Source organism: Ictalurus furcatus, chromosome 8 (genome assembly GCF_023375685.1).
Source record: "Ictalurus furcatus strain D&B chromosome 8, Billie_1.0, whole genome shotgun sequence".
Classification (NCBI taxonomy): domain Eukaryota; kingdom Metazoa; phylum Chordata; class Actinopteri; order Siluriformes; family Ictaluridae; genus Ictalurus; species Ictalurus furcatus.
In genome coordinates, this window is record NC_071262.1 from 22,025,752 (window position 1) to 22,097,840 (window position 72,089).

The window sequence follows — 72,089 nt, forward strand, 5'->3', positions numbered from 1 at the left end:
CCATAATCAAACGTCTTATATGGTGTGGTCTGTAAGTTTGGCGTGGGTTTGTTTGAGCGCTGCAAAATCCATTCAGGCAAATTCTGCTGTTTCACTTCGGCTTCTGCCACGGCGATGGATCTTATTGGGAAACCAAACGTTACATCGGTGATCTGGGAACATTTTTTGATTTGTGGTATTAAGTCATATGTCATCTTTGTGGGGGAAAAAATGTGTTAAATAGGCAAACACTAGCCTACAAATCTCAGGAGCCATCTCCAGGTATGTCACCCTGCCACATTTTAAATTTTTTATTTAATATGTAGATTTTTAACATATTATTTAGATTACCGTCCTACTGGTATTTCTTTCAAAGTTTTAAAGGCTTGTGGTATACTACACTTAGTATAAATGTAAAAGAAATAAAGTATTCATCAGAGAAAAATGCGACTGTGTTTCACTTCTTTTGCTCTCCCTTTGCAATCACAATACCATATCCCACAGCGCGCTCAGGCTGTTTCTCATTGCAACAACACGACACATCAAGGCTGTATTGAGTTGTATCACTGACGGAAGTGCTAAAATAAACGTGCACGTTTTGTTACGAAACAGATGTCTGAGCCTCATTTAATTTTTTTTTGTTATATTTAGGTTTATATAAAAAACACAGCTCACCACAGTGGTTTGGACATTAATTGGTCATTGCTCATGGTAAAAAGCTGCCACCATTACAGCCCTACTCAGTACCCAAAATCCAAACTCTAAGACTCCTAAACTTTGTATTAAAGTGGAGTAAAAGTTTCAAGTACAACAGTAAACACAGTCGACAGTGCCAGATTATTTTATCACGTGAGGCACGAGTAGCTCTGGAATTGTTCAAAATCGAATCCGTGTCCCAGCAATAGGATGCACACTTTTTAGCGAATTAGACCACTGGCTGTGTTTATTCAGAGCTCCTGTCCAGTGGCTGATCGAGTTATTCTGAATGATGGGGGCACAATCAATCAACAATGAGCCTGTTCAGGATTTCAGCACGTATCCTGATTTCTTCTGCGCTCTCCTCTACTAGACACACTGCATTATTATTTCTTGCACTTTCTCTCTAGGGGTGAGAAAAATCCGAGACAGAATCTCATCTTGAAACAATTCTGCATTGTGCATCAATCTCCATAATCAGATTTTTTTTTTTTCAAAGAAATAATATTTCAGATGTGTTCAAATAAAAAAAATAAAAAAAGTGATAAATAATAAAACTAAAATTATTTTGGGAAATATATTCAGTATATTTACATTTATTTTGGGCCAATATAAATGTACATGAAATATAAATTTTAAAATTATATAAATAGTATCAATAGGATTTATTTTTGGTCAATGTAAAATATATTTTTAATAAAAACCTATTTTCAAAATAGCTTTTCATGTGTCACATATTTTTGAAAATGTGTTTAGTTTTACACACGCTGGAGCCGAGGTTTGCGTTGTCCTTTGTGTTTCAAAAGTAAAAATTATTATTGCAGTTAAAAAAAAGTCATTATTAATTGAGTCGAGATGCATTCACAGATATGTAACATTGGATCATTTTCCTCAATAAGTAAATGAAAAGTATAATATTTTTGTCTCATTTGTTTAATTGGGTTCTCTTTATCTACTTTTAGGACTTGTGTAAAAATGTGATGATGTTTTAGGTCATATTGATGCAGAAATTTCTAAAGGGTTCACAAACTTTCAAGCACCACTATATAGTCACATTGTCACACACTGAATAGAAATCTCATTGTATTGTAGAGAGGCTGCAGATTCCAACATCTATTACGTTCTCACACTCTCTCACACAGCACACACACTTTTCGATGAAAACCTCAATGACCATGAAGGCATTTATATAATGTTCTATTAAATAAGTTCTTGAACACAGTGCTCTGGGTCACAGATTGTGTGTATATATATATATATATATATATATATATATATATATATATATATATATATATATATATGTGTGTGTGTGTGTGTGTGTGTGTGTGTGTTATGTAAGAGAGTTTGAAGGCAGTGTGGAACAGCAGTGTTTAGCTTGAGGTTATTGATGCCATCTGTGTGACTTTAGACTCTAGTGAATCTCTTTTCAGGAGACAGTGAGACATCTTTTATGGTCATGGCCTGAAGTGTTGTATTCCTCTAACACCACGGTAGTTTGCCGAGTATTCCAATGTTATCTATCGAAGAACAACAATTTTGCTGAACGCCCACGAAACAAGTTATTTTACAGCAGCTATAAACCTATAAGACTCTCTTTTTTCTCTCTGTCTTAAAGTTAATAACGCAGCTTGTCATGTTACCAAGAAATCACAAAGCCTAAACTTCTCTGTCTTGAAGATATCGGAAAAGCTTATAGTTACAGAATGTTTCAGCTTTATCTTGAACCCTGGAGACTCCTTCCATAAATGTTAAATAATGTTTGGAATGGGATGTCAAACAAGTTCATATAGGCATGATGGTCATGTGTCCACATATGTTTGGCCATGTAGTGTAACATACTATTATTATTATTATTATTATTATTATTATTATTCATAATTTCTGGAGTAATTGTTGTTGCTGCAACTAATTACATTCCATCCATCCAACTAATTCTAACCTGTTTTCATGAAAATGGATTGGCAATATTACAGCCTAATGAGACTCATAAATAAGCAAAAGGTTTTGTCTGATTTATTCAGCAACGCCCTGAAATAAAAATATGTACATGAAAACTTGGCCTGAAACCAAAAACCCATTGTTTGTCTGTTTTTAAATTAACTGATTGTAATAATTTGTTATTCATTTATCATTTAACTGTCTTTACAGACTATATGCTCCATTTTTTAAAAAAATGTTTTTATTTACAGGATGTCCCATAAGTCCAGCATCATAGGGTTAATGTATACAATGGTGTGCAAAAGTTTGGGCACCCCTGGTAAAAATGTCTGTTACTGTCTATAGTTAAGTGAGTAGAAGACGAACTGCTCTCTCAAAGGCATACAGTTAAATACCAAACCTTCTTTTCAACATTTTAAGCAAGATTAGTGTATTATTTTTGTTTTGTACAATTTTAGATTAAAAAAAAAATGAAAGGTGCACCATGCAAAAGTTTGGGCACCCCAAAAGATTTGAGCGCTCAGATAACTTTTACCAAGGTCTCACACCTTAATTAGTTAATTAGAGTTCTGACTTGTGATAGCCTTAATGGTTAAGACTTTGGACTACTGATTGGAAAGTTGTGAGTTCAAATTCTAGAATTCAAGAATTGAAAGACTACGAAGAAATACGAAAAAAGTTTACAAACTATGATATTGCCAAAGGGGGTGTTATTAAGTATTGACTATGCAGGGTGCCCAAACTTTTGCTTCAGGCCCTTTTCCTTTTTTGTTGTTCTGAAACTGTAAAAGATGGAAATAAAAAAGGAATGTTGCTTAAAATATTAAAGAAATGTGTCATCTTTAACTTTATGCCTTTTGAAAATCAGGTCATTTTTTTACTCGCTTATCTATTCACAGTAACAGAAACATTGACCAGGGGTGCCCAAACTTTTGGATGCCTGTACTTTTTAAAAATATTTTACAAACCATGATGTATTTGAGCAAGGAAGAACAAATTCAAATAATTCTACTTGTAGGAACTTGAAGTCAGTGGATATTACTTCAAAATTTGTGTATTGAGAAAAGTGGTGGACATAGTGAGCAAATTAAAACGTAAAATTTTAGCATCATCTAAGGAAGTGTCCATACACTGACTACAGAGCATGATGTTTTAGGAAATAAAAATTCCAGTAATTCAATATTGAGGGGGAGGAAACTAGAAAAATGACAAATACCACAAGAAGAAGGTTTGTAATTCTTTGTTATTTATTTGTAAATTTGTATCATTTGTAATTAAAAGAGTTGGAAGTATAAAAATAATGTTTTTATATCAGTAGAATAGATAATAGCGTATATAAGTGTCTATTCCTATGATCGGTGAAAATTATTATTTTGTATTCTGGGAAACATGTAAATATCTTATGTAGCTTCTGAAGGGCAGTACTAAATGAAAAAAAATCTTTAAACAAAAAAATTTGTGACTTTTGTAAGAAGGAGTTTATTTAACATTTATGGAAGGAGTCTCCAGTGTCAGTACTTTGTAACAGTCAGCGATAAAGCTGTGACTAAGTTTTCTGACATCTTCAGGACAAAGGAGTTTACGCTTTTTTGTGGTTTCTTGGTTCTCTTATTAGCTTCAAAAGAGAAAGAAGAGAAGCTACATGTGCTTTAACGTAAGCGATAACAGAACTTGTTTTGTGGACGTTCCACAACATTAGAAGAATTAGAATTGTTTAAAAATTGGCAAATTGCTGTGGTATAAAGGAATAAAATGCTTTAGGATGTGCAGTGAAAGGAAAATAGGATTGAACAGTAACTCCACTTCATCATATTCCTTACTTCTGGAATTACTCAATTTGTAAAAGTTGTGTGTTTAAGCTCTTTTTTGTTTTAAGGAAATATATGTTGCTTATTTCCTCACAAAAAAAAAGAGATACTGGTATTATTTCATGTGAGCTTCTTGCACCTGTGCATGTTTCAAGCAACATCCATCACAGTTTCATTCTGGAACCCAGAGCTATCATTTCTGCATCTCTCTCTCTCTCTCTCTCTCTCTCTCTCTCTCTCTCACACACACACACACACACACACTCTTCATCTGTAACTCACAAGCCAACAGCAAGTCTCTGATTTAATTTTTGTTGAAGATCATGATGTTAGTACTTTAAATGCACTTGGTAAACAGTATTTTTTTTCCTCTGGGCATTTTGAGAGTTTCGTGTAGGTCGTGAAAACGTACAGGGTATTAATCACCCACATAGTTTGACCTTTTTCACTCTTGGCTCACCGGCATCTGTGGAGGCGTATTTTGCTTCTGCTAGAGTGAGTTTTCTGCAAAGCAAAAGGCTCATGCTGAGTTTTTCACTGCTGTTTCCGGTGCTGTCTATTTCTGTTTCAGACAAACAAGTCCAGTTTGTTATTTCAGTTACAGGTGTAATAGTAGTAGTTGTTTTTTTTTTTTGTTTTTCTTGCTAGTACAAATTACCTGGAAGATGTGTAGAACATGATAAAAAATAATTATCCTTAATAAGCCATGGCCTCAGAGCACCTGATGCATAATGGATGCAGACTTACTTATGACAGGTACGCAAATGCAATCTGTGTAAAGAGATAAACTGTGAATGGTCGGTTCTACATAATGAATCAAGTAGATATATTCTAATCAGGTTAGGTAATGCCTCGGATGAGCCGCCTTCATAGACATCTATGTAATGCTAGCAAAAACAATGTAAAAAGTTATTTGAATTTACTGCGTCCATTGGTTCCACATGATTGAATTGAGATTACATTAACACAAATTGTTTTCGTACATCCAACGTGATTTGATCATATATTTTTTAAAGCCCTGAATAAACTCAAACTCGTTTCTCAGCTTGGGCCCAGGTCGCTAACATTCTGCAACAGCCATATTACCGCTGCTCAATTCTACTGCACATGTGTTCATCGTGTTGATTTAATACTACAGTTATAGTAATGTAATTGGTTTAAGTTAATACTATGTAAATAGATCACAGTCACTCTACATAATTCAATCTACTAATTATAAACTTGGTTAAATTAAGTTTAGTATAAACATTGAAGTCACATCTTGATGAGAAACTTAATTTTTTTATTTGTACTATGGTCTGTCTGAATACTACATTCTGATTGGCTGGAAGGTGTGCTCTCAAACGTTTGAATGAACAGGTAGTTCCTGTCAGTTTAATCACCGTTCTAAATGAATGCGCTGCCTATAACCAGCTGTAACCATAGTAACATACAGTTAAACATAACATACAACATAACATACATGTAACATACAGTTAAACTCAGTTTCATTATTAGTAGATGCGGCACAGATGCGGGCAATACACACACACACACACAATCTCTCTCTCTCTCTCTCTCTCTCTCTCTCTTTAATAACTTTATTATAATTCATTCAAACAATTGTAAACTTATCATACTACTTTTTCTCTGTGTATGATTTAGAGTGGGCAGAATTCTACATCTAACGAAAATGAATTGTTATTTTTATCATTTCAGTCAAATTTTGCACTGCAAACATCAGTGACAGCTTTAACCTGTCAATGCTGGCATGTGAGTGTGGTATAAGCGGGATAATCCACGGCTAGGTGTGCGTTACACGATTTTAACTCAGTCCACGTCGTGCACTTAAATAGTGTAATGTACAACTAGCTGTGGATTATCCCTTAAGTAAACTATACCTAATATTTTCTCTTAAATCTGACCTAATCTTACATATTCCCTTTTTTCAGTGTTAATGATCCTAACTAGCTAACACTGGTAGTGATAGTCAGCTGAAAAACCCATGAGAGCTCATTACAAAGAAGTACAGAACAGTGAAGGCACTCGTGACCATTCTCACAGAAGGGAATCATTATGAGTGTTTATATTTACACTGAAGACACGGGTTTGATGCCCACTTTGGCAAAAATGCTGCTGTACCAACAAGAATACTCCGGTATCTGGATTAGTCGCACTAGATAAATGAAATGTAATGGTATGAATAAAGAAATAAATAGACAGTGGTACTGTAGCCTTCTGTTGATCATTTTCAAGTTAGGTTTCTGAAATTAAGCCCAGCCAGTCTTATCTAAACTAGCCTCTAGCCACGTTATTAACTGTTGTTGTTAACAACTAATGAGAGGTAGGCTATTTTAAGTATTATTAATGTTATCATAATGCCAGTAAGGTGATGTGGTACATTTAATCATTTCTAAATAACGATGTGCCTTAATAAATAAACAGCCTACCTCATTGATTTAAAGTGATGTCATGATAGTTCCTGGTATTTCTGGTACCTTGGTAACTCTAAATTCTCATTGTGTGACTTTGTGTACATGGCAACAGGTTCAAGAGGTAAAAAGTGTATCAGTATTGTTGAAGTTCAGCCACTTATCTGCTAATCTCCAAACCACAGTGAAGTATAGGATCACTAAAACTCATTTTCAGTCCAGTGGAACATAGACGTATTAACAAATCAGTTTGCATGTGCGTTTTTACACACACACACACACACACACACACACACACACACAAACCTGTATTGTTAAATCAGTGCAGTAAAAATCCATCCAAAGTTAAAATCGTTTCTCTTTCCATTCTTTTCATACTAATGTGAGTTTAAACCACTGAATGACGTAAAGGCTTCAGCATGAAAACAAAAAGGAACAAAACGTCTTGTGAAAAATTATTTCTACTGTATACACACAAACGCACTAAGTAAAGCACTGTGCCAGTCAAAGACAAAGATCAGCGCTCAGAGCCACTAAATTCAGATAACCGCTGTTGTTTGTTAGCACCCTTTAACTGTCACCATTCGTACGGCTCTGCCAGGGAGTTACTCTATAAATGCTGTGAGATAATCACGGTGACTAGCGCTAGACCAGTGCTATCTCTTTCCCTTTAGAATTCAGCGCTGATTGCGGAGGCGGTGAAAATTACAGCCTCATTTACCCAATTATGATTCAGTGTAGTTGTGTTAAATGAAAGGGTTTTTTTTCCTTTCCTAAAGCAGAAGAGAAAAAAAAAAAAACAACAAATGCACAGCTGGCTTTGTGAATAGGAGGTTTAAAAGGGAAGGTGTTGATACAGTTGACGCTAGCTGCTAAAACATTGCTGACAAGAAGATCCTAGAGAGAAAAATCAGAATTTCAATGGATGAGACGGCAGATTTGTTTTTATTCGTGAGTCAAGCAACAGTAAAGAAAACAGTGAGGTAACAGTTTGGTGTTACGTTGCTTAATAATAAACAACCCCATCTTTAATGCACTCAGGTCCTAGATAAAGTCTTTTCAAACTGAAAGTCGACAATACCAAAAGCAAATGAGTGTCGGGTCTGGAGTCCTTACTCCCCCCACCCCCCCCTGAATATTTACATATTCAGTCAATGTAAATATGAATTAATAGCATTCAATAAGTTAAGAAATCTTACTTTAATGTTCAGAATATAGTTCATGTGTTAATATTAATTAGACTAATGTGTTTTCTGTTTATGAGACCAGTTACTGTGAAACAACTTGTTGAAATGGACAGAATAAAGTTTTTATTTGCATTTCCTTCAGAATTGTGGAATTAATTATTATTCATTTAAAAGAAGGCATAAAAGGCAGAACTATCGGTATCGGTTATCGGTATCGGTCGATATCACGCTGAGTAATCGGTTATCGGTATCGGCTGTAATTACTGTTAAAAAAATCAGCATTTCACCATTTGGTTTTCAGTGGCCATATTCAGTACTTATTGTTAATTATGTGGTAGTAAACATTAATGATGGGAAAATATACAGCACTTGAACTCCATTATCAGTCAAAGAGCCATGCAGTACTTATTTATCCAGATCAATGTTAAAGTTAATAAAGTGTTTGCAATGTTTTAATACAGTTTTACTGTTGAAATCCTTTGTGTGATTTTCTGTTAAATATAGTTTCCAGTCATTGTTGTTCATTATTGTTAACATTCCTCCACAATAATCCCACAAATAAGTACATAAAACACAAAAAACATCAGGTTTTTCCTGCAAGTGTGACAGTCAACGTTTCCAGAAGAACTGTGGCAGGTTCTCCAAGATGCTCAAGAAAACTTACCAGCCAATTTCCTTTTAAAAAACTGTACAAAGTGTACCTGACACTACTGAAGCATTTTTTTAAAGCAAAGGGATTTATGACCAAAAAGGTTTTTTTTAAATACATGTACAAGCAGCAATAAACCACGTATGCTTTTGTTTGTCCCGTGTGTAGAGAGGCCTCAGAAGGACAGGGAAGATGCAGCTGATCTTTCTCTCTCAGACTCTCCTTTGTTCCTGCGTTGGGGTCGTGACCTGGGGCCCGAGAGCCGCCATGTTGCTCTACACAAGTTCCAGTATTATGGATACAACGCCTACCTCAGTGACCGCCTCTCTCTGGACAGAGCTATCCCTGACCTCAGACCAGACGGGTGAGCGAGTCACAGCACAGCGACTGATCCTCTCTCTATCCCTCTATCTCACGCTCATTCACACTACTCCTCCATTACACTCTGTCTCTCTCAATCACTCTGACGTCATGTCATTTATCTGACTTATAAACGATGCGCTCACACACTGCGCCTCTGAGCAGCTTAAGCGTTCTGCTCAAGGGAACCCTGTGAAATGGCGCATGCTATCAGCTGGAAATAAACCCATGACCATTTGGTTCGCCGGGCTCCTACAGCTTCGCTTCTTCTCTTTTCTTTGCTTCATAACTAACTCTGTTTTTTTGTACGTGGACGTCTCTGCGATGTCGAGCAAGCTGAATTCATTTGATATCTTGCAACATGAATCTCGCAGGACCCGTCAGGTCTGAATAATTTATAGCTGTTACAGAATAGCATGCTTTTGGATGAATAACTGAATAGTAAGCCACAGATTTACAGGGTTAAGGAAAACAGGGAGGAAAAAAAAAAGAAAGACTCTGATCTCAAGAAAGGAAAAATATATTAATATTAGTGATGGGCATTTGAGTAATTTTGTACTCAAGTACTCAAGCGTGCAAAAAAAGCCCGAGCAATTGGTGTTCAGCAAGTCTGAATGTACATGAAATGATTTTGCTTTACTTAATAGCACTAGTTTCAGAACAGAAACACATTTCTGGTGAAATTGCAAAAATCGATTTTTACAAATTTACACCTTAAGGTAATATATTTCATATATTATTACATTCAGACATTTTGTATGATTACTACTCATCTATACTCTATAAACACCATCTCCAGCCATTTATATTTAACATAATGTATTTATAATAAATATATTATTTTTAAAGTGGATATACTGACTAGACAGTTTTCACTGATACCACCCAGTGGTCAATAATATTCCTTAAGCAGACCTCCAATGCTCATAAATATTTATTAGTGAGCTTACAGTATATTTCATTTTAAGCGTTGTGTTAAAACCACACAGGTTGATGTACTGTAGCTTTCATGGGCTCAACAAGGAAAGAAGCATTTTTTACATCTTCCTTTATTCATACTTTTATAACCTGTTGCTATTTCATTCATTTTCCTGTTGGTTAATTTTCTATAACAGCAGCTCTGACAGTAGTGCAGCTGTAATCTAATATAACTCACAGGGATGTATTAATGTGCTCATTCTAAGGAGTAACAACTTACATAAGGGAGTAACAACTTACATAGGGCTTGTATGACAGACCCTTAATATAATCTTAAGACTAATTAGAAACGTCACACATAACTAAAAATGGATAAAAACTGTGGTATGGATAAAATTTTTCAGTTTAATATTTTGACGGACTGTTAAAGGAAAACTTTAGGGCAGTAACAGTAACTCTGCTTTGTGTTGGATTAATAGTGTTTATAAGAAAAAGAAAAAGGTATAATCATGATTTGATGAAGCATTTCGTAAGAGAAATATTTATATAAAATTCTTGGAAGGAGTCTCCAGTGTCAGTGCTTTGTAACAGTCAGAGGTGAAGCTGTAACTTTAAGGGGTTTTTTTTTATATCTTGATGGAGGAGTTTATGATTTGCAGATTGTTGGTAATATTACAGCTGTGTTGTTTCATTTTTTCAACTTATTAAGAAAGTGAGATGACTAACTTGTTAAATGTAACTATAAACTGACACAAAACTCTAACCCTAACCCTAACCCTTTCTTTAATAAATGAAAACTTGTACTAGTTTCCAGTTTGCCTTGGAATAAAGATTTCGAGACATGCTGTTGTAGGAAATTTATAATTTTGGGGGAGGTAACAGTAATTACACTACATCACACGACCCTGTTATTGATTATTTTCCTATAACAGCACATCGTGAAGTGTTTTATTCCTTATTCCAGATGTTCCGGTCTTGTGAAACAGAATAGTTTCCAATCGTTTCATTGAAGATACTGAATAATTCTTAGTAATGATGAAAACGAAGTAATAAGCTACAGATTGATGGATTAAGGAAACATGCAGAAAGCAATTCAGAGTAAGTTCCAAAATTTTAATGGGTTAAATAATAAAATAAGTCTACTTTAAGCATCATAATTTTAAAAATGGCAACACATTGGCGAGTCTAGTGCCGCTGTCTGACGTAATTTTGGAAAAGAAAACCAGAGCCAGCATTTTCAAACAACAACCAACGATTTTGTTGAGAAAAACAAGCACTTCACCTTTCTGTTTAGAGAGATGACTTGTTGTTTTCTTGTTATCTCAAGGCTGCTGTGAAGAATATGCGCTCTGGTACAGATGTGACAGACTCCTGGCAAAGTTTGCACTCAATATTCTGTCTGTTTTCACGGAGAAAGTGAAAACAAAGAAAGCAAAGTATTGGCACCCCTGGCTTTTATTTTAGTCCCTTGCTGCCATTATAACAAACTTGTCTTGCCATGTCTTGTGTTCAGTATGTCACCCTGTGAATAACACCATGGCAAAAGCCAAACAGAAAACAAGTTTAAAAACAAGGTCTGTTTTTAATTCAAAGAAAATCAGTAGTTACATTCAACTTTTTAAGTTAGTATTGGCCGATAAAAGAAAAAAGTTTGTTAGTCGACTGGACCCTCTTTCTTATTAGACATTACAAAAAGAAGTGCTCACTGCTGTTATTCTTTCTAAAAAAAAAAAATTGCAGTACTTTTAATGTTTGAAGAAATATTATGTTCAACTATGCAGTATCCCAATGTGGTAAATATCCTGGTTTATACCACAGCACTGTTGTCATGATCTCCCCTGCAGATGGCGCTGTGGCACGCGACGTACACGGAAAGCCAAAGGGTGCGCGCGTGCACGAACCAGAGTGCGCGAGCGCACGCTCTTTGAGTGCGTATGGACGATGGTGACTTTGTTTACAATGGACACGTGCGTTCGTTTTGATTTCTGTTCTGTCTCCTCCCTGTTTAGTTATTGGTTGGTGTTCGAGGGCGTGCCATTATTGTTTCCAGCTGTCTGAGCACTTCACGCAGTATTATATGTAAATACGTGTATCTAGTAACAAGCTAACGAAGTCTAACGATATGTATGTGTTAACTACCTTGATGTTAAGCGGTCGTGTTCTCGTGTCCTGTTTTTGTTTCATGCCTTGAATCCAGCTTTCTGTTTTGGCCTCTAATCTCGCTTCATGTTTAAGACCGCGTTTCATGTTTATTGACTTTGTGTTTGGAATAAAGACTTTGATCTGCACTTGCTTCCGCTATAGTCTCGTTACGTAACAACTGTTGAGTTCTTGATTCTGATTGGTCAAAAGGTGTTGATTAATTTTGTGTAACAGCAGCTCTGACAATAGCTCAGCTTTATATTAATACACTCTTTCTAATACAATATTTATATAGTACAAACAAACAACAAACGCAGGGACAATGTATACTTGTATATGTATGGGGGCGCTGCACATTTTTTAAAATTGTGTAGTTGATATGGTGAAGTTTTCGGTAAGGAGATGTTTATTTAAAAATTATTTTTCTTATTAACTTCAAGACTTCAAGAACAGGAACTACCTTCACAGACATTCAACAACTGACAAAAAGTGCCATGTGTCGTTCTTTAATTAATAAAAATTGTAATCGTTTGTAAATTTCCATGGTATAAGAGGAGACTTTGGGACATGCTGTTATTGAAAATAGTAACTTGAATATATACGTTACATGTTCAATTTTATAAACGGTGGCAGTAATTTTGGAGCTTCAAATTTGACTCCTATCTTTACTCTTCTTTACTTTTGTTCCTCGTCAGGTGCAAAAACATCTCCTACCACGCCAGCTTGCCTCAGGTCAGCATCGTCTTCATCTTCGTGGACGAGGCTCTGTCTGTGATACTGCGCTCCGTCCACTCGGCAATGCGCCGGACGCCCTCGCACCTGCTGAGGGAGATCATCCTGGTGGATGACAGCAGCAACAACGGTGCATATATGTGCATATATTACACACACACACACACACACACACACACTCTCACTATCACTCGCTCTCTCTTTCTGTACACTCATTGCTATGCTGTAGGGATATGTGTTTGTCTGACAGGTGTTATAATAGCGCACATCACAGGACATGTGTGGATCCTTCTGCAGCGTCGTTGTATCAGGATGACGAGCGTGGCAGGATGAAGCGTGTTTGCTGGCGCTCACTCTGCATACAGATTCACCTTACACGTTCATATTCCTTCTGTTCAGATGCTATGGATTTGCATAGCAAGTTTGATTAATTGCAATCCTTTTCATTAATTGCAAACCTCTTGTAACATAAATTTACAGCAAGGACCTTAAAATAGATTTTTAACGATGCAGCACTCACAACAACAACAAAAAAAACTAATCAACTAGATTCAGCATTAGATTTTTGTGTTGTCAGTGCAGTTCAGTGACCTCAGCTGGTCAGGACATTAGGGAAGTTAGTGCCCACCACATTTGAAGGAAAATATAGTGGACAGATTTATCACACAATTGTGACTTTACATCTCACTGTTAATTATTAATTATTTAAACATTGCAACATAGTGCTTCTGTTTAAAATCAATTCAAACCACAACAAACAACAAGCAGTGTGTAAACAAGTTCTAAAAATCTGATTTATACTTGCTGTTAGCTGCACATATATTTGCGCTCATTTGGTGCGTCAATTGTGCACGTACCTTTTTACTATTCCAGCCTTTTGTTGCCCTGTCCCAACTTTTTTGAGACATGTTGCAGCCATCAAATTAATAATTACCTTATATTTTTCTTAAAATGATACATTTACTCAGTTTAAACATTTGATATGTTTTCTATGTTCTATTGTGAATAACATATGGGTTTATGAGATTTGCAAAACATTGCATTCTGTTTTTATTAATTACCGTAATTTTCGGACTATTGAGCGCACCTGAATATAAGCCGCACCCACTAACTTTAAAAAGATAAAAAAAAATTGTACATATATAGGCCGTACTTGTCTATAAGCCGCAGGTGTCCACGTTGTAACATGAGATATTTACACAGAAAGATGTTACAAAGAAAGATTTTTTTTAAACTTTTAATTAAGTACGTACCGTAAATGCTTTTTTTTCGAACAGTGCCTGTAACACGGCTGGTTAAAAAAATAAAAAATACAGTTGCCTACCAGGAAAAGTCATTGATCGCTATCTTCATCTTCCTCCTGCGCACTAAAACCACTAAAGTCGTCATCTTCAGTGTCGGAAATGAACAGCCTCAGAATTACTGGTATTTCGTCACACACTTCCTCAGTCTCTCTTTTGTTGTCGCTCTCAATGTGACTTATGTCTCGAGGCAAATTCGCCCTTGAGCTTGTGCTGTCCTCTTCATCACGCAGCAGTCCAGCCTTTCGAAACCCGTTGGTGATAGTAGATTTTTTGACACTGCTTCAACTCTGTTAGGATCCACTGGCAGACTTGAGCAAAAGTTGCTCTTCGCATGCTGTTTCCTTCTTCGACAGCCAGATCGATCGCCTTTAACTTGAAAGTTGCATCATATGCATTTCTTCGTGTGTTTTCCATGATGAGGGTGTGTGCATGAAGCGCAAAATGACTGATCTGAAGAATTTAGTGTGAGTGCGTTTGATTTAATTCGAACAGTTTCATTGGTCCACTGTGACCTGTTTGGTAATTTCATTGGTCCGATGTGACGAGGCTAAATGTTTTGGTGGCATGAAACTCGTTAGCCCGTAAAAATCCATAAATTAGCCGCATCATTGTTTAAGCCGCAGTGTTCAAAGCGCGTGAAAAAAGTAGCGGCTTATAGTCCGGAAATTACGGTATATTTATTTACATTTTACACCGTGTCCCAACTTTTTTGGAATTGAGGTTGTACATGTAGGTTCTACTCCAAAGTCATTTAGAAAAACCAGTGCTTGAGACCAGGTATTCCATCCCATTCAAGCTCACGTATTTCACGTGCGCCTTCTAAGCCATTGCCGATGTTACGGCTGTATCTGAAAACTATCAGACCAAAGGGAGACCAAACCTTGTGGGCATGCCACTCTGTTTAATCATCTGACATGACAGTCACTGATACACTGCATGAATATTCAGTCTGCAATAATCTGCATCTGGTTTTTTTGTTTGTTTGTTTATTTTAAAGCCAATGTGAAGAGGTGGAAGTGGTCAACCACAGTTCCATGAAAAGGCTTGAGGACTCCAAAGTAATGAACAGATAAATGTTTGGCCTTCAAAGTCCAACTGCTTATTTACCCATGATTTTATACAACTTTTAGACCGCTTTTCAGACCAAAACAGTGCTCCAGTGGTAGACTAGATAGATGGATGGATGGAGATAGATAGATAGACAGACAGAACGACAGACAGACAAACTGTAAAACCGGATAAGTTAATTTAGCTCAAAAAATTTGAGGAGACTAATTACCTCAAAATTTTTAAGTTGATAAATCAATTTCTGTAAGCCGAATACACTTAAATATAACAAGTTTGAGTTAAATTTTTGTCATATAATAAGCCACAGATTTACAGGGTTAAGGAAAACAGGGAGGAAAAAAAAGAAAGACTCTGATCTCAAGAAAGGAAAAATATATTAATATTAGTGATGGGCATTTGAGTAATTTTGTACTCAAGTACTCAAGCGTGCAAAAAAAGCCCGAGCAATTGGTGTTCAGCAAGTCTGAATGTACATGAAATGATTTTGCTTTACTTAATAGCACTAGTTTCAGAACAGAAACACATTTCTGGTGAAATTGCAAAAATCGATTTTTACAAATTTACACCTTAAGGTAATATATTTCATATATTATTACATTCAGACATTTTGTATGATTACTACTCATCTATACTCTATAAACACCATCTCCAGCCATTTATATTTAACATAATGTATTTATAATAAATATATTATTTTTAAAGTGGATATACTGACTAGACAGTTTTCACTGATACCACCCAGTGGTCAATAATATTCCTTAAGCAGACCTCCAATGCTCATAAATATTTATTAGTAAAAGAAATTAAAGAAATTGATTTATCAACTTAAAAATTTTGAGGTGATTAGTTTCCTCACATTTTTTGAGTTAAATTAACTATCCGGGTTTACAGTGTAGACAGACAGACAGACAGATAGACGGACGACAGACAGACCGACAGACAGACAGACAGACATACATACATACATACATACATATATACATACATACATGGATTATATCATGACAATGCCACCTGTCCTGGGGTGGGATATATTAGGTAGCATGTGAACAGTCAGTTCTCGAAGTTGATTTCTTGGAAGCAGGAAAAATGGGCAAGTGTAAGGATCTGAGAGACTTTGACACGGGCCAAATTGTGACAACCAGAATTATTAGGACACGCCATTAAATGAGCAAAAATGAGTGAATTAAGTAAATATTACACACTGTCCTTTTTAAGATCAAACAATACGAGAAATTACATATATGTGATTAAAAAAAAATTCCATAATTAGTGTCTTCCTAAATAATAATATTTTTTATTTGATCATAATACACATGTAGCAAAATTACGTCCATATGGAATATTTACACTAAATGCAAACAAATTGTCATCCACTCTTTAATGAAAAAATAATAATACAGCAGCTGGAAATATATACTTTTAGATTTTGCAGGAATTAAATGATGAACTATAATTAAATGATGAACTATAGACGTGATGTATGTATTTATAGCATTACATTTGTATCAGTGTACTGAATTTAACCCTATATAGTATATACACTGAATTCTTTCAAACTTGTCGAATTCAGGGATGTGGTCTGAATTTTAAGTCCCAATACGTGAGTATCAAGCGATGAGAAATCAGGATCTGATCCACCCTGCGTTCTCTGCAGTCTCTTGAGTTTTCTAAATGAACTCAGCACGAGTCTACAGAGTTTAATTTTCTCCCCAATCTGTCAGCGAGATGAAAAATGAGGAAAGACAGCGTGTGTGTGTGTGTGTGTGTGTGTGTGTGTGAGTGTGTGTGTGTGTGTATGTGTGCTACTGATGGAATAATTAGAAATCTGATTAAGTTCTAATTATTGTACAAAGCGTTACAATCAGACACTCACGACCCCAGGAGGCCATTTTAAGAGTTTAGGTCTTCAGCGTGGGTGTGGGTGTGGTTTTAAAGTTTTAAGGATCTAGAGTGAGGGTTAGAGGTGTTAAAAAAAAATATCACAGTTTCACTGTATCACAATACTGAGTGACCTTTTAACGACATACAAGCACAATTTTTTCAAATATATTTACCTGGGTTTTAATTTTTCTTTTCTTTTTTTTTTCTTTCCCAATTTGTTTAGCTCCTTTCGAACACCCAAGGTTGCTCCACAAAGTGTGTAACACAAAATAACATCACCTTTTTTATAACCTTTTTTAAAAAAAAACAAAACAACAGCTAGAAAACAATGCAAAAAGTAGCTTGCTAGCAACCTTGACTACTGGTTTACATAATGTAATAATTTGTGTGATAATAGCTAGCTTGCTAGCAACCTTGACTACTAGTTTACCCAGTATAATACTTAGTGTGGTGTTAGCTAAATGGCTAGCAACCATGACTATTGCTTTACACAGTATAATACTTAGTGTAGTGTTAGCTAAATGGCTAGCAACCATGACTATTGCTTTACACAGTATAATACTTAGTGTAGTGTTAGCTAAATGGCTAGCAACCATGACTATTGCTTTACACAGTATAATACTTAGTGTAGTGTTAGCTAAATGCTAGCAACCATGACTATTGCTTTACACAGTATAATACTTAGTGTAGTGTTAGCTAAATGGCTAGCAACCATGACTATTGCTTTACACAGTATAATACTTAGTGTAATGTTAGCTTTGAAAAGTAAAATTAGCTAAGCTAAATACTTGGTAAGCTAGTACTGTGCTGTGTTTAGTTAGCTGGCTAATATAGCAAATGCTGGAAATAAGATCTCAAACCATGGAACCGTGTGTGTGTGTGTGTGCGCGCGCGCGTGCGTGCATGACCGCATGTGTGTGCACGTTTGTATGTGTGTGTATGTGTGTTTGTGTGTGTTTAAAGATTATGATGGATGTTTGAGGCATCTAGGAAGTATAAAATCATGACTGAGGTTTAGAATCAAGTGTTGGAAGACTGAGCCGCTGCAGCATCCTGTAGCTTTCCAGCTGACTGGGTGCTACTGTTTGTTACCATGGCAACGGAAAACTGCCCAGCAGGTTGGACAGCAACCTGGACAGCAGGTGTTCATATACCGTATTGAGACACCACTTAAGGTAGATCTGATCAAAAGTCTCATCACAGTTGTAAATCAATGCTCCTGATCCAATGTGAGCATGCTGGAGTATAACCATGGCAACAGGTATACAGTAAATAATGTTTAGGTTAATGGTTTAGGTTATGTACTCCTGTAAGTACTCTTCGGTGCATTTAACAAGAGTAATAAAAAATAAATTACATTAATGTTAACATTAATGTTCATTTTGATCTGTTTTAATATGGAATTTAAGTTGCATTTCCACATTAGCAGGATTACTGAATTTATTTTTCATTAGCTGTCAGTGGCTTTTTTATCATAACATTTTATGATAGACAGTCAACTTTGAATTGAGCTATTTTAGCTTATTTATAGGCTACAGTGTGTGAAAAAAGACCACAGCAACTGTAATATAATGGTAGCCATTACACAACATGGCGTGAATTAAACAAGTAAATACATTTGGTGTTGTGCTGTTATAAGAAACTAATCAACGTCTGTGCAGCAAAGAGTTACTGTTACCATCCTGAAGTTGATTACTTTCCTATAACAGCATGTCCCAAAGTATTTTATTCCTTTTACACCACCGTAATTACAAATATAATTCCAATTATAAAAATGTATTGACAAATGTCATCATAATTTTTTTTATCTGTTTGTAGTTGCATTTAATGTTGTGGAACATCCACAAAAGAAGTTCCATTATAGCAGATATAAGCAGACGTTCCTTCACCAGCTTCCATCCATCCATCCATCTTCTATACCGCTTATCCTTCCTTCAAGGTCACGGGGAAACCTGGAGCCTATCCCAGTGAGCATCGGGCACAAGGCGGGGTACACCCTGGGTGCCAGGGTGCCAATCCATCACAGGGCATACTCATACACATTCACACACCCATTCATACACTACGGACACTTTGGACACGCCAATCAGCCTACCATGCATGTCTTTGGACTGAGGGAGGAAACCGGAGTACCCGGAGGAAACCCCTGCAGCACGGGGAGAACATGCAAACTCCGCACACACAGGGCCAATCGAACCCCCGACCCTAGAGGTGTGAGGCGAACGTGCTAACCACTGTGCGCCCCCTTCACCAGCCTCTCTTTTATTATCTCTCTTGAAGTTAATAAGTCCAGAAAATGCAACTTGTCATGTTAAAGAAAAAAAAAAACAACCTCAAACTCCTGTGTCCTGAAGATAAAGTTACAGCTTTACCTATGACTCTTACAAAGTACTGAGACTGGAGACTCCATCAATCAATCTGAACAATCAATCCATCCATTTTCCATACTGCTTATCCTACACAGGGTCACGGGGAGCCTGGAGCCTATCCCAGGGGACTTGGGGCACAAGGCGGGGGACACCCTGAACGGGTGCCAATTTATCACAGGGCACAATCTCACACACACACACACACACACACACACACACACACACACACAGCCATTCACGCACTATGAACAATTTGGAAATGACAGTTAGCCTACAGTGCATGTCTTTGGACTGGGGGAGGAAACCTGCGTACCCAGAGGCAAGCTCTGTGTGCACAAGGATGAGACAGGATTCAAACCCCCAGCCCCGGGGCTAAGAGGCAAACATGCTAACCACCGTGCCCCCAATCTTTTTTTCTGCCTCATCTCATCTGGTTGGTTGTTATATCTTGTTGCTTGTTGCTAACCGAATGCTGCCGAATCTTCATGCCATTGTGCTTCAGGATAATATGCAGCTGTCTAATAAAGAAAGATGAGTAATGCAGTGAGCAGACAGGTGTGGAACCATGACCAGCCTTCACCCAGAGACCAATACAGAGTCACATACAGGGCTGTGAGTGATATGGCCTTTATTGCAGTAAACACTGCTCTGCTGCATGGAGGAAAGTGACTTGGAATTAAATGAAAATGTAATAAAAGTGTTCAGACAGTCTCCTGTCACTGTGGTAGAAAAAAATGGGCAGAATTTGCACTCTAGCAGCTGCAAGATGAAGAACATAAACTTTGGAATGATTTGTGTTCTCCTTGACTCCACCTCTGAGAACGTACACTGGCCAACAGAGTTCATTAACATCAGCTAGTCTCATTCTACTTGGTCAGTTATATCAGGGGTTCCCCAACTTTTTCAGGGCAAGGCCCTCCAAATGGCATTAACATTTGACTGAGGCCCCCCTTTTGCAAGATGTCTTTAAAACACATTAAAAATACAGACTTCTGGATACATCCCCCTTTTTAAATAATAATTACCTCTTTCATCTTTACATTACATTACATTAGGAATTGATTGTGTGTGTGTGTGTGTGTGTGTATGGTTGTTTGAGAGTGAGAATCATGTATTTATTTATTTTTCACACCAAATTGTTGAGCCCCCCTGGCGCCCCACTTTGAAAACCACTGAGTTATATGACAATCATACACAGCAGGCTGGTGTGACACATTACATTTTTAATTAGCCTCAGATTATGTGGAGCGTCCGCTGCATAAATATCATACAAATGATTTTTGTTTTCATTAACCCTTTCTAGCAGTATACTGGCGTTCGACATTTTCAATCAGTATAAACAAACTGATTATTTCATAGCTGCAAGTCTGTTATAAGTCAGGACACTGTTGGGTTTCTGTGTGTAGAGTATCATGACTCTGTGTTTAGGTGATGGTAAGCAGGGTGATGTGAAACAGGCAGGGTGTGAGCCCCCTGGTGGGCAAACAATTCACACCTCTCTAAAATAAAATTGGTACAGAGATAAAATGGACAGCACAACTAAAGCTTTTTTGATAGTTAAATACCATATACAATTGCCACAATAAAATTATCAAATTTAAACCTAGTAGAGTAGGTAAAATAAAGAAATACTTATGAAAAACTCTTATAATCACTATTGTGGAGTATGACATAACAAATAAATTCAATCTTGAACACGGGCAGAAATTCTATTTTTTGTCCTCTGGTAAAAACAGTTAAATAATAACCTAACATTGATTTTATTTGCTACAGTTTTTTGTCATCTAAAACAAAAACAAGTACACAGGCGAGGACAAATGATAAATTTGTTAGTCCGCTCACCAGGAAATGAAGTCTCCTGTTAATATAATAATGTATGTTATGCTATTTAGTGCATTAATACATAATTAATACACGCTAAGGGAAACAAACAAGTACTACATGATCAATATCCTCCTCTAACAAAGTTTAGCCCATTGCTTTTATGCCTCAACAAAATGTCAGCAAGATGTTGGACGTCATTTCGGCTCCCAGCTGTATTATAAAACACTGTATAGTGTACTCAACAAAAAAGAAACGTCCTCTCACATTCAACTGCTTTTATTTCCAACAAATTTCTTAACATGTGTAAATATTTGTATTAACATGAAAACGATTCAACAACTGAGACATACTCTGAACAAGTTTCACATTTGATGAACAGAAATGGAATAATGAATCCCTGAACAAAGTGGGGTCAATATTAAAAGTAACAATCACTATCTGGTGGATTCCAGCTGCTTTAAGTATTACAGTGCATCTCATCCTCATGGACTGCACCAGATTTGCGTTCCACCAAGGCATTTGTAAGTTCTCGATCACGTCTGGGGGACACACGGTTACATGTAATGTTCCACTGCAAGGACGAGCTGTCCTTCCTGTCTCCCTGTAGCACTGTCTCAGGCGTCTTACATTACAGACATTGCAGTTTATTGCTCTGGCCACATCTGCAGTCCTCATGCCTCCCTGCAACAGGTCTATGGCATGTTCACACAGGTGAGCAGGAACCCTAGACATCTTTCTTCTGGTGTTTTTCAGAGTCAGTAGAAAGGTCTCTTTAGTGTCCTAAGTTATTGTAACTGTGACCTTAATTGCCTACCGCCTGTAAACTGTTCGTGTCTTAAGGACTGATCCACAGGTGCATGTGCAATAATTGTTTATGGTTCATTGAACAAGCATGAAAAACATTGTTTAAACCCTTTCCAATAAAGATCTGTAAAGCTTATTTTGATTTTTACAAAATTATATTTAAAATACTGTCTCCTGAAAAAGGGACATTTCTTTTTTTTGCTGAGTTTATATATTGTAAAATTTATCAATCTGGCTAGCGTGTTTATTTTCTCTCAAAATGTTTAAAACCACAAGATGACCGTATGTTGTGTCAAATGAGATTTTTGCTGGAGTGTATTTTGCTCATCTGTCATGCGTGCACGCTCATTAAGCCGCCTGATTTGCCCAGTATTTTTTATGTTGAGAGAAGACACTCTTGTGTTCTGTTGCAACTACGTTCAAGCTCTTTATTTTCTTGTAGCTCTGCTTCTCTACAGTATATCTCATTTCTTTCTTTCGCTTTATGTCTCTCTCTCTCCTTCTATAGCTGACCTGAGGAAAAACCTGCAGACGTTTGTGGAGGAGATTAACCAGCGTCGTCCTGACTTCATTAAGATGGTGCGTCACACCAAGCAGGAGGGTCTGATCCGTTCCCGTGTGAGCGGCTGGAGGGCGGCCAGCGCGCCGGTCGTGGCTCTGTTTGATGCCCATGTGGAGTTTAATGTAGGATGGTGAGTAGCTATTAGATATGTACTGTTTCAGAACCCAGCAATATGAACACACAGTTTGCACAGTGTTTATAATTCACAAGCACAGTGACAGATTATCATCCTTGACTGTGGGTGTTCCCGGGAACAGTCTGCGACTCAGCAGGACGTCTTAATTCTTCCAATTTGTAATTATATTATGCAATCTGAGGAATGACTTTATGTTTAGACACACACAGTGTAATTTGATTTGCTGTCAACACGTGTTAAGACAACAGTCTTCTGTCTGATATTGAAGAGAAGCATAAAGACACACAACAACTATCCATCCTGTCCATCCCGTGAGCCTCTATTATGTCTCATTAGGACTAAAACTTGTCACTGTTCAGGATTTCTTCTCGTCTCCGAGTGGGTTCGCTTGTTGCTCTCCACTGTCACAAAAACATGCAGAAGGTGGATTTGACACCTACGTGTGAAGGAGTATGTGAAAGTGAAAGTGTGTGTGCATGCTGCCCTGTGATGAACCGATGTTCCAATGATAGAATGGTCCTCAGTCTTCTTGGGATTGGCTCTGGATTCAGCTTGACCCTGTCCAAGATAAAACACTTACTGAAGAGGAATGAGTGAATGAATGACGAGGGTGAAAACCACCTCAGGGGTAACAAAAACTAAAGAGGGTTCTGTCATGGCTTCCCCCTAAGTGTTGCTGCTCCCATGGCAACGAGCGCCATGTGCTCATGACTGTTTTCGTTTATCCTAAGTTTGCCTATATATACCCTCTTGTGTCTTTGTTACTTTGCAACGTTTCGTCACTGTTCAATGCGTTACTGAGCCTTGGTTTCTATGATTCCCTGTTTCTGTGTTTTAGTTACTTCTGTGTTTTTACCTTGCCTGAATTCTTGTTTTACATTTATGGACTATCCTTGTTTGATGTTGACTACTTATGGTTTGTCCTACACCGATCAGCCATAACATTGAAACCATCTGCCTAATATTGTGTAGGTCACTTTTGTGCCACCAAAACAGCTCTGACCTATCGAGGCATGGACTCCACACTATCTCTTAAGGTGTGCTGTGGTATCTGGCACCAAGACGTTAGCAGCAGATCCTTTAAGTCCTGTAAGTTGCAAAATCGGGACTCCATGGATCGGACTTTCGCAGTTCGAATTGAGATCTGGGGTGTTTGGACCTTTGAACTCTTTGCCATGTTCATCAAACCATTCCTGAACAATTTTTGTGGTGTGGCAGGGCGCATTATCCTGCTGTAAGAGGCCACCTTCATTAGAGAATACCGTTGCCATGTAGCGACCATTGTCACAAAATAATCAATGTTATTCACTTCATCTGTCAGTGGTTTTAATACTATGGCTGATTGGTGTATGATCCTGATTATGACTATGATTTGTGGATTGCGCTTAATAAAGAAGCCGTACATTTTAATTGTCATTGTTAACGCATTTTGATGCATAGTTTTTTTAGATACAGTATGTGTTCATAATTTGTGTTGGTGATTTTACAGGGCTGAACCCATCCTGCACAGGATCCAGGAGGACCGGCGGCGTGTCATCTCGCCTTCTTTCGACAACATCAAATATGACACGTTTGAAGTGGAGGAGTATCCTCTCTCAGCGCACGGCTTCGACTGGGAGCTCTGGTGTCGCTACCTGAACCCTCCCAGAAGCTGGTGGAGTCAGAAGAACCACACAGCACCCATCAGGTACCACTGACTCACCTAGAGAACTAAGCAGTATGCCTTATGTACAGTTTTAGGCATCTCTGTTAGTTAGACTGCTTGGAGATTCTCGATTCTGATTGGTGAGAAGGTGTTGATTAGTATAATTGCACTTAGTATAATATGTTATCGTTTCTATAGTAAGAACTTACACAGGGACTTGCTTGGCGGATGCCTCATAAACAGATTTTAAAAATGTTGTTGTTGGGGGTGTTTTGTTTTTATGCCTCCGCCACTAGGTGTCTCTTTTCAGCCTGTCTATCCATGCATTCTTCCGAGATTCTTATTATTAACGCAATATCTCGAGAACGAGTGGTTTACTGTTTGTTAGGATTTATATGTAGTTATCATTGTAACCAGCAGATGAACGGACTAGATTTTGGAATTGATCCAAACAGGCTCAAGGTCACAGTAAGGGCAAATGTCAGAATTTTTTTTTTAAAAATAGCTCCCATCTTGTTTGAAGCATATTATAAGGGTATTTCTGGCATACAAATTAGTACTGAGAAGAACTAGACATGTTGGCGGCAGAGGCAACCATGTTGACACCGCTTGTGTCGAGTTTGACTTTTAGATACAAAGCCCACCATAGCCCTGGCTTCTAACTAAGTAACTACAGTAAGTAACTAATTATCTTACCAAGAAAAATTACTAATCAGCCAACTAGAGACTGGTATGTTTGTCAAGAAACTACTTCTTTCACAGATTTACCTGTTTACTCGCCACCAAGTGCTTCACATAAAACTCTGTAATACCTTTTTAGAGTCTGGTGACTATATCTTGCTCCGAAACAGTAATATTCTTTTTTTGATCATAGAATTTTTATTGAAAATTTACATTTTACATAACACCCCACCCAACAACCCCAACAAACAACCACAGCCAAAACCAAAAGAAAGGGGGAAACAAAAAAACAATAAACAAACAACCAGAGAAAAAAAACAAACACAAAAAAACAAACAAACAAACAAACAAACAAAAACTAACAAACACAAAAAAACAAACAACAACAACAACAACAACAAAGGGGTAACATGATCTGGAATTACAGTCCACCTCTCCTCAATCCACCACCAGGGCGAAACACTAATATTCTTGCAGTGTTTGTTTACCTGGACGTACCGAGAGCCAGTCCAATTGCAGCCTGAAGCAATTCTGAAGGTTGTGGTCGGAAAAGTGTACAAAAGTGTGGAGCGTCTGAGACTTTATCACGAAGATCAATCAGTATGTTTTAGAAAATGGATTTTAATTGTTATTGTTGCTATGCAGAGTTGATGTAGCGTCAGTGCCAGTATAATGGATTTAATCTCCTTAGTGCTAATTAAAGTGTCTTTCTCAGGCAGACATTCAGAAGTGCTCCTGACAGGGTTGACATGATGGTGTTCATTAATAATGATGTTTTTCCTAAGCTCGTAATGTGGAGACAGCTTATCTTTAACAGGAGTCCAGCTCTGATTGGCTGCTTCGTGGTGGACCGGCGGTACTTTGAGGAGATCGGACTGCTGGATGAAGGCATGGAGGTGTACGGAGGCGAGAATGTAGAGCTGGGAATCAGGGTAAGGCTTTTGTTCAGTGTATCTGTAGCAGTATAACATCACACACTCATTAATAACTGCATAATACTAATTAACTCATTATAAACAGTTATATCATGGCACTGTTGATTTCTTGAGTCTGATACTATGGTTTCTATAGTAACAGCTCATATACAGGGACGTCCATGGCAGACGCTCCACAAAATCTAAGCCTAATAATAATTTTTTAAAAACATGCTTTTGTTTAACAAGGTAAAAATGTGTATAATTGTTGATATGGTGAAGTTTTCTTTAAGGAGACGTTTATATAAGGGATAATCCACGGCTAGGTCTGCGTTACACGATTTTAATGGCTTCCACGTCGTGCATTAAAATCGTCTAACACACACCTAGCCGGGGATTATCCCGCTTATACCATGGTCACGAACCAGCATTGACAAGTTAAAGCTGTCACTGATGTTCGCTGTGCAAAATTTGACTGAAAGGATAAAAATAACGGTTAATTTGAGTTAGTTATTTTATATCGTTAGATGTCGTTAGATGTAGAAACCTACCCGCTCTGTATCATAAACAGATAAAGTAGTGCGATAAGATTACATTTGTTTGAATGAATTATAATAAATAGTTATTACAGAGAGAGTGAGAGAGAGATTGTTCGTGTGTGAATTACCTCCGTCAGTGCTGCGTCTCTACTAATAATGAAGCTGTGAGTTTAACTATTGTATAGAGCTGTAACTGTATGTTACTATGGTTACAGATGTTTATAGGCAGCACATTCATTTAGAATGGCGATTAAATTGACCGGAAGTACCCGTGCATTCAGTGGTTTGAACACACACCTTCCAGCCAATCAGAATCGAGTATTCAGACAGACCATGGTATAATTAAGATTTATGGAAGGAGTCTCCGGTGTCAGCGTATTGTAAAATCTGTAACTGCACCTTTTTTGACACAGTGATACTTTCAAGGACGTTCCACAGCATAAAAAAGTATTATGTGTCATTTTTTAATAAATAAAATGCTTTTGGACACACTGTTATAGAAAAATGATCAACCTTAGGGTTGTATCAGTAACTCAGCTTCGTTACACCAGGGTTAAGGTTAGGGTCAGGGTTAGGGTTAGGGTTAGGGTCATTACACCATGCTGTCATTGATTATCTTCTTTTATGAGGCTGCAGTATGTAAGTGTGATTATAATGTTTCGGAGAATCATTCATGAAAGAATCAATATGCTTCAATGAATCAATTTCCCTTCCTCACATTAACGTAGTGCATTACATTTCTTTAAAAAGTATATATACAAACTTATACAATCTTAATATATATACAACTTGTAAAAGTGAAATTCTACAAAATCAGGGCCTATAGTGCTTTATAGAGCTAGTTGTGATTGCATCTAACTCATTTCGACCTTTTGCCCTCACGTTGAGCATCACCGATCTGTCCTGCTGACCCTATAATTACCGAACACAGGCTGAATAGAATGTGCCAGACACACACACACACACATGGTTTTGCACAAAGAGCAGCCATCTGGTCGCTGCAGGCTGTTGCTATCAGTTTTGCAGAACCATGAAGCGCTGTGTGTTAATGAGGCATGATAAAATCGCATTTCTCCAAGCCACTAGTCTAAGGGTTAACCGAATGCACATTTGTGTTGTTCAAATTCAGCACAAATGTTCATAATAGTTTTGTATTCAAGGCGATATCTTGTGCTAACATTCGGCAACTTATATTCGTACATCAGTATTTACTGTACGCAGGGAAAGGTGTGCGTATTCAGTGTTGAGTTACGCAGGTAGTATTATTATTATTTGTTGGCTAATTAATGTTTCATTTCATTTATGTAACGAATTCAAGTGTCATCTACTGTACTTGTATACTACGTCGTGTAACCAATAAAATTAGAATGCAGTTTGAAAGGAAATAGTCAGCAGCCTAACTCTAACTAGCTATTAAAAGTAACCTACGCTATTAATATCCAAATTAGGTTTTTTTGTCTCTTGTAATTTTCATTCAGATGAAAAATGAAATCAGACTGAAATCAGGTTTTGCCCTGCTGTGTGAAAAAAAATACTAAGAACAGTTTAATTAATGAAGCTGATTTAGTAAATTAAAAATGTTTTACTTTAACTTTTGAAACTTTTGAGTGGTTCAGTATGTGGCAATTTCTGTGAGAGACAGCTAAGTCTCGGATACATATATGCGTGCACACACACACACACACACACACACAAATGTGTCTACATTGCTTATTATTGATGTAGCATCATTGAAGCCTTTGCGTGCATTTTGGTGCATGGAAGAAAGCAGTGTCTTTAATTCGGTATGCGTGTGTGTGTGTGTGTGTGTGTGTATGTGTGTGGAGGGATTTCGCACAGTCAGAAGATAACGACCCTTGGCAGCGGAGCTTCCAGCTGCATCTGCTGTCTTCATCCTAAAGCTCTTCAGTTAAAAGCTGTTTCTTGCTGTGGCGGAACTGAACATGTCACTAAACCCCTGTTTCTCTTTCGTCTGATTAATACTAATGCAAAGAGACTTTCATGCTTTCTTTTTCATTCCTCCCTCTGCAGTGAAATGCTTGAAATGCCACCAGAGTAATAAAACTCTTATTGATACTGAGGTTAGATGCACATCTGAGACTAAACTCATTAATATGAACATTACAGTAACTGTTGTGTAACAATAATTGTCATGAACCAACAATTACTCAGTTCATAAACAAAGTTCAAGGCTTATCACAAGCTACCGATAGAGTAAAACAATGCATAGAGTTATAACAGAAGATAAACATAGATTCCGAGTATAAATATAGTTGTAACAGCACAAATATGTTGACATAAAGGAGCACAAAGTTATAACAGAACGTAGATTACTTAAAGCCGTTTCTTGCTGTAAGCTGTGTTAGCAGTCACTTAGGGCCCCTGACCACCAGGGGGCAGCAGAATTTTTAAAACAGATATGCAAAAAAGCAAACTTTACTATCATTTGGTGAAAAAAGCTTTACGTAACAAGCAGTCACAGTGGGCTGTGTTGTAGTGTGAAAAGAATAGAAATTTATGTAATGAAATTTATGTAACTAACATAAGATCATAAAGAAGCATTAATATCTTTCTGGAGCAGAAAAACACAAAAAGAAAAAAAAAGTAAAAAAAAATAAATAAATTATGGAGAAACGGACGCAAACCCGCCAGGAAGAATTTCACGTTAATTCATTGGATTTATTCAGCTCGTCCACTTTCTTGCATCCACTTGTTAATGTCGTTGAAATGGGAAAAGTTAGTTAAGTTTAGTTAAGCCACAACACAACAAACTCAAGCCACAACACAATGGAATCAAGCCACAACACAAACTCAAGCTGCTACACAATGGAATCAAGCCACAACACAACAGAAATGCTCCCAACCACTAGGGGGCAGTGTCTGCATGGAAAAAACAGATATTTCTGGTGTTATTGCTCGACTTTTTATTAGACCTCGGAACATGACGAGAGATTCTCTGTGTAGGTTAATGTATGTGTAATTGGTTTTAAGTCAGCTTAATACTTTTACTGAATGTTGTGATATCACAACTGATAATTTTGATGGGTCACTTAATGAAATGAGCAGAACGAACGCATGCGGATAATTGTCCAATTCCGTGTCGCAAACGCCCCCTAGTGTTCGGGAAAATTTCCGTTGTGTTGCGGCTTGATTCCGTTGTGTTGTTAACTTATGTTTGCTTTTTACATTTCGTCGTGTTGTGCACTACAGGGCCACCATAGTTTTTTCCTCAACCAAGTATTAATTCTGTTTATTCTTGTATAAAAAGTAATATGATTGATGTGGGGGTCTGGGGCACCCCCTAAGTAATTTGTTGCTTAGGGCCCCCAAATGTTCAGAATTGACCCTGTTGTAATGGACCTAAAACAGAGCTTCGATGGAGTGGTAATGGAGCATGTTCAGGGTTGTACCAGAACATATTTAGAGCTTTAATCAGAGTATGGAGTTAGCACAGAATTATAATAGTGCATAGATAGGTTATAATACAAATATAGCAGAGCCTAAAGTTGTAACCGAGTGTAAATAGAGATATAAAAGAGCAAATAGTTAAAATGAGGAGTTAATAGATCACAAAGAACACATTTGGACGCAAACTAATTTGCAGCACCTTCTATACAGTGAATATCAATGTTTTGTCACAAGCATACAATGCATATGAACAAAGTAAATGTGCAACGATTCAATACAATACATTTTAATACAGCAATAAATCAGGATTTAAAAAAAAAAAATCCCTGTAGTGTTTCCTGATTTGAGATAAAAGAGGGAGCTACTTTTACAGAGGATGTTTCAGCATGAGCTTAATTAAATTTAAATGTTTATTACATCTCACATAATATAAGCAGCATTTTATGACAAATAGCCGATTTTATTGAATGCTTTGTTCAATATCGAATCAAGAGTCTCATGTGGAATGAAATGATATGATTGGTGCAGAACATTGGTGGCATACAGAGCATACAAGTGAAAGTATGATATGCATCGTGACATGCTTGTGACAGAACGTAGATATTCATCGTATAGAAGATTCTGCAAATAAGTTGCACATGTGAGGATTTTTTTTCTGGGTTGAGGGATCACAGATAGACTTATTACAGACTACTAATACCATTACTGTTTTGGAAACTAGGTAACGCAGTCAGGAAGAAAACGAAGCCGCCCTTTAGCTAAACGTCCTAGCCTATGAATCGGTTTCGCAGACTATTTCAGTGTTAAAGAACTCTGGCAGCGGATCTGCAGAAAAACAGGGACGCTTCTGACTGCTGAAGGAAAAACAGATATCGTTCATTCACGGATCATCAGCACTGTTGTCAATAATTATGCAAATGAACCATTCTGCTGGCAAATCAGAGCGCTGAACATCTGTCCCCTCCCTGTTTGCTTTCTGCATAATGAACTATTTTTTGGAGCTAATGTAGATTCTTGCTGTCAGTGTTGGTTCTCCTGAGGAAACACAAAGCCATGTGCTGACTGCAGATACGACAGAGAGACACGCAGAACGACAGCTCACTCACATGGCACGTTTATTTGTTTGGTTTTTATCCTTTTGGTCTTATTGATGCTTGTGGTTAATCTGTCATAAAATACTACTACTATTACCAATAATAATAACAATAATAATAATAATAATAACAATATAATAATCCATTAATGTAGGATGGATGATGGATGAATGGATGGATGGATAAATGGATACCATGAGCAAGGTTGACCTGTAGTTTGCAATACACACTAGGTATCAGAAGTTTTGAATGGATGGATGGGCAGTTGATTGGATGGATGGATGGATGGATGGATGGATGGATTATTGATGAGTGGATGGAAAGATGGATGGATAAGGTAATAAATTGATGGATGGATGGATGGAAAGATGGATATCATGAGCAAGGTTGACCTGTAGTTTACAATACACACTAGCTATCAGAAGTTCTGGGTGGATGGATGGATGGTTAGTTGGTTGGATGGATGGATGGATGAATGGAAAGATGGATAAATGGATGCCATGAGTAAGGTTGACCCTAAGTTTGCAATACACACTAGCTATTAGAGGTTTTGGATAGATGGTTGGATGGATGGATTATTGATTGACAGATGGAAAGATGGATGGATAAGGATGGATTGATTGTTGGAATGCACACAATAATTATCAGAAGGATAGTATAGATGGGTGGATGGATGGATGATGGATAGATGAACTCCACTGAACCCCCAGGGGAAGATTTGCATACTACAGTAGCTGAAGAACACCATCAGTGTGTGTGTGTGTGTGTGTATGTTTGTGTGTGTGTGTGTCTGTGTGTGTGTGCCAGGTGAGGTATTCATTTATTTATTTATTTATTTATTTATTCAGTGCTTTATCCTGGTCAGGGTCTTTTTTTCCGAATTTCTGAACAATTTTCCTTTAGGTCTGCATTTTTGTAGCCGTTAGTCTGTTCAGTCTTTTCTAAAGCTCTTTGTGGTGCGACACAACGGCTATCAACTACACACGAGTACATCACTGTGAATAAAAGCCTCTAACTGAGGAAATGCAAATCTCTGCTGGCTCCTTTCTCTTCCATTTATACAACACATAATATAGAGAGGAAGAGAAAGAGTGAAAGAATGAGAGAGACAGAGATAAAGGGGAGGAGAGAAAGAGAGAGGGAGCAGGAGTGAGAGAGAGTGAGAGGGAAGAAGAGTGAGAGTAAAAGAAAGAGAATACATAGTGAGAAGAGAGAGTGAATGAGAGACAGAATGTGTAAAATTAGGAAAGAAAGAGAAATGGGAGAGGCGGGGAGAAAGTGAAAGATTGTGCACAAGAGAGAGGATAGAAGAGAAAGAAAATGGGAGAGAATTAATATTTAACACTGTAAAAAAAAAAATTAAACTTATTTTTGTAATTATTATATTATTTATTCTTTTTTTCTTTTTTTTTTTTAAATTCTCCTTTATTATCTATATTGATGCTTTGGCAATATTGTGTGTAAACAATCATGCCAATAAAGTACTTTGAATTGAATTGAGGGAATAGGGAGGGAGAGTGAAAGAGACAGAGAGAGAGGGATGTAGTGTGTTTAAGCGAGAGGTGAGAAGAAGAGTGTGAGAGAATGAACGAGAGAGTGAAAAAGGGGAGGATGTGTGTGAGAGAGAGCGAGAGAGATTGAAGGGAAAATGAATGTTGGTGGTGACACTCAGCAGGAGTGCAGTGGGTGGATGAAAGGGAATCGGTGCGGAACACATATACACACACACACACACACACAGCAGATCTATCTGACCTATAGCACTTTTGTGCTATAGAATAGTCAGCTATATCCTAATTCAGCAAATTTCTGTGTACATATGCTATAAGCCCCGAGCCCACACTGCACTCAGCTACACACACACCAGCACACACACCAACACACTCCAGCACACACATTGCCACTCATCAGCTCTCAGCATTAACTCCATATCAGAGCGAGCTCTTCGGTTGGCCATGAGAAATTAAATGGTGTGTACAGAATTAAATCCTAATAAAAAAAAAGAGGAAAAATGAAGAAAAAATAATCCTTAAAATGTTCCCCTTTAAACTGTATAAAGAGGACACGAGAATCATGTTCTATTCTTCATTCATTCATCAGCAGTAAAAACTGTGGACCATATTTAGAATTAGTAACTTTAGGTCTAAACTTTAAGTCATTATGTACACAGGGCTTCTGCTCTCATTATTCAGCAGCTTATCAAATAGCACTTGATCCAGCACAGAATTACAACACAGTATCTTGAGGCACAACTTATTGATGCCATGAGATATTAAATCGAGGTCATGAAATTGTAAAGTATGCATGACATTTAATCTATTTTATCATGCTTTTAATTGGCTATTTTGTTGAATTAGTTTCATAATGCTTTGGTTAATCTCCTGTAAAGAAAACATGTCCACGGATTGAAGGATAAGCTGACCGAGCACTTACCTGCTACACTTACAGCTCATGTTAAGTTCATTCTTATCTTTATCTGTATAATATTTGCAAAATCTCAGATTAAGATGCATCTCCTCTGATGGACATTAAATGGTTTTATGTATGTTTTTTTTTTTTTAGTAAATTTCAGCACGACATGTTGTGGTTACATCAAACTGTCAGGCAGTGGAGCTGGACTCAGTACTGCTTGTCGTTAGTCGAACTTCTGTTTTCACCTAATTTCACCTCGCATCCAGTTCTTGTGTAACTTTGTGAATAGAAATGAAGTCTGTAGCTTTGTCTGTGGTCTGAATAGCGATGAAATTCTCACCATGCACACTTACCTCGACTCTGAATACAGTGATTTTTTCCTGGTCACTGGATACAACGGGGGAATCGTGTCTGCAGGTCTGGAATGTGTCCTGGACGGAACCTTAGTCTATCGCAGACTTGATTTTGCGTTATACTGATTATTACTTGTTTTAACTTCATTTTCATAAGCAGATAGTTTAGCTTTCCTTTCATTCCTGATAGTATATCTCACTCACAGCCTGAGCTCAGAGGCTTTTTTAAAGGGTTTCATCTGCTCTGTGCAGCTTAATAAACTCTGATAAATGACCACCATGGGGCGTTTTTTTTTTGGACTCGTGACATTTAGAGCAATTGGCACCTTCAGTTCTTTAGTGAGATGGATATCCCAGCTAGGTTAATGCCAGAAACGTTGACCTTACAATGCTCTGTGTTACCATTAAGCCTGATTAATGTTTCTTCACTGGTTGACTTAAATGTGTTTTGCAGGAACACTGGATTTTCTGCATTCAGAAAGGTGAGGGTTTTAATACAATAGATGATATCGTGACATGGAGGGTTTAATTTGTCTAATTTTGTCTAATTAGCCTAATTTGTATTAGCATAAAAAACATTCAGCAACTGAGACATAAATTGAACAAGTTTCACAGACGTTTGATGAACAGAAATGGAATGATGAGTCCCTGAACGGGGGGGGGGGGGGGATGGGTCGATATTAAAAGTAACAGTCAGTATCCGATGCCCTCCAGCTGCTTTAAGTACTACAGTGCATCTCATCCTCATGGACTGCACCAGATTTGTCAGTTCTTGCTGTGAGATGTTACTCCACTCTTCCACCAAGGCATTTGTAAGTTCTCCATCATGTCTGTGGGACACATGGTTACATGTAATTTTCCACTGCAGGGACGATCAGCTGTCCTTCCTGTCTCCTTGTAGCGCTGTCTTAGGTGTCTTACATTACAGACATTGTAGTTTATTGCTCTGGCCACATCTGCAGTCCTCATGCCTCCCTGCAGCAGGTCTATGGCCTGTTCACGCAGGTGAGCAGGAACCCTAGACATCTTTCTTCTAGTGTTTTTCAGAGTCAGTAGAAAGGTCTTTTTAGTGTCCTAAGTTATTGTAACTGTGACCGTAATCACCTACCGCCTGTAAGCTGTCCGTGTCTTAAGGACTGTCCCACAGGTGCATGTGCAATAATTGTTTATGGTTCATTGAACAAGCATGAAAAACATTGTTCAAACCCTTTCCAATAAAGATCTGTAAAGCTTATCTGGATTTTACAAAATTATCCTGAAAAAGGGACATTTCTTTTTTTGCTGCGTATACAATCACCAGCACGTGATGCATAAAATCGTGCAGGGCAAGAGATTCAGTTTATGTTCACATCAAACATCAGAATGGGGGAAATATGTGATCACAGTGACTGTAGCATGGTTGTTGGTCCGAAATGGGCAGGTCTGAGAATTTAAGAAGTCTTTAGAGTTTACACATCCAGTTCTGTGGGCAGAAAAGCCTTGTTGATGAAAGAGGTCAGAGGAGAATAGCCAGACTGGTTCAAGCTCACAGGAAGACTATAATAACCCAAATAACCACTCTTTACAACCATGGTGAGCAGAAAAGCATCTCAAACACATCAAACTTTGAGATGATTGTGCTACAATAGCCGAAGACCACATCAGGTTCCACTGCTGTCAGCCAAGTACAGGTGTCTGAGGCAACAGTGAGCATGGGCTCATTCAAATCGGACAGGTGAAGATTGGAAAAACATCGCCTGCTGTTTATCTAATCTTCAACTGTCCACTTTCAGACCGAATTCAGACACATTCTGCAATAAGTGTAACCTCATGATTCTCATGTATTGCCTTCCATGGATGTGACCACAGCGAAACCTGCACCATTCTCATTTCAGAAAAAACGTTGTGTGTGTGCGTATATTCCCAGGTATGGCTGTGTGGGGGAAGTGTGGAGGTTCTCCCCTGTTCCAGAATAGCTCACATCGAGCGTGCCCACAAGCCGTACACCGACGACCTGGCAGCTCACGTGCGCAGGAACGCATTCCGAGTGGCTGAAGTGTGGATGGACGAGTTCAAGAACCACGTGTACATGGCCTGGAACGTTCCACTGCAGGTAAAACAACCCAGCAAATAGAACTGATGGCATTAGTAGTTTCAGTACCTGTATTGAAAACTGTGGTCATGTTATTAAAGTTAACAGAAACTGCAGTTTCATAGCGGTACAGCTTCACGTTTCGGGGTTGGATCCTGTGCTCGGTTTTCTTCTGGGTTCTCCGGTTTCTTCCCACCTCCCAAAAACCAGTTGGCTGATTGGTAACTGTAAATTGTGTGTGATGCCTTGCTTCATGCCAGCGGGATATAACAGCTTCCCTATCTGGAACCAGTGCATTGTGTCTTAGGAGTATGAGGAATCAGCTGCACACAATGATGACATCAGCTTTCAGTGATAGGTTAAAGGAATGAGATCGCAAATGTGAAGGCGAAGAAGTAACTGCTTGAGTAAATCTGCTTGTTTCTGATCGAGAAGAAGAATTGCAGAAGTTCTTGTTGGTCTCTGAGCTGTGCTTCTCTCGTGGGCGTTCTCTCATCTCAGTTCTGGTGGCAAATGATTTTCCAAGCATCATCACTGTGTGTGTGTGTGTGTGTGTGTAGAACTCAGGGATCGATATTGGAGACATCAGCAAGAGGAAGCTCCTGAGGGAGAGGCTGCAGTGTCGACCCTTCCGCTGGTTCATGAAGAACATTTACACTGAAATGCGAACATACACTGACACCATTGCATACGGAGAGGTAAGCACACACTTTCATGTGTCTGAACACCAAATCGATCGGAAGATCTGTCCCATTTTTAGTGGGAATGTTATTGGAATGTTGGAGTTTAATACGAGAAAAAGTTGTCAACGATCTCAAACATAAAGGAAGGTGATAACGGTCAAGTTTAGTTATTAGCTCCTAAAAACAGAGCAAGAGCTTCTTTTCTCCATCACCATTTTCCAGTGAAAATCCAGCATAGAAGCGGGCATGGACGTAAAAGCAAACGCTGGATTCAAAATCCCAGAATGCAACGCAGCTGAGTTGTGGTAGAAAAAGTTTCTTTCTCTCTCTCTCTACTGATACTGATGAGATCTATGAGAAAGTTGACACTTTAGAAGCTGATCAGTTTGAGCAGAGTGTACAGATGAGGAAGTGAGAGAGCTGGACAGACCAAAGGAATAAAGCGCCGCTGCACTGCTCTCTTCAGCTAGAGATGAAGCAAGGGCTAAATCCCACTGCACCATTATCATCTGGTAGTCGAACGGCATCGTGGGTAATGTAGGAAAGTGAAAACAGACCAACGTGTTGATGAAAGAAAAGAAGTGCAAGCAATAAAAATAATAAACACAGAATTTCATGGCAAAATAAAGCTTGGACACATTTGAAGATCATGTGTTAATTATAAAGATTAATATACAAGTGGTTCAGGGTGGATTTATCCTTTAATACCTGTTTTAGCTGTAAGCAAAAGTCTCTTGTGCATCTCTCAACGATGCTGCAATATTATATTACGTTCCCCACTCCAGGAAGCCTATATTAACATTAGCATTAACATTTCTCATTTTATTATTTTTTTATTTGTTACAACCACAGGCTGGTAGCGAAATGTGCTAATTGCTGTTCCTTTATGGATTAGTGTGATTAAGAGCTCTGCTTTATGGACAAAGATGAGCTGAGCTCCAGGGTGTTGAGGAAAGCATAGTGACCATTAGCAAGCAGTGCGAATGAAACAGATTCTGAATTCATAATATGATTCATTCTCGTCTTATCTTTCTTTCTTTTTTTTTTAAAACTGTTCTGCATGCTCTGATTGTGCAGCTGAAGAATAGCTTGAGGCCGGATCTGTGCGTGGATCAGGGGCCAGACTCGGACAACATCCCCATCCTGTACCTCTGTCACGGCATGACGCCTCAGGTTAGCGCCCCCTCTCCTCCTCCTCATGATTTGCCTCTGATTGGTGTAGAGCTGTACACATTTTTATTTTTTTTTTTAAAGTTTCACTTTATGCTCGTTCGCAGTATTGTGTAATGACCTCAGCCGATCTGCAAAATATTTACAAATGCACAAGTCTTTCTTTTGAACAGTTTTCAAGGTTTTTTGTTATTGTTTGAAGAACACAAAGCTGATTTCAGTCCAATTCATTATTCAAGATGTGTTTTTTTCCCCCATGAAAATGTTTCGTAAGCTGTCCAAGTGTAAAATCACGGTTCCATCCATCCTGCATTTTGTGGCGGGGGGGGGGGGGGGGGTTGGGGGGGTTTACACGATGTGTTCAAGCCAGGAGCAGTCAGGCTGAGTGCAAGTAATAATCGCCTGGTGAAAAATCCAAGTCAAATCAATGAGAACAGGAAACAGAACATTTCTTCTACAAGCTCATATTTAAGGAACAAACACTCCATGTTGTGCTTTTATACAAAAATAATCAATCATCTTCAGATATCAACAAGCGTTTTATTCCTTTTATACTACAGCAGTTTTCCATGATTAGGATTTTTAAAAATAATTGTAGTCAATTTATAAATATTATTTATATACACCGATCAAACATTAAAACCACCTGCCTAATATTGTGTAGGTCCCCCTTGTACCGCTAAAACAGCTGTGACCCGTCAAGGCATGGACTCCACAAGACCTCTGAAGGTGTGCTGTGGTATCTACCAGTAGACAGGGGTCAGCATGGGCACTCTGACCTGTCTGTGACTACGCAGCCCTCATACACAGCAAGCTGCAATGCCCTGTGTGTTCTGACACCTTTCTGTCATAGCCAGCATTAACTTTTTCAGCTATTTGTACTACAGGAGCTCTTCTGTGCGATCGGACCAGACAGGCTAGCCTTCACTCCCCACGAGCATCAATGAGCCTTGGGCGTCCATGACCCTGTCACTCATAAACCGGTTGTCCTTCCTTGGACCACTTTTGGTAGGTACTAACCACTGCATTCCAGTAACACCCCACAAGACCTGAAGCTTTGGAGAAGCTCTGACCCAGTCATCTAGTCTTCACAATTTGGCCCTTGTCAAAGTCACTCAGATCCTTACACTTGCCCATTTTTCCTGCTTCCAACACATCAACTTCAAGAACTGATTGTTCATTTGCTGCCTAATATATCCCACCCCTTGACTGCTGCCATTGTAACGAGGTAGTCGATGTTATTCACTTCACCTGTTAGTGGTTTTACTGTTATGGCTGATCGGTGTATACATTTTTGTTATATTTAAATCAGATATTTACTTTATCTATTTAGTTATACTGTATGTATTGTTGTGGAATGCCCATGCAACAAGTTAGTTCCTGTTTGCACTTATGTTATAGCAGCTATAAACAGTCGTTCCCTCACCAACGTTGTCTTTTATTCTCCTCTCGAAGTCAAAAAGTCGAAGAAAAACACAACTTGTCACGTTACCAATAAAAACATAAATGGTAATCTCTGTACTGAAGATTTTTGGTTAAAGTTACATCTTCATCTCTGACAAAGCTCTGACCCTGGAGACTCCTACCATAAATTCTAAATAAACATCTTCCAGAAAAATTCACCATATGAACCATTTAACATGGTTATGTGAAGGATCAGCCATACAAGTCAATATGTTACTGAGCTGTTACTATAGAAATGATAACATATTAATTCAATTATACTATATAAATTATGGTATAAATTATATTAATTAATGTAATTACTATATTTTGAGCTACATTGCTCTGTAAATAAATTATTATTGTTATTATTATTATTACTCTTGGCCTTTAAGCAAAGCCTTTAACATTTGATATATTGTGACTCTGTGACTTTACTTCTCTCTCACTCATAAGTCATTTTAAAGAAAAGCGCCTTCCAAAATGGCTAAACGTAAACCTCTTTCTTGGCCTTTAAATAATCTACAGGCTGTCATCAAGAACGTACTCGGGCCAACAATAAAAGAAATGAGTCAGCATAATCCTCTTGTTACTTTTATGGAAAAATCTTTAATTGCATGTCATCTGGAACTTTTCCCCTCCATTGTGTTGGGTGTGAAGACTGAGCGGTTTTATCGTTCTGCATTATGCTGTGCTTGCTTTTCTGCACGTCGCTGCCGTATCACAAATGATTGCCGTGCTTTACAGAGACGTGCAGGAAAAAGTGAAACCCTCCCTAATATTAAATCCATAAACCCTGACCCATTATTTTCCTGTAGAACCGCTCTGTCTGAATGTGTAATGCTGTTTGGTTATGCATCAGCAAAAAAAAAATAGGCAGGGAAATATTGGCATATACGGGGCGCTCGGGTTTGTCAGTTGTACATAATAAGCTAAAAATGAATTTTAAAATGAATGAATAACGTGGATTTGATCATTAGTTGTGATTAGTTTGGAGTTGATCCTGACATGACGCTTTTCCCACACCACATCAGCATCAATCTGACAATGAAAAAGACTTCTCTCTCGCTCACTCTCTCTTTCTCACTCTCTCGCTCACTCTCTCTCTCTCTTTCTCTCTCTCCCTCGCTCTCTCTCGCTCACTCTCTCTCTCTTTCTCTCTCTCCCTCGCTCTCTCTCGCTCACTCTCTCTTTCTCACTCTCTCGCTCACTCTCTCGCTCACTCTCTCTCTCTTTCTCTCTCTCCCTCGCTCTCTCTCGCTCACTCTCTCTTTCTCACTCTCTCTCTCTCTCTCTCTTTCTCTTTCTCTCTCTCCCTCGCTCTCTCTCGCTCACTCTCTCTGTCTCTCTCGTTCTTTCTGTCTCTCTCTCACTCGCTCATTCTCTCTCTCACTCACTCTCTCTCTGTCTCTCTCTTTCTCTCTCTCTCTCTCTGTCTCTCTCGCTCTCTTTCTGTCTCTCTCTCACTCGCTCATTCTCTCTCTCACTCACTCTCTCTTTTTCTCTCTCTCGCTCTCTCTTTCTCTCTCTCTCTCTATCTCTCTCTTTCTGTACTGATACTGATGCGATGATCCGAAATGCTCACATCTGCTAACATCATGCTTAAGTATGCTTGAAGGAGGGGACACACTGGGCCCAACTGTTATACTGCAGCGTTTCTGCTGACGCTTTTCTGCCAATCAGCAACGTTTGCACAATCTTGGAGTACCATAATAGAGCAGTTTTGCTTATAAACTAAATTAACATATTTCTTCATGTATACTTTTAGTTAAAAGTGAAACAAAAACAAACCCCAAAACAACCCCCAAAACAACCCAAGCAGAGTATTGAGGGTTGAATATTCGTCATTGTCTCCAGGGATGTGAAATCACAACCTTCTGGTCACAAGCACAGAACTTTAAGATTAAACTGCTCTTACTATAGTTCATCATCATCATCATTAGTCAGCTGGAAGATCCTGTGGGTTTCATTTCCTCTGCCACGTGTTATTCTTATTTTGCTTTGTTGTTGTTTTTTTTTAATTCCACAGTGCCATTGAACTCTTCAGTCTGATTGGTTTGAGCTCTGAGAGAAGTGCAGCTGCAAATCACAGGTTTATATTAATGTGCTCGTTCTAATATGTTATCATTTCATTGCCAGAGACTTGTATGGCAACTATTAAACATATTTTTAGCAAACATACTTCTGTTTAACAAACAAAAGTGTATAACTGTCGATATGGTGATGTTGTTTATTTAACATTTATGGAAGGAGTCTCCAGTGTCAGCACTTTGTAACAGTCAGAGGTAACTTTAACTTTTCCGACATTTTCGCGAGCTTTGCGGTTTCTCAGTAACATGACAAGTTTTGTTTTTTTGTCTTCAAGAGACAGAAAAAGAAACTAAATGTAACTATAAACAGATCAAATGTCTGAGTAGTCATTCTGTAATAAAATAAAAAAAACCTTCAGGGTGATCATAGTAACTCCACTTGTGGTGTTGTTGATTATTTTCCTATAACAGCACAACCGCAAGTTTTTTGTTCCTTACTTTGATGGACCGAGTTATGAGTTTTAACGTAGCACCCTTTTATCTTTCACAGAGCACCCTTTTAGCATTCTTTCATCATCGGAGATTTTATAGACTTTTCCGTAAAACAGCAGAAAAGCTGTTGTAGCCGGTTACCAATTAGTTAACATTGATAATTCTGTTCCGTAGACAAACCAGGAAATTCGTTCAAGGTCAGAATTGTCTTTGTTTGCAGCAAACTCCACCCCATTCACACAAATCCCGCCCAGCCGTCTGTAGTCTGCATGTCTGAGGTCTGAATTTCGCTATTAAATTGTCACTACACTTTTAATAGGTTCATTTTTACTGAAGGATACCAATAATTGAAGAGGGCACTGTATAATGTGCTTAACCTCCATTTCTTCTGTCACTGAATAGGAAGCTAGCTTTCACCCACTCAGTGTCACTTATTTTTCCTGCAGAAAAGCTGCAAAGCACTAAGCACCAAGCCATTTCCTGAAGCACGTCGTAACACGTCGCTGCACAGGCTTCTGTTTTAACTCATTTAATTCTGTTTTGCTTCTTTGCCCAACATTTTCCTCTGGACCTGCCAGAAGGATGGAAAAAGCTGTTTGTATGGTGGCACTGTTACTGTAAATGTTTTTCTCTCGGTTTATCCTTTGTGCCCACTGGATGTTTTGGTTTCTGTCTCAAGAATAAGAAAGAACAGGCTAAAACTAATCTTTTAAAAGAACATTACACTGAATAATTTACATTTTCAAACTCAAACCGTTAGAGAAAATCCTTCCCCTTATAAAATTCCTTCTCTTCTCTTCTCTTCATCCTCCTGGAGAGGATTTACCAAATGTTAACTGTGCGGTACCGATAATTTTGAAACCAGTGTTTTGCCCTATGTGTTTGAAAAAATCAATACATAGTTTTATAATTAATCTCAAAAGAGCATTTATAGGAATAAAACACTTGGTGGTGTGCTGTTATAGGAAAATAATCAACAACAGGGTGGTGTGAGGAAGCGGAGTTACTGTTATCAGCCTGAAGTTGATTATTTATTAATAACAGCATGTCCTGAAGTGTTTTATATCCCCCAATACTACAGCAATTCCAGCAGTGCAGTTTTTTTTTTTTTTTATAGGAATGACACATCATACTTTTCATCCATTTGTAGTTACACTTATTGTTGTGGAACATCTGTGAAATGAGTTAGTTCCTGTTCTGATTTACGTTATAGCAGCTATAAATGGGCAATACCTTACTAAACTCTCTTCTTTTTCTCTGTTGAAGTTGATAAGACAAAAAAATGCAGCTTGTTACTGAGAAACAATTTTTTTAAAAATCATTTTAAAAAGACTTTTGCATTTCCTGTCTGTTACTAACTGTTACAAAGCTCTCACACTGGAGACTCCTTCCATCATTTAAAAAAATAAATCTGTATATTAATCTGTACACTTTGATTGAGTCTACCATACAAGTCCCTACACTATAGAATTGACGACGTAGTTGAATGTATTATAGATTAGAATGCATTAATATAAACCTGTGATTTGCAGCTGCACTACTGTCACAGCTGCTGTTATTGAAAGTTAATACACCTTCTGATATATCAGATTTAAATGTTCAGCAGAATAATTAGTGCACACAAAAAAATCATCTTAAACGAGTCTTCATATTATTCGGATTATGTACGGCAGCACCACGTCAGTGGATGTTCGTGGACATCCACTGTTTGGTTGGTCCTGTCATGTCACTGCAAACCAGCGTCTCCATTTTCCAGAATGCACCACGAACTACAAACATGGCCGACGACTACAACTACCCAAAGCTATACACTGTCACGTCACCTTCTCTTAGGAACTAATCAGACACACCTGTTCCCAATTACAATCTCAATCACACCACACTACTTAAGAGACTCTCACACACAGCCATGGTGAAAGATATGCGCAGTTACATTTTGTCTCTGCCGTTACCAAGCCTTGAGACCTTGTTTGTTTATTCGGTTTGTTTTGTTTTTTGACTTTGTTATTCTCTGGACTCTGATTCTCTGCCTTGCCTAGTTTGGATTGTTTGCATGATCGTTTGACCCTTGTGTGTCTATGGTTATTGATTTCTGCCTAACCATGTGGATTTGTCTTCTCATTAAACTGTCTTACCTGCACTTGCATCCGTTCTCACCTCTAATAAGTGACAGGTCCGCAACACTTCCAGTCGTTTTGAATTTGTTAATAAGTTTGGCAACAATGTGGGGTGTGATGTGTTCGACTATCTGAAAACAAGAAATATATACTAGAAACTAAATATAAATGACATTTTGCAAAAAAAAAAAAAAAAAAAAGGGTTAATTTCCCATATGTATGAAGTCTTTTGGGACACCCTTTAGTTTCCTCCCTGGGCTTTGCAAGTGACGATGATCACATGGTTATTCCTTGTAAGTCACCCATAGTACTTCCACTAACTGTGTGCTCTTTCTCAGGAGTTCTTATATTGTGACCTTAGAAGAGTTTCTATTGTCGCTCTGCCTCTGAATGATACACTCAGCCTTTGTGTCTGCAAAGTGAAGTTTAAAATTGGAACGTGAGCTGAACTTTAAGTGTCTGTTTACAGCCTGGTTATTGACTGCTTTTGAACATGTCATAGTTGGAAAGCTTCTTTCATAAACAGCATATTACTGCGAGAGTGACAGAAAGTGCCTTTACCAGACACCGAGATCAATATCGACTCAGATCTGTCAACAACAGAGCTCTCACCAAGAACCTGTACTGCATCTGAATATAGAAAGCAGGTCCTTAACATAACTTTTTGTATTTTCAGTAAGTACAGCTGACTTTGGTGTCTTTGATGCCCGGATCCCAAAACCATCCTCATAAATATTTCAGCAGTGATAGTATCTGTTTCAGCATTTCTCTCTTTTCCAGTTAAATTTATTTTAAGAGTTTATTTCAGTACAGTCTGTAGACTGATGATGGTGAAACATCATGGCCAGCTTTGTTTGTTCTACAGATTCCTGACAAACGGGCTCCCAGAACAGTTTGGCAAGTGTTATGGAAATTAAAAGATTTGAACAGCAAAGAGCAGAACAACCAAACTGATTCACTCAAGCTCAAACTCATTCTTCGGTTATAATAACATTATGACAAAATGGCAAAATCAACATAAACGCAGCATAACAATAAAAAAATTCTATTTAGCAAAGCATGACTAGAAAACTTCATTTTTGGGATCTATTCACATCCTTTGAGTCAGAAAGCCAGTATATGGTTAAAAAAAAAAACCTTTTAAAAATAATGTTAACAGTATATATCACTACAGTCCGTGACTGATGATGGTGAAATGCTAACGATGGTGGCCTGCTTTCTTTGCTCTGCTCTGCAGATTCCCTCACACAGGGCACCGGAACTGGCAAATGGTGACAAATTAAAATAAAAAATAAAAAAGAAATGTGTTACTAATGTGTCAAGTCACATCTTTTTAATTACTGCTACCACCAGCAAGTACAATTTACGCACAAACCCGGAAACCAGCTTAAAAATAAGCTACAGTGCATCAAGACAATGAGAAATTAGTTTTGTTTCTCATAAACAAATTTTGGTGAACAAATTAATAAATAGTTCGATTAGCCAAGATTATTTGAAAAGGAAAAGTTCTGTCATGAAGCTTCTCTCTCTCTCTCTCTCTCTCTCACTCTCTCTCTCTCTCTCTCTCTCAGACATGCTTAAAGAAATGAGGGACTCTTTAATTCTTTGTTTTTAAAGCTAGTTTGTGTCGTAAGTACTCCTAATAATTTTACTCAAAAATTCTACAGTGTAGTCCAATTAGAAAACAAAAACTTCAGGCAGGGAAACCCTATCAAATACTCAAACGTCATGTCAACGCCGAAATCAGCGTCATTTCCCCGAGTACACTTCCGACACAAACATGGCTCCCATGGACTCCAACTCCTAGTTCACAAGCTCAAGTACACCCGGTTACTGATTGCACCCGCCTGGACTCGATCACCACTCCAACCCCTATAAAGACGCTCACTGCACAGAGACGTTCCTGCGAAGTATTCACTCAGCTCTCTTCACACATCCGACATACCAAACCTTTGGTTAATGTTTGCCAATCCTGGTTTTGACCCTTGTTTGTTTTCTTGCTCTCTGATCTCAGTCTCGTCCTCTGATGACCTGTTTGTACATCACCTGACCCTTTGCATGATCCTGAATTTTGCCATTGATACTGTGATTGGGATTTGTTTGTGTTTCCCAGTCTTTATTTGTAATAAAAGCGTTCACCGCAACTGTTGCCATCTCTGCTGCCTGATTCAAAGGTCAAGAGTGCTTAAACGTTTAATGTAAACTGACCTAGACAACCTGAGAACACCTGAGGAATTCCAGCCAGAGGCTTCTGTAAAACGTTCCCAGAGATTGTTCCAAAAAGGCTTCGTTTTCCATCAAAGCCGTGGATTAAAGCCTTGGCGTGGATTCTGGGCTTAGCAGGAGGAAGAGACATGCATTACTGATCCTGATCAAACACATAGCAAGTGCTGGAGGATTTGAGTTGTTTTTTGTTTTTTTTTCCTCACGGGATGCTTCCAATCAGCACGCAGCTCTCTGTGGACATATCTATTAAAGTGCACCAGAAAGGAAATAATTGTCTACTAATTCTTGAGCTGTTTTATTTTATTGTGTAAGATTTTCTCCAAGAACAAGTCTGCACTGTGTATAATTAATGTATAAAAGCACAGACTAGAAATCTCTGAAGTCACTGTATGTGTATTAAGTGCTGTAAGACAAGAAGGCATAAAAAATACTTTAGAATGGCTGTCATTTTGTATATAACACGTAAGCTGCCTTTCTCGTAAGCTTCTTTCAGTAATACACAATCTTTATTAAAGCTTTTCTAGGAAATGTTTAAACATGGGTGGGTTACGTGAAAAAAATGTAATATCTCTATGTAATAATTTCTTTTCAGTATGTACCGTATGTATGCCTCTAAGCTGGAGACTTAATAAATGCTACATAATGTAATTTCAGAACGTGTACTACACCAGCTCGGGGCAGTTGCGTGTCGGTGTCTTGAGCCCAACCATCGACGACAACGATAACAAGTGCCTGGTGGATGTGAACGGGCGTCCGCGCCTGCTGGAATGCAGCTACGCTGGGAACAAGCACATGAAGCACTCCTGGCTCTTCACTCAGGTCTGCTCACCACCACCACCCACAATCCCTTTTTAGTGCAGTATTGTGTTTATGACTGTGTAGAACATCTTATAGGATATGACGCAAAGGAGTCTATGCATAGCACAGCATTTCTGATTTTGACTCCTTGCTATGACGAGCCACCTGGTTTTCGGCTGTAACAGTGGTCAGACCAAACAGGAAGAAAATTCACCCGTTGTTGGGAGATTGCAAGTTCGAATCCCGACAATTCCACACCCTAGGGATCAAAATTGTGTGGGAGGGGTGTGCACTCTCTCCCCTGTCAATCACAGTGACGTTAGCCAGTTGTAAGCGTCTGTGAGCTCATGTATGTGGAAGAGGGTGAACAGTGCTTTCCTCTGATTGTTACACAGCATGAGCAACAGTTTGACAATATGTAGTTGGTTGGCTTTGTGTCTTCGGAGAAAGCATGCGTTAGCCTTCACCCTCCCTCGCTGGTAGCTACGGAAGTCCTATGCGGCCATTTTTTTTCTTCTTTCTTGTTTCTCATGATCTCGACTTCATTTTCTCATGACCTCGACCTAACAAAAAAAAACATTTTCTCCTGATAGACATAGCAATAGTTGTTTTCTTGTGATCTTGACATAACAAAGTTGTTTTTTTTCTCGTGATAGACATAACAATAGTTGTTTTCTGGTGATCTCGACAACAAAAAGACGTTTTCTCACGACATAATATTATGATGAGAAAATCTCACGCCTTGTGAATGGGACTGGTGTCACATGCACGTTGGAGTCATCACTATCAAAATCATAAATTTAATAATTGCCTGCTGTAGAGATGGACATTATCTTCTCATTAAGAGAGAGGGGTGTCCCCTTCTCAAGTGTCAATCACTAACAGACACAGAGCTGTTTCAGCTTGAGGGAGTCCCTGATCAAAGTAAAAGCCAATTTGTTCATCCACGCTGCTGCAGGATTGCACTCCGTTTTTTCCCCCTCAACTTCCCTTGCATTTATTTGGTCACAGAATAGCTTAAAAAGCTGAAAAAAGTTTGAAAGAAAGGCCATTTTTTGTTGTTTTTACATTCGGACCAATTTAATAGCTAGTTCATGAGGAAGTGAGAAAAAAGCAAGATGGAGGACAGAGTGCAAGTGAAAAATGAGTTGTTACTGAGTGAATATGAGAAGATTTATGACCTGAAGTAAAAAAAAAAATTCATTGTCAATTGCATTGTAGCTAAAATAAGACTATGTATATTTTTAGGACATTCATCTGAATGCAATATCACGTCCCACTTTAGCTGCATGCAGTTAAGTCACACAAGCAGCTCAAATTCTTGTGATCTGGTTTTGCTAGCCACTTAGCAGTATTAATGCTAAATTGCTAACCAAACAACTGAAACCAGAAGTAGAGCTCTAATGGGAAGTTGCACTTGCACCAGTCCTTATAAAAACCTGTTGAGGGGTAGTGGTGAGCACTGTTGCCTCGTACCTCCAGGGTTGGGGGTTTGAATTCTGCCTAGGTCCTGTGTGCGTGGAGTTTGCATGTTCTCCCTATGATTTGGGGGTTTCCTCCGGGTACTCTGGTTTCCTCACCCCAAATACATGAGTTGCAGGCTGATTGGAATTTCCAAATTGTCCTCAGTGTGTGATTGTGCCCTGCGATGGGTTGGCATCCCGTCTTGGGTGTCCCCCGCCTTGTGCCCCAAGTTCCCGATATAGGCTCCAGGCCCAGACCCTGTGTAGGATAAGCAGCATGGAAAATGAATGGATGATACATCTGACAGGATGAACCAAGAATACTGAACACACAAAATTTTACCGAACACATACATATGTGAAAATATTTCACATATGTACAGTGGTGTTTGAAAGTTTGTGAACCCTTTAGAATTAAAACATCATTAGATTTTCACACAAGTCCTAAAAGTAGATAAAGAGAACCCAGTTAAACAAATGAGGCAAAAATATTGTACTTGGTCATTTATTTATTGAGGAAAATGATCCAATATTACATATCTGTGAGTGGAAAAAGTATGTGAACCTTTGCCATCAGTATCTGGTGTGACCTGCTTGTGCAGCAATAACTGCAACTAAACGTTTCCGGTAAGTGTTGATCAGTCCTGCACATCGACTTTTAGCCCATTTTAGCCCATTCATCAGTACAGAACAGCTTCAACTCTGGGATGTTGGTGGGTTTCCTCACATGAACTGCTTGCTTCAGGTCCGTCCACAACATTTCTATTGGATTAAGGTCAGGACTTTGACTTGGCCATTCCAAAACACTAACTTTATTCAACTTTATTCTTCTTTAACCATTCTTTGGTAGAACGACTTTTGTGTTTCTCTTGAGATTCAGTTCTCAGACAGATGTCCTGACATTTTCCTTTACAGTTCACTGGTATAATTCAGAATTCATTGTTCCATCAGTGATGGCAAGTCGTCCCGGCCCAGATGCAGCAAACAGGCCATGATACTACCACCACCATGCTTCACAAATAGGATAAGGTTCTTATGCTGGAATGCAGTGTTTTGCTTTCTCCAAACATAACGCTTCTCATTTAAACCAAAAATTCTATATTGGTCTCATCCATCCACAAAACATTTTTCCAATAGCCTTCTGACTTGTCCATATGATTTTTAGCAAACTGCAGACAGGCAGCAATGTTCTTTTCTGAGAGCAGTGGCTTCCTGACTCCTAGAATCCTAGAGGTTGACATACTTTTGCCACTCACAGATATGTAATATTGGATCATTTTCCTCAATAAATAAATGACCAAGTATAATATGTTTGTCTCACTTGTTCAACTGGGTTCTCTTTGTCTACTTTAAGGACTTGTGTGAAAATCTGATGATGTTTTAGGTCTTATTTATGCAGAAATATAGAATGTTCTAAAGGGTTCATAAACTTTCAAGCACCACTGTATATACAGAACTTAACGCATTCAGGTAATTCTAATCATTTCTTTTGTGTACTGCTGGATCACTGAATCACTTGTTTCACTGTAAGAAATTGGCCGCACATTAAAAGTGCATTTTTACTTGAGTAAGAATGAAACATACCACTTACTGAACCAACCTTTATAAAAAGTGCAATTTATGTAAAAAAAAATAAAATAAAATAAAAATAAATAAAATAACAGTAAGAGAGTGAATACAGCACCTATGAACGGCAAGTCTTTGCAGTCCTCTGCAGTCATTATTTTTATTCGAGAGGGTCATCAGCACACTGTGCGTTAAAGGCCATTATTTTTCTCTAGTCCAGTGCCTCATTAAACGCTGCTTTTCCCCGAGCTGGCTCATTATTATACTGCTGCCTTCATAAATCTTAGAGAATGTCCAAACCTGGCCAAAGGTTTGTGAATTTTCCTTTTCCTTTTCAAACATGAATCCAGTAAGTTTGTTAGAACTTTCATGTGCAGAAAATAACATTTATTTATTTAAAATAAAGTAAGATTTTGGATTTTACCATGCTTCCTGTAGTACACATCTGCTCTAATTAAAATTCCCTTCTTGTTTCTGAGCAGTTATTAGAAAGTAAGTCTGTTTTTCATATTTATATCTGTCTAATGCGGGACGACCACGGACAGGAATTTTACCTCATTTTCCTGTACCAAACATGTAAAACGTGCTTGTAATAGAGGTCTTACAGTACATGTCCTCAGCACGTGGCGTGAATATTTCCCACCGCTCCCTTCATCATTTGAGGGATGTGTCTGTCTACAAGGCAGGACATGAATGAACCTGTCAGACATGAAATTCAAATACATTACCCTCTCATTCATGTAGGCTACTCTCGTAAACTTCATTTTGCATATATTTTGAAGAATGGTAGACTTGTGAAGTTAAAATATTCCTTATACATTGATTGTTTGTCTGTTTATAGCAGCTTCCAGTGACCTGCGTTCCATGCATAAATGTGCTCTTTTATTTTTGTCTTCTCTTGGTGTTTGTTACCTTCTGGTCATAGACGATGAGGAAACCAGACACTGCAGTTATTATTTGTCCAGACAGAACTATATTTTGGATGAGCTTGTATGTTTTATATCATGAGCAGATCCTTTCTTTCTCCACACTTTGGCCTTTCCATCACTTTGCTAGAGGTTAATTTTGGCTCCAGAACTTTTGTGGCTCATCTCTGTATTTCTTTGCAAATTCAAATCTAGTTTTCTGATCCTAACTGCTGATGAGTGGTTGCATCATGTGATATGGCCTCTATATTTCTGCTCGTGAATTCTTTTTCGAAGAGTGGATTGTGATACCTTCACCCCTGCCTTGTGGAGGTTGGAGCTCTCTGATCTTCACGTTGGTTTATCCTTTTTAACAACAAATGCATCTCTGCAGGTGAAACTGAAGGCTAAAACCAAGAAAAGATGTTCAGAGCTATTTATTGTTTTAAACAATCAATCGAACAGGACACACCTGGGTAACAAGGAACACCTGTCAGTCACATGTTCCAATACTTTTGCTCACCTACAAATCGGGTGGTCTGATACAAAATGTGCTGTGTTCTATGTCGTTTAACAAATCACCAGGAAATAAAAGATGAAATTCTAAGCTCTCTTCTCATATTCACCTTTTGAAACCCAAATGTCTTCAGTCTACAACAAAAACAAAGGCCCTTGCCGTTCCAATAGTTTCGTAGGGGACTGTAGGTATCTTGCAATACAGACAAACGAATAGTTTGACAATGTGCGTGTGGGTTCTGTAGAGATCGTTATATAAGGCGCACGAACATGTTACTAGAGGAAAAAGTGATCATCTTCGTAGCCTGCTGAATCATATGAATCAAAACGAATCAAAGCAACACATTGTGTTTCAGGGTCGCAAATGCACAAAGATTTACATGTTAAAAGGATTTAGGTTTGAATGTAGCATGTTTGTCCTTGGAACAGGAGGACAGAATAAGGCCTCAGTGTGAGATTTTGGATTTCAGATCAGGGAGGTGTTTCATCTCAAGCTTCTGCTTTCATCTTTTTTCAGCCTCTTCCTTTACACACTGGATGATGGAGAATACCTGAAGCTATTAAAAAAAAAAAAAAACCTCAGACAGTCAGAAATTTCGACCTTGTTCTATAGATATAGAGCTCAGAGGTGTGTGAATAGAGGAGAGGGGGCTTCTTCTGCGGTTCATAAAGAATTTATTATCTGTGAGCCGAACGTTTCAAGAAAGAGTCTGAGTCACTGTTTGAGTCACCTTGTTACCTCCAGCTTGGTTTTTTAGACTCCGATGGAACTCGAAGCTATGTAGATTAATTATATCAGCTTTTTTTTTCTGATCTCACTCTTGTCAGTGCTGCATAAGTTTTAAGTAACACTAGTGACATCAACACCCTGTCCAGAGTGTACCCCGCCTTGTGCCATGTTCCCTGGGATAGGCTCCAGGCTTTCCCGTGACCCTGAAAAGGATAAGCGGTATAGAAGCTGGATGGATGGATGGACTAGTGACATCAAGACAGTGGCGTATTTTAAATGCGTCATGGTGATCTGTCTGATTTTTGTCCTTTTTTCTTTCTTTGTATTCTGTTAGTGTAATAAGGAGGTAATGTTCCTGCATTACAGCATCTCTCTCTCTCTCTGTCTCTCACACACACACACACACATTCATAGGGAGGATCCATCCAGAACACCGAGTCACGGTACTGTCTCGAGCTCGTCCAGAGCAGCGGTGTGGAGGTCGGCTATCAGCTCACCCTACAGACGTGCACAACTCAAACGTGGACAATTACGAATATACTGACTGCCAAAGTTCTCTGAAGGCACCGACACCTGCGGGGCTGCACATGGAGCTGAATTTTTGACTAAGAAACTCTGCTTTTATACCCAAAGGCTCAATTTAGACACACGAATCTTATGTGCAGTGCATATCGGATGATTTAGACGTTAAACAATAAAAGTCACCGGCTGTGAGGAGGCTAATCATTTGTTCAAACACACAAATCCAGTCGGGAAAGAAGATCAACAGAACTAACTAGACCAATGTTGCTTGCTGTCCATCACCCATATATACATATGGGTGATGGACAGTATACCGTGATGGGTATATCACCCACATATATATATATATATATATATATATATATATATATATATATATATATATATATATGTATGTATTATTAGACGACAAAAAAATCACAAAAGTCAGAGTCAGATACATGAGCTGTATTTACATACCGGAACATGATTGGCTCTTGTATTTTATGATGTAATAACACTTAATAACACTGTAATAACTGAATTCTTTGGTTGCAAGTTGAGATCGGAGGCATGATGTAAAACGCTCACTGACGGCCGATTTAGCGCCACTATGATGTAAAACGAAGTTCTGACACTGTCCGAATTTCTTTCAAACTTAAATCTCAGAAGAACGACAAGATAGGATGATGCAAAACTTGTGTGATAGCTACAAATACAGTCAAGGCAAAAACCTAAACAAGCATGCTAATTGCTAGAAATTCTTATTACCTCAAGCCCACTTTGAAGAAGGCTTGTGTTTGTGCAAGCCAGTTGTCTGCACAAGACCGGATCATGTAGAATGTAATCATTTTCTTTTATCTTTAGAGGATCTTCCTCATATAATCCGACGTGGAGAACACACTTTATCATACAGTCGATTATAGAATCCAATCCAATCCAATCAAGATTTGATTGAGATTTCATACAGCGTGACGAGTAACAACCTTAAAAGAGTGCTGAAATTGCACGGTCTAGTTCTTTTTAGCTCGGCTTGTTTTTTTAAAGCCGTAGTTGCACAATTTTACCGCAATTCGCAGTCGGCCTGTACGAGTCATTGGAAAGAGTAGGAGTGTGTATGATATCGTTTAACATTTTAAGTCGTACTCTAGTAGTGCATACAGGTCAGTATCTCAAAGCTGAAGAGATGTCGATATAGCTATCAATACTTAATATGGATATCAAAAGCTACAGTAAATACAGGAAGTAAATAAAGAAAATGAAAGAATGTGAGTGCAGCGTAACTCCTGAAATGAGGAAAACATTGTGTCAGGAGTACGATTCCATTCAACAAACTACCACAGCTGAGTGAACAAGGAAAATATCATTTTTCTATTCTTTAGTGTGTTGCAACAGTGACAAGACCATGTCTGATTAACGAAAGCGCTTTTCAGAGCTCACTTTGGGTTTAAGCAAAGTTGGTTAATGTATGATCTCTACTCACTTACTGGCTCGAATTTTTTGACATGAAAACTTACAAAATGTGTGATCTGTTAGGATTTTAAAGGAAATGTAGTGTATCCGAGGCTTAAAAGAACCAGGAAATTGACAGTATTCTCGCACTGACTGCTAAAACTAAACCTAACAGAAGTACAGTATTTACTCACAAAATACACATTTTATAAAAGTTGAGGGTGACTTTAAGCTTGTATCATGATTGTATTTATAGATTGAGCTTTTTGCTACTGTGTAGCATGCATTTACAGTGTACATTTTCAGTTATCCTTGTTTTTCCCCCTTGTGTGTCTCAGGTCTGTGTTGGATACAGTACATATTAAGTTGCATTTAAGTTGAATTGTTCTTATGAGCTTATGACACCTAATGATATTTTGTCAATGCAAAAAAAAAGGATTTATAAGAACTTGTAATAAAAATATTGAAAGAAATGGGAAAATGATATTCATTGCTGGAGTGTAAGAGTGATTTCATGATTGTGTAACCATTTAGCCCTAGCAGCACTTAAAAATATTATTTTTTAAGGCAATTAGATTTAATCATTCAAATCAAATTGCACTGAATCATTCAAAAGTGTGCAGACCCGGTAACAGGGCTAGGTTTTTAGCATGGAATTAGCAAATACCAAAAAATGAGGTTAACAAGCATCCATGCTAATGCCATGAGGTCATTACGGACATTTAAAGATTCACTTAAATTTTTTTAATTAATTATTTACTTTCTATAATTTGTGCAACAGAGTTGTACTTTCAAAGTGAACTCCTCAGTTAATGTCACTGAAAATAAGAAAAAAAGAATGAGAAAACTTACTTTTCTTCTTCCCATGATCATCAGGAAATTCAGATGATGCAACTTCCTGTTGATCTTGTGGAATAATCCAAATATTTCAGAGGGATGAACGGGTTCAGTTAACAGGGTTGACTGAATGAACTAAAATGTAAATTTGTCATAACCGATCATGGAGAAGGCATGGAAAAGGATGTTTTAAGCATGACATGTTAAATTGATTCACACGTTAATACACATAAAAGTATTTTAATGATTGTATTTGAAGATAAAGTAGTTATAGTAGGCTGGGACAGACAAACAGGCTTATGCAAACTTCTTTTTTTTCCAGCTCAGCCTACCTGGAACACTTTTCTGTGTTGGTGGCTGTAAAAAGGAAGTTTATTCTCTGTGAAGATTAAAGATCCTCCTTAACCATGCCAACAAAGTCATTTCGTGCTCAGCGAAAATGGCAGCCTCCTCCCAGAGCCCAGAGTTCTCTCTCAGGGACACAAAAACGCCTCCGCATTAATCAAAAGCTACGCATGGCACATATACTTAACACGACCTGCTTTCCCCAAGCGCAGTCTAGCATAAAGATCATTTTAGAAGCAAGGAACGTGGAAATGACTTTAAGTACTCCCTCTAAAAAGCTAAGATGAGCTTTGGGCAGCTCAGGCCCAGAACATTTAACCCTTCAACACCGTTTTAAATCACTTTATCTAAAATTGCAACCACTGATTTCGGACTGCAGAGGACGCGTATTATGGAGGTCATTTTGAGGCAAACAGGGTGAAAATTTACAAGGCTGCCAGTCATAAAAAGGTGTTCCATCAAATCCATAAATCTTTGTATTTAAGGAAGGTGAATGAGTGCTTTACTACAGTGAGTGCATTAGTTTGATGAAGCTGATACTGCAGAACCATTAATTACCATGAGATCATAAAGTTACCACATGACCGAAAGTTACCGTAAGACCATTAGTTACCGTGAGATTGTACACTACCGTGAAACTTAAGTTACCATGAGACCATAAGTTACCCTGAGACTGTAAGTTACTGCTTGACCATAACTTATACTGTGAGACCATTAGTTGCTGTGAGATTGTAAGTTACTGCATGACCATAAGTTCCAGTGGGACCATTAGTTACTGCGTGACCATAAATTATACTGTGAGACCACTTCTGAGAGATCATATGCTAATGCAAGACTGTAAGTTACTGTGAGACTGTAAGTTTCTGCAAGAAACTTTATTATTACATTACTGTGAGATCATAAGTTACTACTAGATCATAACTTACTGTGAGAATGTAAGTTACTGTGAGATCATAAGCTACTGTGAGATCATAAGTTACGGTGACTGTGCATTACTGTGAGATCATAAGGTTCTGCCAGATTGTAAGTTACTGCGAGCCCATAAGTTACTGTGAGATCATAAGTTACGGAGACTGTGCATTACTGTGACATCATAAGGTACTGCCAGATCGTAAGTTACTGCGAGCCCATAAGTTACTGTGAGATCATAAGTTATTACTAGATCATAACTTACTGTGAGAATGTAAGTTACTGTGAGATCATAAGTTACTACTAGATCATAACTTACTGTGAGAATGTAAGTTACTGTGAGATCATAAGTTACTACTAGATCATAACTTACTGTGAGAATGTAAGTTACTGTGAGATCATAAGTTACTACTAGATCATAACTTACTGTGAGAATGTAAGTTACTGTTAGATCATAAGTTACGGCGAGATCGTAAGTTACTGTGAGATGGTATGTTGCTATACATGATGCATGACACATGATCCAGGTCAGACTTCTCCAGTTACAGCTACATTTTTCCCAACAAAATAATACTTCAGAATTCTCAGTTCACTTATATCCATTTCTTACTTAGACTTTCTAGTTCTATAGTATTTAACTTCACCCACTTTCTTAAAAATTTAACCAAAAACTTTTGACGGTATTGTGTATAGAAGTGTACAATTCTTTCCTTCTACAACTTTGAGGGATGGAACATTAAGTTTAAGTTCAAAAAATATATTTGTGCATCATGCAGTGTCCGATGTTTTTGCACCCCCTTACAATTCTATTGCAGCAAAGAAAGTGCTTCATCTCATGCACAAATTGCTACATAAACCTACATAAGAGTTCTTTATTGAAGATAAAAATCATTTGCAAAAATGTATTTACGTCTCCAACTTATATCTCAACTGACATGTTACAACTAACCCCACACCGTTTTATAACCAACTCCATCCATGGGGTGGTCCTTTGATTTCATTTTAGCTATCCTCTGATATTAACAGGAGTATGGTATTTGCTTTGCACCAGTAGTTAACAGACAAATGTACCTACCTTGTCTAAAAAAAAAAACAGGAGCTTTAGAAAGTTTTATTCATAAGACTGACAAAAAAAAATGATATATATTACAATTGACCCCTTTCTCTAATATTTGCTTCTCATTAAAACATTGTCCTTTTTTCTACCTCAATTGTCCTCAAAGTGAAATCTTGGGATCCCCAGGGGTCTGTGATTTATTATTATTATTTTATTTATTTACTTATGTTGTTAGCGATTCTGAGTTAGTTGCTAATCCTGCTTTCTGTAAACACCGCCTATAGACAAGGTTATTTTTTACTGTGCCTCATTAGTGATGAATGGGCTCTAAAGCACACCTGGACTTGATGGTGGCCCTCGTCATGATGGCGGTTTCCATGCCAGACTGCGTTTTACTGATGACTAACCAGGAGATTTCATTTACGTGCCAGCCTCGTTAATCCTGAGCCTAGTCATAAATCACATTAATTGAGAATAAAAGCACCTCCGTTTTATTTTTTGTGTCTGTAAGAAGGCTTTTAAAATGTTCAGGATGGCTGTGTAGACTTCAAGACGGAAACATGGCTTGTTTTTGACTTTATAAAACTGCAGAATCTGCCAAGGGGACACATTTTGTGTATTTATTGTCATTTTTTGCAATCTGGCACCATTTCAAGTGTAAAACAAAGTTGCACAGTCCCATCTTAATCCTGTTTGAATAACAGGAAACATATGTATCTTGATATTTATGTATTTCAGCCAGAAGAGATTGTAATTCCTGTATTTCATCTTAGTTTTATTGCAGCTGCACATAGAATCAAGAAAGCATTATTTATATATTTTTTGTTTTTAAGCTCCTGAAAAATGTATACCGCTGTTGAAGTCTTGATTCTGAATGGTCAAAATGTGATGATTAATTTTCTATAACCTAAGCTCTGACAGTTATGCAGCTGGTTTATATCACCGCAGCTATATATTGATGCACTTGTTCTAATATGTTATCGTTTCTATAGCAACAGCTCATTCACAATGCCTTGTATGGTGGTGAGGGAACAGCTGTTTATAGCTGCTATAATGTAAAAAATAACTGGATCTAACTTCTTTTGTGGACATTCCACAACATTAATGTAGCTATAAATGGATAAAAAAAATTAAGTGTCATTCTTTAATAAATGAATATGTAATTGTCGCAAATGGACGTAGTAAACGAGGAATAAAACACTTCAGGAATCGCCACTATGGGAAAAATTCATAGTGGTCACTGCTAACATTATATGTTGAGCTGAGTGCAAAAGTTTGTATCCCTCCAAGCCAGAATGAACACACATATAAATTACATTAACAAGACATGTAGTATGTTAGGTTTTGCAGATGTCCCTTCATTATTAAGAAATAAAAATAGTCACAGCATAAGTTAAGATATTATCTGCAAAAAAAATAATATTCGGAATGGTATCAGTTGAAAAGTCTCTTTCTGAATGTGATATATTTACATGTACAGGTGTAATGAGCTGTAAGTCATAATCATCAAGATTAAAACAAAACAAAAAGGATTGAAATATTTCACTTCCTGTAATGAATCTAGAATATATGAAAGTTTCCCTTTTTGAATTAAATTACAGAAAAAAAGTAACTTTTCCACGATATTCAAATTTTTTGAGATGCACCTGCATACAAATTTTGTTTTTGATGATTATTTCATGTCTTCTGCATTATTGCATCAGCATATATATATATATATATATATATATATATATATATATATATATATATATATATATATATATTTAAATATAAATTCCAAAAAAAATATTTGTATATCAGTAAAGAAAGTATTATCTGCAAAAACAGTCAACAGTGTGACAATCAACATCTCCATGATTCAAGATGTTTATTGAGGAGAACTGTGACTGAATCTCCAAGATGCTCAGAAACATTTACCAGCTAGTGTTAAATGTAAAATTGTGTGAAGTTTATCTGAGACTACTGACACATTTTCAAGATAAAAGGTTGTCATTCCAAATATTGACTTACAGTAGGTTTTTTAATGTAGAAAATGTTTACTTTCATTATTTTAAAGCTTCGTTGTTTTACAGCTTTTCTTTACATGTCCATGTTGCACAGTACTGTATATTTATATCAAAAATGACTCTTTCATTATGGCAAATGGCGCACTTATATAGTGCTTTTATCCAAAGCGCTTTACGCTGGTTCTCATTCACCCATTCACACACCAGTGGTAGCAGAGCTGCCATGCAAGGCGCTAACTTGCCATCGGGAGCAACTTGGGGTTCAGTGTCTTGCCCAAGGACACTTCGGCATGTGGAGGCATCTGGAACGGGAATCAAATCACCAACCCTACGATTAGTGGACAACCCACTCTACCCCCTGAGCCACAGCCGCCATGTGCCTCAATCATCATGCCTCTGTGGGTACAAAAAACAAACCAAGATCCAGAACACCAAGTTTGGAAAAAGAATGCTGAAAACTTCTATATTAACTCAATTCCTCTAGTGTTCTTGTCACGTCCATGGCCCACCGAGTGCAATCTAATAATGGTCCAGACCCATTTACTTATACCTCCAAGCTGTATGTGAAAGCTGCTAGCCCTCAGGTCTGTCTGCAGCAGTTAGATGGACCCAGGTTGGGAAATATTTGTAAATTGTACTTCTCACTGTGTCCTGAGGCATTAAAGTGAATTATTGAAGGGAACATCTTCATTATTATGGTGTCCTTTCTCGGCTCAAAGGAAAACACCTTCGAGGATGGAAAATGATATTCTCTCTCACAGAGCAAAGTTTCATAAAAAGCACAAAACAGAATACACATTACAAAATTCTGATTTTTCCACCCACTTTTCTTATATATGTGGTGAATTTATACTTGAATAATTAAAAAGAATTTCAAAATAGTCTAAATTAATGACTGTTATTTAAATGAAAGCACAATCCTGGAAGACTTTGCTTTGGGGGACAAATATTTTAACAAATCCAACTATCTTAATATATTTTATACTACATTAAAACAACAGCTTAGTATTTCGGATCAGATCAAAAAATATATCTTTAAAAAAATTATCCCAGGTTTTCATTAGCGTTGAACCAGAAAAAAAGTAAACAAATAAATGCGGCAACACTGCCACCTTGTGGTGGCATGAAAAATCGCCGCCTTTGCTTTGCGCTTAACATTAAATGAATTAACATCAATAGTGTATTTACTTGTATGTGCTTAATGTTTTAGTTAGTTTGTATATATGTAAAGTGTATAAAACATTTTGTAATAATTACTGTTAATTATTATTATTATACAGCGATCGCCAAAGGAACATTCATACGCGCGGTTGTTGCTCCTTCCGGAATGATTTTTCAGTCGGACCGGAAGCATCAGGCGTACAAACACGACTGATAACAGGTTAAACTAGTTTGAGGACTTTTTTTTAAAAAAATTTTTTAAAAAAACCCAACGCATTTTCCTCGGATATGTCTCAGTATGCACTGAGGAGATTAGCTACAGAATATTGTAGTTTCAACACATTTGTGAATATCAGGACATTTTTGCGACTGCAGGAGAGAAACCTGTCCGGTTCCAGTGAAGTGAAGGACGCTGGGAAAAACGCGTTCGACGTTTCTTTACTCGAGTTTCTTGTGTGTCCTCTGTCTAAGAAACCTCTCAGGTATGATCATTAAACATGATTTCAGTCCCAAAATAACATCTAAGCTAAACTGCATTTATAATATTTTCTCTTAGACTGTAGTAACAGGAAATCAGAAAACTCAACAGTAAAATGTTTATTTAATTGTTTTTGTCCATTTTCGATTACCGGATTATCTTAAATTGTGCTTTTATGAAGGCGTAAACCACGCCCACTTCGCAATTACGTCATACCATATATCCCAGAAAAGCATTTTCCCCCTAATAAACACACTATACAGCCAAAAGCCATATAATGTGTTCACCTGACCATCACACCCATATGTGGTTCTTCACCAAACTGTTCTCACAAAGTTGGAAGAACACAGTTGTATAGAACGTTTTTGTGTGCTGAAGCATTACAATTTCCCCTCACTGGAACTAAGAGGTCCGAACCTGTTCCAGCATGACGACGCCCCTGTGCACAAAGTGAGCTCCATGAAGACATGGTGTGTTAAGGTTGGAAGAAGGTGGAAGAACTCGAGTGTCCTGCACAGAGCCCTGACCTCAACCCCACTGAACATCTTTGGGATGAACTGGAACTGGAGCCTCCTCTCCATCCCAACATCAGTGCCTGAACTGAACCTCACAAATGCTGTTGTAGCTGAATGAACACAAATCCCCACAGCCACGCTGCAAAATCTAGTGGAAAGCCTTCCCAGAAGAGTGGAACACATTGCAACCGCAAATTGGGGAGCAACTCCATATTAATGCCCATGGTTATGGAACGGGATAGTCAATGGTCAGGTGTGCACATACTTTGGGCTATATAGTGTATATACAACAAATTCATTTATAAACTACACTTACTACTGAAACCACATTATGTTTAAATCCAGTTTTTCTTTTTCTGTATTCAGAATTGAAAACCTGTTTCTAGCTGAACTGAATTTTTAAAAGAAATATTTAACAATGAAAAGAAGATAAAACTTTCATTATTAAATATATGAGTGTTTCTTAGAGATGCCTTTTAGAATCGTGATATTGTCACCCCTAATTGTACACATTTAATTATTATTCATTAAATAAATCTGCAGCTAGGGATGGGGAAATAGCGCAAAAATTATATTTTTAGAAAATCATGCTGTTCAGTCCGTACAGGATTTTGCAGGGGAGTTTTTTGCTGATTGTTGCAGCCAAAAAAAGCTCAATTTTGCTGTGGCGCTTTTTTTAAAAAAAAATTTCCGATGAAATTTGTGGAGGTTTCGTGCTTTTTTTTTTTGTAGAAAACTACTTGAATTGGCAAAATAATAATAAAATTTTTTTTTTAATTGTTTGCACTTGGTCTTTCACAGTGATGTTTGTTGGTAAATGGGACCTTTTAGCTGTACTCATGTTTGGCGGCATACGTGTTGTGATGCGGTAATTTTGAAAAACTGCAAGCTCCTCCGAATATTGCAGAGTTTGCTTGATTTCATGTACATCCTGCGATTGTAAAAACCTAGAAACTAGGGACTGGTAATTACTTCATTTATCATGATATCAATATTATATCATCATATCACCCAGCTCTGTATGATCTGTGACTATTAAATGTCTTTGTTATGTTTTTTAGATACGAGGAAACAACAAACGAACTAATCAACGAAGAGCTTGGTATTGCGTATCCCGTAGTAGATGGCATCCCGAATATGATTCCTCAGGATGCACGCCTGATCAAGCAGACTGAAGGAGCTGAAAAACCGACTCAGACTTGAACAGTGTTTTCTGTCTGCTCTCTCTCAAATAAAGCACGATGCCATTTCCTCTATCTACAGTCACCGTTTTAGTCCCAGTCCTGTCCTTATTAGGCCTCCTGTACTCCTCAAGTGTGGATGAAAACTTCCCACAGGGCTGCACTGACACTACCAGCGTGTGTTTTTATAGTCTGTTGTTGCCCGTCACTATTCCCGTGTATGTCTTTTTCCATCTGTGGAAGTGGATGGGAATCAAGCTGTTCCGGCACAATTGAGAGATGCAAATAAAGTTTTATTCAGACAACACGAAAAATGCTCAAACGTGCATTCTTTCTAACATACTTACTGACGTGTTTAAAACCTGAGTGTAAAATGTTTTTATTCGTGGTTTCTAACAATGACGCTTCAAATCAGCTCTAACATTTAAACAGTTTCATTAGTTACATCAACTCTCAGTATCAGGCCTTTTAGAGTAGTGTATGTGTAATCATCAGGAAGGAATTGACACATTTCCTTGGACTGAGAAAAGAACAATAAAATGGAGGTTTAGTAATAAACATCTAGTATATGTGACTGTATATCGCCAGTTTTAAGCTATAGCAATCAAATGTGTTACGATGACAGGAAGTCTTACAGAATCTGTTCTTATGGAGGGTTTTAGCCAATTTTCCAACAATGGAGCAATCTACAAAATATCTCTGATTATGTATACATTCCTCAAGATTCTGAGGTTCACGTCATTCCATCAGACCCAAACAGCGACAAATTATTCCCTCTGAAAATTTTGTTCCATCTCTAAAAGGACCAAATGCACAAAACGCAGATCTTAGCTGAAATTTAGAAAAGCCTTTGGCTGAAGAATTGCTGAATTTTTTTTTTCTTTTTGCAAAAGAATTCACATAAAGGTTTACAAGAGGCAAAAGTTTTGTTCTTTTCTAAGTGCAGAGAAATGTCTAAATTCTTGTGCTTATCTCATAGAGGTCGAAAAACTCTCATGTACTCTTCCAGCCAAAATGTGTGTCCTAATATAATGCATAGTAAATATAATCCACAACAACACACACGATATACACTGCCAGTCAAACGTTTCTGATGATTGTATTACAGTTGAATTACTATTATTAATTAAACAGAATAGCAGTAAAATAAAGAAAGCGTACAGGTGTTAAATCTATAGAAAAAAGTCTATAGGCTATTGTTAAGTGGAAATTATAAATATGTTGTGCCTAATTACAGTGATATGGATGTTAGACAAGACTAAATTCAATAAACATTTCTCTTTATTATACCATTTTGATTTTCTAATTTGATATTATTTAACCAGAAAGACTTTTGACTTGCAGTGTATATATTGAATATAATACTCTCTGGAATATAATAAACACCAAAAGAGAACAAACTGAACTTGTTATTAATTGCCTATAACATTCAACAACAAATCCACAGACCTGAATTTTTTGTTTGAACAAATTTGATTTTGTCACAGCTTCTTCTTCTCGACACTTCCTGAGAACTTCATGAGTGGTGAGCTGGGCTTAGGTGAATCCCCTTCTCCCTTCAGCCTGAAGAAGAAGGACTCGTTGAGGCGTGTCTGAACCACTTTTAGCTGGGACAGGTCAGCTTTGCCCTTTAAGTGCGAGTCGCTTTCGTCGCTCTGCATCAGGTCTGTTACGTTCAGCTCAGGATGATGCCGATCTTCGAAGGGTTTACTGACGACTTCCGACTGCTGAAGCCTGGATTTTTTCGTCAGGCTCAGGTCTATCGGTTCTTCGGTGCATGTGCTGCAGTGACTGAACCTGAGAGAAGTAGCGAGGAGAGGAGAGGTGAAGAAGTTTTCAGTCTGAGTTGAAGCGTTGAGTTTGTGAAGGTGCGATGGTTTCCTTGGTGATGATTGGTGTTCTGGAGATGACCATTTCCTTGGTGTTGACACTGTATAAGACTGAGGTTCTGGACATGACCGTTTCCTTGGTGATGACACTGTATAAGACTGAGGTTCTGGACATGACCGTTTCCTTGGTGATGACACTGTATAACAATGAGTTTCTGGACCTGACAGTTTCCTTGGTGATGACGCTGTATGAGGTTCTGGACATGACCGTTTCTTTGCTGATGATGCTGTATAAGACTGAGGTTCTGGACATGACCGTTTCTTTGCTGATGATGCTGTATAAGACTGAGGTTCTGGACATGACCGTTTCTTTGCTGATGATGCTGTATATGACTGAGGTTCTGGACATGTCTCTGTGTAACCCTGCGGTTCTAGAGCTTCCTCAGCACTCGTGCTGCTACAAAGGTCTATATAAGGATCTGAGAAGGACTTCTGGGTGATGAAGAGATCTTGGCTGTTGATGTCATCCAATGTACTTTGAGACTCCATGCCATTTTCTTCCATGGCTGGCTTGCTGTGACGTCCTTCTGCAGGAAATACGGTGTTAAACGATGGCTTTTTGTCAGTGCCGGAGTATTGTGTTTGAAGGATATTTCTCACTGGGAAAGGATTTTGAAGTGGTTTAGGTTCGTGCAACACCGGTGACAGATTAAAGGCGACTCTCTTTTTGTGTTTCTTCTCTTTTTGGATTGAGCTTAAAATTGGCTGCACCGCTTCCTGTTCACCAGGACCTGATCGGACACCATGCTCAGCCGTGCATGCGTCCACAGCACAGTTACTGTCTCTGTTCTTGTGTCGCTTTGACAGTTTGTTTTTATTCTGCGTCAGGGAAAACTCCTCATTTAAACTGACATCGGGTTTCTTTTTCCGTTTCTTCTTCTTCTTCTTGATCTCTGGCCACTGTGCAGAGAGGTTTGAGTCACAAATGTCATCGTAATCCTTCAAACTCTCTTGACCTTTTGGCTGCGATTTCTGTTTATCCAACTTTTCCCTTTTCAATTTCTTAGCCTTTTTCTTCTTGTGTTTTTTCAGGTCATCCAAAAAAGTGTTGTCTAATGGTATGCACCCTAGCACCTTTATGGAAGCCATCTCTTTCTGTAAGATAAAATCACACTGACTTAATTAAACATCCTACTTTGTATTTACAATGTTTACAAACTGTAAAGTGCACTACGTGTGTCCTAAATTCCTCTGCTTTAATGGTTGGACACTAACCTAATGAAGTGCATTTTGGGATATCAGATGCACACTAAAAGTTCTAAACTAAGCTTTTCCAGATTATGGTGGCAAAACTGCCTTTAGAAAAGTCCCATTAAGTAAACCACATCTGTGTTCAGACATACCGTTAGTCTGTAGCCCATATAGAATAAGATAGATTGATCTATGACCTGGGAACTTTGGAAATGATCGACTCAATCATAACAAGCTCCAAGCCAGCACCTGAGGTGTCGGTTTAACCGGAAATGGAGCTCCAAGGTCAGCTAAAATGTCTCTTTCTCAGGCACCGCAGATCACAGCGGCACGGCGCTGGTGTCGTTTGAAAGCTATCGAAGAGCTATTTTTAAGTTGGTGCAAATTTGTGGTTGCGATCGGACTGCAGGGCACTCATCAGGTCGGGACATATTGAGTGGCTCCTCAGGAACCGATTCTGAGCAGCTGAAATGAGTCATCTGTAATTCCAGACTTACTTCCTGTACTAACCTACGTAGGTTTGTAACAAAAACCCCGCCTCTGGTCTCCATTGGCTGCTCACGATCAACGTGTACTTTGACCTGCCCTCAAACACTACAGTTGAGTTTGCATCCTGAAAGGGTTACAGTTCCTGTCTAGAAGATGTTGTTTTCTGCGCTGCAAAAGCAATACCACTTTATATGGACTTCCAAAGGATGATGATGTAAAGTGTCAGTGGTTAGAATTCATTTTAAAATGATACCACAGCAGTTTTACAACAACTCCGACCTTCGTTTGTGTTCCCGTCATTTCACTAACGGCTGCTTCTCAAATCTAGCTGAAGTCAACGGTGGATTTGTGAAACGATTATTCATTAAAGATAATTATTTATGTATATATTTTCTACCAAGTGTTCCAAATGCATAGTTTTGGGTTGTATACATGTACAACCAGTGCACAGCTGTTAGCCTGTTAGCTGTTAGCCTCTGCTAACCGTCTAACTCACGTTATTGTCAAACTACATATAAACTTACCACTGAGAAATGTCCTGTGCTGGTCGTGCTTGTGATGGTGGTTTGGGTTGATCTTCTGATGTATCACTATCAGACTCAAATTGACTACATTTACATGGACAGCAGTCATCTAATTATTTACCTTATTCTGAGGAAGACAATATTGTGATTAAGGTGTTTACATGCGTCGCTTTTAGAATATTCCTTTCATGTACCCGTTTTACATGTTATAGAACATAGATCGATTACCAGCACACGTCATTACGTCACCACGCCACACTGTCCGACATCCCTCCAGAATTTCACGTATAAACATACAGTTCCTATATTCTTCGTTATAGTACCGTATACCATTTTGGGTGTTTTTATTTTAAATTTTTACGAACGCTTCAAGTGCGGTTTATTATTTGTCATGCTGTATGTGCAAATAGACAACTGCTTGAAGCCGTGGGCTCCGTCCCAAACCGTGTACTTACCTTCAATATATTAGCCGAGATGCATGTATTTCACCTGCTACAGGCCTATAGTAGGTAAGTACGTGGTTTGGGACGCAGCCGTGCTCTCTTTTTTGCCGTAAAACGGTTGAGCATTGCCGTGTGTGATCGTGTCCTGTCGCAAAATGCGGTGAAAACTCTCACATGACGTTAATAATGTGATTAAGGTGTTTACATGTCTGTAATACACGTCGATAATGCGACTAAAACAGGAGTACTCCACACGTCTTAATTCGATTAGTGTTTACTTTGAGTATGACTTTAATCGGATTAAGGTAATTAAAAATTGCTGTTTACATGCTAGTTTCTTAATCAGAGTATTGTCTTAATCGGGTTAATATTGGATTATTGTTGTCCATGTAAACGTGCTGTCTGATAAGGTAAAACCGACGACATTATTACTGAGCTGAAACTCGGATATGGAAGTGGGCGTTTCCTTTCCGACACTTACTGTAAGAGGTAGACCAATCACAACAAACTGGGGCATCTGGCCAATCAGAGCAGAGTAGGCTCTCTGAAAGGCGAAGTTTAGAGTTAATGGATCCTTGAGCGAGTTGTTCGTGACCGTGGTGAAAAAGAGGTAATGCTTCAATGTAAATTATGTGAAAATTAACATATTTTTGAGAGAACTACGATTTTGATTTTAACTCTGTGTAGTTCCTCCATGTGACATCAGCATGGCACTCAATTGCTAACTTCTCACAGCTCTACAGACCAATTATTTAGTTATTATCTCGTTCCAAAATAAATATCAAATATTACAATATAAACATATTTGATGTGTCTCAGGGTGGTGTTTTCCTTTAAGGTACATCATTATGTTTTATAATGAAGTTTTAATTGTACATTGTATGCAATTTTATAGTAAAAGAAACGGTCTAAAGGTGACACTGAGAAGGAAAGATACAGTTTAGTCTACCTATTTTTATATTTTTAGTGTAAGGTAAGAAATAACCTCATTAGGATTCTTTGTAACGTCGTTATTTCATATCAATAAGCTCAGCTACATAACTGAAATATAGGCTACTGTGTGTAGAAGTGCTTCAAGTTTATTTCAGGGAAATTCTCACATTTTGTAACATACTCACACTGTATAGGTTACTTTAAAACTTACATACACAGACCAAAAAAACCCCCAGAAAATTAATTAATGAATTAATTAATCAATCTTCTGACAGGAAAAGGTTGTGCTACCAAAGTAGTCGCAAGCTCACCAACCTCACCTGTTCCGGTTATCATGAGATGCTAGCAATTTATTTTAATAAGCTTAATAACCGCTTATTTTAATAAGTAAGTTTAAAGCAATTATTTAAAAAAAAACGCGCTTAAGTCATTAAACACCTTGTGAGACCATTTGAATGAAAACGCTAGCACGTATAGCGAGTTTTACGAAGTGAAAACACCAAGAAACTTACCTGGTGAACAGCAGGACTGAGGACAAGTTTGGCGCGCGCCTCAGTCATTGCGCATGCTCATTCGAGTCAACGAGCCGAATTCAAAAGCTTACATGACGATAACGGGGTCATATCGAGTGCAACGTTTTTATGGCTTCTTACTTGAAAATATTTGAACGTGCCTATCTTTTACAAAACATTTATCTACAAAACAGAATACAGTACTATGCCAATTATGTTGGGGTTTTTTTTGTTGTTGTTGCAAGTTGTTGCAAGTTGTTAAAATATTGCAGAAATTGATTCTAGTCGGGGGTTTTTTTTTGCATCCATATTGACATGCTTTGTTAAATGTATATAAATATGAATCAAAATCAAATTTATTGTCCCTTTTGGGAATTTTGTTTAATTTTATTTTGTCTTCTTGTAATCTGTTTACTGTAAAATTGTTTGTTCTAAATGGTTTTATGGAAGCCATGCAGCAAGACATATTTCCCATATGGGAATACGGGACAATACATTTTATTCTGATTTTAAGTCTCTCTAATTATCCACACAGCAGTAACCCACCTGGACAAAAGGACACTTTTGTCAGAATGCTGTTTCGGGACTTGAAATAGTTAAAACACCATTATCCCCTCAAAGTTATCAGAGGTCAAGGCTCGAATTCCAGTTCAATCTTAGTGCAGTTGGTAGGATATAATGTATATGATGTTATGCACATTATGTACATTATATTGCAGAGTGTGAGGATGAGGTAGTGAAATTATAATAAATACAGCATTGATTTCTATAGTAGTGTATTTATTCTGTATGGTAAATACAGCTCTGTACAAGATGATGGATTGGTGCAACTAACCATTGGTGCAGAATGCTAATTCAGTGTTCAAAATGGGCTGGGCCTCTTCGATTAGTATCAGTGAGGTACAGTACGGTCAGTATGCTTTCCGCAGCGCTACAGTAGAAATTGTCCAGATGGTGGTGTGGTAGGCTGGTCCATTTCAATTTCCTCAGGAAGAAAAGCCATTGTACGGGCTTCTTCATGCTATGAGCTGTGTTTAGTGACCAAGAGAGGACCTCAGTTACATAGACTCCAAGAAATGGACACTTTGTCCATCTCTACATTGTTTATATAGTGGGCAGAGTGTTCTGTCCTTTTTTATTTCCTGAAGTTTATGATGAGGATATTCAAGATTTCTTAAAACACTGAAGAGACATCCAACAGGAAACCGTGATTTCCATCCATGAACTGAATCAGTTTCTGGTGTTTTATTTTGCAACAAATACTCAGCAGAAAGAAGTACAGCAGTGTATGGAAATCAACAGCAAACATAAGACATTATCTTTTTAAGAGCATAGGATTACTCTTTACTAGGATTTAAGAACAAGATCCGCTGCATACTCCACTATAGGAGGCACATAGCCAAGTAAAAGTTATAGCCCTGAACTGCCCTGAAGAGGGCACAAAAACAACGAAAAAGTATATAAAGCACCCAAAATTATCTTTAAAAAGAAAAAGAAGATGAAGAGGTCAGGAAGCCATTAATATCATGTGACGCATCAAAGACATGGAGAAAAGAAAGTTTATCAATTATTTAAATAAAAATATAATCATTGCATTATTAGAAAATTTCTATTATCTAGGAACAGTTTTGTGTCTAGGATGTGCTCTAAATAGAAAACTTTATACCCCAGTGTGAAGGTGCATAAGATGTGGATTGCTTCTCACAGAATAGAATAAGAGAAGTTCATTATATGATTCATAAATAAGACTTTTTTTAAATAGTAGAAGGGAAGAATGTACTATTACTATATTATTTTCAGTTTGAGATTAAGCTGATTAACCGTAAAGACATTTTTTTTTTTTATAACCGTTACCATTTTTACCAAGGGTGCCAATAGTTTTTGAGCTAACAATGTCCCTATATACCATATCTCACAAAAGTGAGTACACCCCTCACATTTTTGTAAATATTTGATTATATCTTTTCATGTGACAACACTGGAGAAATGACACTTTGCTACAATGTAAAGTAGTGAGTGTACAGCTTGTGCAACAGTGTAAATTTGCTATCCCCTCAAAATAACTCAACACACAGCCATTAATGTCTAAATTTGAGGGGACAGCAAATTTACAGTTATACAAGCTGTAAACTCACTATTTTACATTGTCCAAAAATGTTAAAAAAAAAAAAAAATCACGTGTTGAACGGATGTGATTTTTCTGTAAGCGTTTTTTTTTTTTTTTTTACAGAAAACAAGAACTCACATTCTTGTTTCCATCATTTTAAAGGAAGGGTGTATAAACTTTTGTGCTCAATTGCATGTCTATGAGTTTGGTTCATGTCTGTTGAACCCGCATAGTTGGCATGGAAATGGCGAGTGACAACAAGAGCTCCATATCGCCCTGTGAGTCAGTCTCAGTGCTCTCTCCTCTCTTCTCCTCTCTGCGTCACTGGGTTCAGGCTCTGCACTGTTTCCTGTCTCAGACGTGACTTTCTCACAAAAGGGAGCACTCTCCTCTTTGTTGTGGGAAAATGTCTTAAAGCAGCTTAAAGCCGTATCAGGTCAGCCAACAATAGCTGACATGATTTCCATCGTTGTTCCTGTCAGGCTTCAGGGAGAATGTGGTTTATGGAAACAGCTCTCACGGCAAGACTCCTTCAGAATTACCGAAACACACTCTCCATCTGATTCATGTGGAAAAATAAAATGCTAGCTAATCTGTATTTCTAAAACTGTAATGCCAGAGAAAACATGAGAGAAGACATCTCTTGAGATGTCTTGAGATGTCTGTGTAAATTTAAGTTCTGATTTTACAGAAATTTCATATAATTAAGCCCTGCTTTCTTTGTTTAAATTTCTACCGATAGATCAATTCACATTTCACGTCATAATGTGAGTGGAAAAGCATGCGTAAGTGCCTTTTAGCATGTCATGCCCTGAAATTGCATGTGTGAACTCAAGTAAACACGTTTGACATCATATTATGCTGTCATAACATTTTAATGTCATTAATTTTAATGTCATTAAAATTAACATGTGAAAATAAACAAATGATGTGTAAAAATTTTTTTTTAAATCACATGAAAAAATAACTCTGTTAGATCCATTCATTTTCTGCACCACTACACAGTGTCGCATGGAGCCTGGAGCCTATTCCAGGGGACTCGGGTGGACAGGGTGCACTCACACTCACACACCCATTCTCACAATACAGGCAATCTGGAAATGCCAATCAGCCTACAACTTATGTCTTTGGACTGGGGGAGGAAACCGGAACACCCGGAGGAAACTCCCAAAGCACTGGGAGAACATGCAAACTCCAGGCACATAGGGCGAACCACCCTCAGATCCTCTTGTTTCTGCTCAGATCTCAGCATGTCTGGCAGACATCTCATCAAGGATGGCAGCTCATCAGCTGAAACTTAATCCCAGCAAAACTGAACTGTTGTTCATCCCAGGTGATTCATCACCATGTCAGGATCTTGTGATCTCCCTGGAAACTCTTTGATCCCACCTTCGGTTACTGCACGCAACTTTGGGGTAACCATAGACAATCAACTGTCCTTTTCCTCTCACATTGCTAATCTGACAACACTCATGTCGATTTCTCCTTTACAGCATCAAATGGATTCGACCATTTCTATCCATACA

General features: G+C 38.0%; 3 protein-coding genes and 1 long non-coding RNA gene across 4 annotated transcripts; all 4 read left to right on the plus strand.

Annotated features, from left to right (window-relative positions):
• The first annotated feature begins 17,908 nt into the window (after positions 1-17,908).
• On the plus strand, positions 17,909-20,157 carry LOC128611732 (uncharacterized). Its single transcript, XR_008386616.1, has 2 exons — positions 17,909-18,340; positions 18,898-20,157. It is a non-coding gene; the product is annotated as an uncharacterized LOC128611732 (long non-coding RNA).
• Positions 20,158-21,620: 1,463 nt separating this feature from the next.
• Positions 21,621-52,796, plus strand: LOC128611730 (polypeptide N-acetylgalactosaminyltransferase 18-like). The gene is made up of 9 exons (XM_053631474.1): positions 21,621-21,983; positions 22,585-22,768; positions 24,264-24,461; positions 25,918-26,032; positions 35,727-35,912; positions 36,452-36,589; positions 37,652-37,747; positions 46,707-46,871; positions 52,445-52,796. The coding sequence occupies exons 1-9, from the start codon at positions 21,836-21,838 to the stop codon at positions 52,589-52,591; spliced, it is 1,377 nt and encodes a 458-aa protein (XP_053487449.1). The 5' UTR covers positions 21,621-21,835; the 3' UTR covers positions 52,592-52,796.
• A 7,690-nt stretch (positions 52,797-60,486) lies between these two features.
• LOC128611253 (protein preY, mitochondrial-like) lies at positions 60,487-62,497 on the plus strand. The gene is made up of 2 exons (XM_053630631.1): positions 60,487-60,783; positions 62,356-62,497. The coding sequence occupies exons 1-2, from the start codon at positions 60,590-60,592 to the stop codon at positions 62,495-62,497; spliced, it is 336 nt and encodes a 111-aa protein (XP_053486606.1). The 5' UTR covers positions 60,487-60,589.
• A 38-nt stretch (positions 62,498-62,535) lies between these two features.
• On the plus strand, positions 62,536-62,751 carry LOC128611254 (phosphatidylinositol N-acetylglucosaminyltransferase subunit Y-like). The gene has a single exon (XM_053630632.1). It carries the CDS (start codon positions 62,536-62,538, stop codon positions 62,749-62,751), a length of 216 nt encoding a protein of 71 aa, XP_053486607.1.
• The last annotated feature ends 9,338 nt before the right edge of the window (positions 62,752-72,089 follow it).

Bases quoted from the DNA above. Each gene is read 5' to 3' on its own strand.
- LOC128611730 (XM_053631474.1), top strand. From the start codon at position 21,836: ATGTTCCACTGCAAGGACGAGCTGTCCTTCCTGTCTCCCTGTAGCACT. The intron at 22,769-24,263 runs GTGAGTAGCTAT...GTGATTTTACAG, and splicing joins GTGGAGTTTAATGTAGGATG to GGCTGAACCCATCCTGCACA. The intron at 35,913-36,451 runs GTAAAACAACCC...GTGTGTGTGTAG, and splicing joins CCTGGAACGTTCCACTGCAG to AACTCAGGGATCGATATTGG.
- LOC128611253 (XM_053630631.1), top strand. From the start codon at position 60,590: ATGTCTCAGTATGCACTGAGGAGATTAGCTACAGAATATTGTAGTTTC. The intron at 60,784-62,355 runs GTATGATCATTA...TATGTTTTTTAG, and splicing joins CTGTCTAAGAAACCTCTCAG to ATACGAGGAAACAACAAACG.
- LOC128611254 (XM_053630632.1), top strand. From the start codon at position 62,536: ATGCCATTTCCTCTATCTACAGTCACCGTTTTAGTCCCAGTCCTGTCC.